This window comes from Gastrolobium bilobum, unplaced genomic scaffold, assembly GCF_033153095.1.
Source record: "Gastrolobium bilobum isolate Gb01-03AN ecotype WA unplaced genomic scaffold, APGP_CSIRO_Gbil_v1 utg8615, whole genome shotgun sequence".
Classification (NCBI taxonomy): Eukaryota; Viridiplantae; Streptophyta; class Magnoliopsida; order Fabales; family Fabaceae; genus Gastrolobium; species Gastrolobium bilobum.
This window is the reverse complement of record NW_026896078.1, coordinates 73,981-146,069: the sequence shown is the minus strand read 5'-3', so window position 1 is coordinate 146,069 and position 72,089 is coordinate 73,981. Positions and strand designations below refer to the sequence as shown.

The 72,089-nt window shown below is 37.9% G+C and overlaps 1 protein-coding gene across 1 annotated transcript; it reads left to right on the top strand.

The window, feature by feature from the left end:
* The first annotated feature begins 12,604 nt into the window (after window positions 1-12,604).
* On the top strand, window positions 12,605-67,436 carry LOC133297672 (protein RRC1). The gene is made up of 19 exons (XM_061496840.1): window positions 12,605-12,627; window positions 12,826-12,943; window positions 13,417-13,512; window positions 13,603-13,738; window positions 13,930-13,975; window positions 37,166-37,226; window positions 37,316-37,468; window positions 37,927-38,043; window positions 38,130-38,295; window positions 44,942-45,054; window positions 45,538-45,609; window positions 46,420-46,641; window positions 57,323-57,381; window positions 57,535-57,619; window positions 57,726-57,863; window positions 64,612-64,836; window positions 64,924-65,726; window positions 66,247-66,413; window positions 66,851-67,436. Exons 3-19 carry the CDS (start codon window positions 13,438-13,440, stop codon window positions 67,126-67,128), a joined length of 2,916 nt encoding a protein of 971 aa, XP_061352824.1. The 5' UTR covers window positions 12,605-12,627; window positions 12,826-12,943; window positions 13,417-13,437; the 3' UTR covers window positions 67,129-67,436.
* The last annotated feature ends 4,653 nt before the right edge of the window (window positions 67,437-72,089 follow it).

Here is a 72,089-nt window from a genome sequence, read left to right as displayed (position 1 = left end):
AATGCCCACCTGGGACTTCCAAGAGTCATACCTCTTAGGATCCAATCCTCAAAGGGAAGCCTATAACACCTCACATTTCTAAAATTTAATATTTAAAATATTAAATGAGAATTAAAGAGAAGGATTAGTGAAAATCCTGAGTATAAGGCCAAAATACAAAGAGAGGGCAAAACGGTAATTAGCCAACGCGCAACCCTAGGAAGATAAAAATTGAGTAGAAGGTCTCAGATGATAGAAATAACCCTGGAAATGGATTCAGAACGAAAAATTGAGTGGACAGGCAAGTTTCAGAAAAATCAGTGAATAGTATTTTTCGTGGGTAAAAATATCGCGGTACGATGGCACCGTAAAACGTGCCAGTTGAGTTTTGAGCTCTAGGTTTCAAATATGAGTTATAAATGGTCTATAGAACTAGGAAATATGATTTCTGATAATATTTGATAGAATTAAGTCAGTTTGGGGAAGCGTGCCAACGGCGCGCGCAACAGCTTAAAACAATATTTTCTCCGAACGACCGGAAAACTCCGGATTCATCTGATCAAGTATAATTAAAGGACTTTGGTGAATGTTTAATTTTTAATTTTATAAATAGGTTGTGAAATAATCGAAGACTAGTGGTGAGATTAAGTGAGTTTTGAGTGAGGTGGCACTTGTGGGACTCACCCCCACTTAAATGACCATTTAAGCACATGTGGAAATCAGAATTTGGAACTCATCCCCTTCATTTTTCAGCTGCAAATTTGTGGGTCTCCATGGTTAGGGTTTTGAAAACTTCAAACAATTGTAACTTGAGTTCTAGGCCACCAAATTGAGTGGTTCCAAAGCCTAACTCACTTAAAATTTCGCAAGGAATCCATTTTTGTCCTTATTTTCGAGTTTGGTGCGGTGTAGAGGGAGATACTGCCCATTTTCAGTTGCGAAGTATTGAAGTATTTTGGGGATTTTGGTGGATTGGAAGCTCACTTTGGTTCATTGGTTGCTTGAAGATCATTCCCTTGGACCCTAGGAGTTGTTTTGTGGTGAGTTTCTCCAATTTTCATTGAGTTTTTATTTGGATTGAATTTGTGACATAGAGTGGGTTGTTTGGATTGATGTAGTTAGAGAGCTCAAATTGAAATTTTGTATTAGACAAATGTGGCTTAGAATGATGTTTTAGAGTGATTGATGTCATAAAAATTATTGAGGAAAAAATGATTTAACTTAGGCAAATTTTGTGTTCATTGTACATTTATCTTATGTCATCCATGGCGATTCTCTCAACTTCTTCCTTATCCACATAATACATAATCAATTCATCTCCCTATATTTAATCAATACTATATCTTTATGGATTTAAATTCTCTATTTCAATATATCTCAAATTAACACATCACTAGCATAATCATTCCAAGTGGTCACATCTCTCATGTTCAATTTTCAAATCTTCAATTCATTCCTCTACATTAATCATCTCATTTAATTCAAGTGTACGCTCTCAAATCGGGGACTTATAACTTTCTAGTACAACATAAAAATATTCGAGCTCATACCTAAGCATACATGTTCACATTTTTCAGTAATTCATCAGGTTCCGAGTCACTCCCTGTAATGAAGTCAATTCACCAAGTCCACCTGTACATAATTGTTTTACTAACACTACACATATATATAGGAGGTTTACTAATATTATCTTCATGATATTAAGCCATCTCAATTATCCTTACTATCCATAATATCACAAATTTCACCTATGGTAAAACTGTACATAAAAGGGTCAGACGAAACATCTACGTTTGTGTTCCTTAAGTCCTCTAATATTCATATTTGCTTACTGCTGTCTCTGTCCATGGAGCAGTCAACACTGCAGCCACAATATCAGGCTAAGGACTTACATTAGGTGGTCCAGGGTTGCTACACAGGCTTCTTATGATGACCACACATGTAACACAAAGGAATGAGTTGATCGACCAACACTAAGGAATCACATATGCAATAATCAATAAGAGTTTACATACAACTATACAACACTTAACACAATCATATAAAATCAGAGTTCCCTAGTAAACTGCTCTGATACCGTAAAATGTAACAGCCCGTTACGTACCGGTATTGTTAACATTGATTATGATATTAAGCGCAGTTACAATCACAGCAATTCATTTATAAAAATGCGAGAAAACTTTTTCCATTTTATTACGCGGGCATTTAAAACAATAATAAAGCGTAATAAATAAAAGTTGTGACCGTAAATGTAAAATCTTTGCGGGATGATTATTTAAACTACTTATATATCATATATTATCTCTCTTAAGTCACTAAGGGGTTTCCATAAACCCACTTAGCCTAAATCTCACTTTCATGTTTTCTACCTATCCGAACATGGTTCGGTCTTTTAATTAGTGCGGAGAATCCGCATGCCACGAACTTCTCATCTTTTAGTATATTATTCTTGAGTTAATTACCTTTCTAACGAGCTATGACATGAGTCATAAAGTTCTCGTTTGCTCCGGATATCGCCGTTTGAAGTTGGACAAGCAAACTTGCCAGCCAATCCCAAACAGGGCTCTGAATAATCTTTACTCTCTCAGTGATTCTGGAAAATCAACTTAACCAATTTCTCTCATATTTTTATACAGTAAACTAGATACATCAAGCTTCAAATTGACGTATCATGTACCTAATTTAACCAAGAAACGAAGCGGGAATAAAATTTCCAAAAACAACCAGAAATAGCCCCCTGTACAGGGATGTTCTGTACAGTCTGGTTTCTTTGACCTCTACAGGGCTGTGTGCAACCCAGAAAATTCTCAAATTTTAACACAAGGTAGAGAACATCTCAAGATTTAAAACGGAGTATGGAACGTCCCCATTGGACTTCTATGGAGGGAGATATTCTCTCCCAAATTTTACCCAAATTCTGCCATTTTCTAGATTTTTTGCCAGAGTTTCCTTTGTTTTTCCAATAAATCCCACCTTTGAAGGTGTGTTATCTAACCTTAATTTTGTACCTAATATTCATGGGTGACACACAAGGACCAGCAATGCCTTGGTACTCTTACAACCCTTCACAATTTATATCAACTTTGATCCATAATCATAATCCACGCTTACTTTCTCCAAGTTAAACTAATTTTAATCACCATATTCATTTGCATGCATCTTGAACTTAAAACATAAATCAATCCTAGAATAGGCCTATTTGTTACGACTTTAGCAAGTGTACTAGTCATACAAGTAATAAAATGATGAGTAACGATCGTTCCCACGAGGATTTGTGTTCAAACACCGACTAACCATATATACTTAAGTTGAATCAACCAAAAATTTATTGATTGCATTGATTATTGTCACCAGTAATTGAATTGAATTGAACTAAGACTTGATAAAACAAATAAAATGTGAATTATAATTTTAAAAACAAGTAGTCAAACATCAATATCCCTCAAGCATAAACTTATAAAAGAATCAATCATATTATGAATTATCTCCCATGTGATGTTAATCAACCTTTTTCTTATCATCAAGATGTAATCCCTTACTATCCTGATTGATACATTAATCAGAAACCCCAATCCCTTGGTGATTCCCTTCTTAATACATGCATTAAACACTAAGATTTTAAGATACATCAGAGTCCTAGCATCAATCCCTTGAATACTAGAACACTGATGATGAAATTGTTAGTTACAGAAGCAATGTAAACATTCTTGTTCTACACTACTCCCTTAATGGAAAGAATTGATGAAAAAATTTCATATCATCACATAAAAGATAATCATAATATTCAATCAACCATACATAAATTCATCCTTGAGTTCCATTGAATTAGACTACAAAGGACTCTACTCAGACATAATAAAAGAATAAACAAGAGAAGAGGAAAGATCAAACTCCGTTGTCATGATGGTTGAGTCTTCAATCTTCAAATACAATTACATAAAATGTACTAACTATTACAAGAACTAAATCCTAAAGAATTTGGAAAGTCATAGAAAGTGAAGAGTCAGATCAGAGGATCTGAGATAGGATAGGATAGCCTTTTTCCAAATGTGAAGGCCCTTGCCTTTTATAGAGTTACAAAATACAACTGAATAACAACCAGAAACTGACATGGGCGCTAAAACGTTCATTGTTGGACGTTTTAGCGTTCATGTTTGACGGATGCCCAACTGCTTTTAACTGTCTTCAGCGCTAAAACGTTTGACTTGGACGTTTTAGCGTTCAAGACCAGAAACTTTTCCAACAGCAAAGCGCTAAAACGTTTGATCAGGAAGTTTTAGCGCTCAAGACCAGAATCTTTTCCACAGTAGAGCGCTAAAACGTTTGATCAGGAAGTTTTAGCACTCGGCACCAGCAATTTAAGGCGTCAATATGCAGCAGCGCGCTAAAACATTTTGTTTGGACGTTTTAGCGCTCAACACTTAGCATTTCCCATTCTTCAGAAGCTTCTTCATTCTCTCATTTGCTCCTTGAGCTTCAATTCCCTACAAGAACAATGTAAATTTTCAATATACCTTCCAGAACTTGTATTTGAGGACTTTCAAGGATATTAACCTCTTTTCCATCATTTAATCACACAAATTGATACTAATTCATGTTGAAAAACCCTGATGAACTAAGGGTTTATCACTATTTCCCTTTCATCATATACATATACTTCCATGTTACATCAAGTCTCCATAATACAATTTACATCTTCTCCAATGGACATATTACAAATTATGATTTTAATTACAAATATTACAACATAAATCCTCTAAAATAAAACGCGGTAAACATAAGCTAAACTTAGACAAAACATGGCATGAACATCAATGATACAGTGCATAATTCTAATATGTCCTATGTACCACTAAACATACAATATGCATGATCATGTTATACTATATTATTCACATACACCTCCAACCATTACCCTCAACAGGCATGGTGGAGCACACACAGGGATCAAACCCCAATACCAAGGGAGCGCCCTTTTGGAAGGGATTTTTATTGATTAAAAATCTGATTTGTTTTTAACAAATAGGCTCCTCTTGTGCGCCTCTATATATATGTTCCTTCTAGGGTTTTTAGAAAACCAACCAAGCCATTCTCTTCTCCTCTCCTGCGCCACTTTTGTGAAGTTTTCACATTGAATGTTTCACTCTTTCAAACACTTTTACCTAGCTTTTCTCTTCACACAGTGTGCGCTTTGCAAGCCTCATTGTAGTGATCACTTGGCGATTTCACAAGAAGGAGTTCTTGCACCTAGACGCAGTGGGTGGTGTGGATCAACGTTAGAGGGTCTGAACCCTTCAGACCTACCTTGATCATTACGAGTTTTCACGAACAAGGTAACATCATGCTTTCCTAAAGTATGATCTTGAATGCATGTGTGTTCCGCAATGAAAAAGTTTTGTTTTTCCCTCCAGCATGCATCGGCCTTCAATGCCATTTCCAATTTTCACAAAGATCTCCTCTTGATACTAGGGATTTGTTCCAACAAGATCTTATCTTATCTTTTTGTTATGAAACAACTTTTCATAGCCAATTCAAATTCGAATTCAAATATTTAAATTCAAACGTTCAAACATTTAAATTCAAAATTCAAATTCAAAATTTAAATTCTAAATTCAAATGTCAAAATTCAAATTCAAAATTCAAATTTCAAATTTCAAATTTCAAATTCAAAATTTAAATATTTGATAATTAATTTAACTAATTAAATTAATTAGTAATGTCTTGGACCATCCAAGCCCATTACATGATCCATGCGCCCTTTTCCCTTTTAGGTGGGCTTCCAAACTTCTTTTTGCGCTAACAACCATTATTAGGCCCAATACCTTTAATGCTATATCATCATGACAATAAGGTGTTAGTGTGTGACCCATTAGGCCCAACATAGCCACTAACATAAATAGGCTTGGGCCCACAACCCATCTAATGACAACACAGAGCACTAACAATGCTTTGTTGCCCTAGAGCTAGTTAGGTTAATGACATAATCATCCTATTATACATATTTGGTTACCGTATGTATTTCCTTTCGTCTCGGTTACCTTCCCATTAAACCTAGGGCAATGAAACGTATCAACCCTTGCGGTTTAGGGTATGCTTTATTCGAAATAGGGAATCTTCAATTTACAGACTCTAAAGGCAGATCATCTCATGATCTCTTTTACTATGCATAGATTCCCGAGTCCTGTAAATGTCATCTCGATTTCTCCGATTTACAGATAACCTAATACCTTACAGAGATTTGATGAATTCCTTCAGCTTATCACCCTAGGCATGTGCTCTTTCAGGACATGCCCAAAAGTATACCTATGAGTCTCCATGTTTCAGGTAGACGAGGTATACAATCAAAACATGCCTTCTAGAACACAGTCTAGGTGACAACTTATGGTCTAAGGAAAAACATACCCAAATATTAAGAGACTGCTCTAATGATACTTTTGTAAGATTTCCTCATAGAGTCTCTTTGTGGGTCTATTCAGTGCGAGCTATACCCTTATAGTTCCACCCACGACTTTAGCTAAGACATCTCCATATCTGTAGCTCATGAGGTCTTTTACCTTACATCCGAATACAAGTGGATAAGTCGTGCTAGTCTTACCCGAGATCACTGATCCCCATTCTCAATGTCTCTAGACTAGGAACATAAAATTAGGAATAAACATCTAGTATCCTTGAATCCTCATTATCGTGATCTCATCACAGATACTCAAGAGATACCTATTTTATTCCAAGGGGTTCATCCAGTTACTCAGATAAAATATTAACTATAATATTGAGACAAAATATGAAACAAGATAAAGAGTGTTTTTTATTTATTTGCAACAATATAAAAGGGCAACATATTTCCTAATCTAATCAAAAGATTGTCTCTAGGACATCCATGTACTAACAAGCTCCCACTTGGCCTAGAGCCAATCTGACCTAAGTCGTATACCTAAAGCCTCATAATGACTATCATGTTTTCTCTGAGAAACAGCCTTTGTCAGAGAATCGGCTAGGTTATCATCTGTGGGAACATAATCCATCTTTACATCTATCCTATCAATGATTACTCTAATCAGGTGATATTTGCGGAGCACGTGTTTAGATCTTTGATGAGACCTAGGTTCTTTTGACTGCGCAATGGCTCCAGTATTGTCACAAAACAACTGTATGGGCTCATCCACGCTTGGAACCACCCTTAGTTCAGATATGAACTTCTTGATCCACACGGCCTCCTTAGCCGCTTCTTAAGCAGCTATGTATTCAGCTTCTGTCGTTGAATCTGTTGTTGTCTCCTGCTTGGAACTCTTCCCAGATACTGCCCCACCATTTAAGGTGAATACGAACCCTGATGTGACTTGCAGTCATCTTTGTCACTTTGAAAGCTGACATCGGTGAATCCTTTCACTGGAAGCTCATCAACCCCACCATAGACCAGAAACGCATCCTTAGTTCTTCTCAAGTACTTAAGGATAGTCTTGACTGCTGTCCAGTGACCTTCTCTCAGGGTCATACTGGTATCTGCTCGTAATGCTTAAAGCATATGAGACATCTGGTCTCGTACATATCATGGCATACATGATGGATCCAATAGCCGAAGCGTATGGTATTCCACTCATGCGATCCTTCTCAGGTTGTGACTTAGGACACATAGCCTTGGAAAGATGTACCCCATGACTAACAGGAAGAAAACCCTTTTTTGACCCTTCCATGCTAAACCTCTTTAGCATCCTGTCAACATACGTGGATTGAGATAAACCCAGCAGCCTCTTGGATCTATCTCTATAGATCTTTATACTAAGTATAAACGTCGTTTCTCCCAAATCCTTCGTGGTGAAGCTTTTTGAAAGCCAGTCTTTCGTTGTTTGTAATGTGGGGATGTCATTTCCTATAAGTAATATGTCATCTACATAAAGTACCAAGAAAATGACATTACTTCCACTAACCTTCTTATAAACACAAGGTTCATCCTCGTTCTTGATGAAACCGTTACTCTTAACGACTTCATCAAAACGAATATTCCAACTCCTTGATGCTTGCAATAGCAACATATCATGATCCTAATAGATTTGATCATGGAAAATGGTGAGAAAGTCTCATCATAGTCAACTCCTTGTCTTTGACGATATCCTTTCGTAGCCAACCTAGCTTTGTAGGTTTGAACGTTGCCATTTGCATCAGTCTTTCTTTTAAAGACCCATTTATTACCGAAAGGAACTATTCCTTGCGGTTTAGGAACCAAGGTCCATACCTTGTTTTGATGCATCGAATCTATTTCAGATTCCATGGTTTCAAGCCATTTAGAGGAGTCAACATCCTTGACCGCCTCCTCATAGTTACTAGGTTCATCATCCTCGACGGTTTGTTGATTCTCAATCACAAACCCATACCTCTCAGGTGGATGGATGACCCTAGTAGACCTACGAAGTTGTGTGTTTACTTCTTCACTGGAGAATGTCGCTTGCAGAGCAGACTCGGGTTCCTCAATCTGTTCTTGTGGTCCTTGAACTTCTTCAAGATCAATCTTACTCCCACTGGCTCCTTGAGAGATCAAATCCTTCTCAAGGAACTCAGCATTCTTGGACATAAACACCTTGTGTTCATCCATGGAGTGAAAGTAGTATCCCTTAGTACCTTTGGGATACCCCACAAATAGACATTTAGTACTCTCAGCACTAAGCTTGTCTGATGCCAACATTGTGACATATGCTGGCGATCCCCATACTCTGAGGTAACTCAAGTTGGGTCTTTTACCATTCCATATCTCATATGGTGTGGTCTGAACAGATCTAAACGGTACCCTTTTTAGAAGGTATGCTGTTGTGTCTAAGGCATATCCCCAAAATGATTTTGGAAGTTGAGTCACACTCATCATAGACCTGACCATGTCTAACAAAGTATTATTTCTCCTTTTGGAGACACCATTTTTGTGTGGTGTGTAAGGTGAAGTAAACTGCGAGAGAATTTCATTTTCTCTCAGATAATCCTGAAACTCATGGCTCAGATATTCACCACCATGATCTGATCGCAATGTCTTAATCATCTTGCCACGCTGTTTCTCTACTTCATTCCTAAACTCTTTGAATTTTTCAAAAGCTTCGGATTTATATCTCATTAGGTACACGTACCCAAATCTCGATTTATCATCAGTAAAGGTAATGAAATAGGAGTATCCTCCTCTAGCCTTTATAGACATTGGGCCACAAACATCAGAGTGAATGAGTTCTAATAACTCACTAGCCCTATGACTCTCGAGCCCTTTGGGCTTGTGACGAGTCATTTTCCCAGCTAGACAAGATTCACATTGTCCATAGGATTCCAAATCCATGGAATCTAGGTATCCATTTGCATGCATCCTAGACAATCTTGTTTCGTTTATGTGCCCTAGTCTATAGTGCCAAAGATAAGATTGATTATCTGTCTTAGGTTGTTTCACATATACATTGAGCACTTCAGTTCCCATTTCCAAAACATATAAGCCATTTATTAAAGAAGCAGTACCAAAAACAATATCATTCAAAATGATAGAAAATATACCATCCTTAATAGCGAAAGCAAAACCATCTTGTTCTAAACAAGAAATAGAAATAATGTTTCTAGTAATGTTGGGAACATAAAGACAATTATTCAAATGCAACAAGAGGCCCGCAGGCAAAATGAGGTCGGTATCTCCAACAGCATGATCATCAATTCTTGCTCCATCACCAACGCGGAGGTCCATCTCGTTCTTCTCCACTCTTCTAGGGCTCCTAAGCACCTGCAACACATTGCAGATTATGAGAACCACAACCGGTATCCAATACCCATGAAGTCGGATTAGCACAAGAATAATTTATCTCAATCATGTAAATACCTGAGGTAGAAACATCACCATGCTTCTTGTCCTTCACACTCTTCAGGTAGTCTGGACAATTCCTCTTCCAATGGCCTTTCTTGCCACATTGGAAGCACTCAGCATCGCTTTTGTCCTTGGATGCATTCTTACCCATCTTTTTGCCGTTCTTCTTATTGGGTTTTCCTTTGGGCTTAAGGGAGTCGCCTTTCGCAGGCTCTTTGCCCTTACCCTTGGCCTTGCTAGGCCAACCAATCAGAAGAGCTTGTGTCATATCCTTCTTGATAGACACTTCAGCAGTTGTTAACATACTTAACAATTCAGGCAAGCTCACAAGCATCCCATGCATGTTGTAATTCATAATGAATTGACTAAAGGAAGGTGGAAGTGAGGTGAGGACTAAGTCATTACTTAGCTCGGCATCCATGATGAAGCCTAGATTTCCTAGCTTCTCAATGAGTCCGATCATCTTAAGAACATGACTGCTCACAGACATGCTCTCAGACATCCTACAAGAGAACAATTTTCTAGAGGCCTCATACCTTTCATGTCTGCCTTTAATATCATACAACTCCTTGAGATGCAGGATAATAGAGGGAGCACCCATATGCTCATGCTGCTTTTGCAGTTCAGGCGATATGGATGCCAACATAATGCAGACTGCCATCATATTGTCATCCACGTGCTGTTTGTGGGCCTCGAAATCAAATTCCGCGAACCCATCTTCCCCTTCCCTAGGAGCCATGGGTAATATAGCATCTAGAACGTAAGCTATCTTTTCGGCCCTAAGAACAATTCTCAAGTTCCGATACCAGTCCATAAAGTTTGAACCAGTTAGTTTGTTCGTATCGAGTATTGAGCGCAGTGACAGTGGATTAGTCATACTAAAAACTGAAAAGATGTAAAGATAATTTAATTAATATATAGACATTTAGTAAAAACAAATTATTAAAGACTTTAAATAATTTGCCCCTCCCACTATTTTATCTAAGTCAATGACCCTTACCATTTGACTTAGGGTTAATCTACTTTTAGATTTTACCTTAGTGAGATTAGTGCGATTATTTATTTTAACCCCCGTCTGTGACCGCAAGATTAATTTAAATAATGGGTTGATCCTTATCAAGAGTATCTCATACCCTTTCTTAACATTAGGTTGATAACTCCTTGTCACTTAGTGGTGCATCTCATGCAACCAACCTAGCACTATTACCCTAAGCACATAAGCCCGGCTGAGCCTGCAACTTATGCCTCAGTTAAGCAATAACCAGCACCCTAAGTGTCTCACACTTCTAAGACTACTCTTGCTCAATGAAACAGTGGGTCCCAACTGAGTTGTGGAGCACCACTATTTAGAGGAGGTTTGAGTAATATTGGTGGTGGGAGGTAATCATGCGCTTAATAATTTATTCCTTTTAAGGGTTCTTTTTATTTAGGGTTTACTAAGTCTCATCAAACGCATATGTATGTTATCATGCTAGTCGTAACCTATGCCAAACATTTATCGGTTTACACTAGTCGCAATTGGACGTGCATAATAAGGCATACAAACGCGATTTGTCCAATTCATGCATACTATTTCTCCTTCAGATTCTGAAAGCACTCTTCACATTCATGCGTCCAAACAAACGAAATATCCTTTCTTGTCGGAATATCCTCAAATGTTGTATGTTTTTGGTCCTATTTATTTTGAGAGTTAACAGACAATTGTACTTGATATAAGATAGTGTCCTATTTATTTTGAGAGTTAACAGACAGTACTTGATATAAGATAGTGTGACTATAGGTAAACATACAACATTTGAGGATGATGGGTCATACAATAAATATTATATATTGCTGCATGGATTAATTTTTTTTTTTTTTTTGGCATTTCATATTTAATTTTGGAATAAAATAAATCACATACACAAATACAGGAAAAAATCATAATTTATCAACATACAAACTAAAATAGATAAAAAGATAAACAATCTAAATATGAAAAAAATAACTAATAACTAAAAAAAATGAAAGTAAAGGAACTTACCTCAGGAAGGACAAAACTTGATGTATGAAGCTTTATGAATTCTCAAACGTCAACTAAAAAATATTCAAAAACTGAGCTGCATATACTCAAAAGCTAACTTGCTAAGCCCTACAATCCTCCTAAAAATTTTACTCAATAATTACACATGCTTTATACTTGAATGATAAAATGTATTAACACAATTGTTTTTAATCAATGAATGGATGAGGGCTGATTATTTATATAAGAAAAAGGGCAAATTTTGGTGCATAAGTCTCTCTCCCAGACTTGTAAATATAGGAATAAGGGTAAATTGTATACAATCTTACCTCTATAATTTTGCAATGAATCTTTATATAATAGAAAAGGAAACAGGGCCAAATTATCATAGAAAAGTTGCAAGTTCTTAAGTGTAAAGAAGAATAACTCCCCCCCCACCCCCCATGAATTTTGTGAGAAAGGGCCCACACTTCTCTTTTTTCTATTTTTTTTTTATCATTTTTCTGTTATGAAATTTTTTTGTTTCTCAATCAAAAGTTGAGACAAAGTTGGTGTTCACAAAATCTTTTTAAATATTTAGACAATATACAAAGTGATTGGGAGCATTAAAACCTTTACATTGACAGGATAAATACATTTAAATTTGATATTTTACATTTTGAAAAATTTAAAAGTAATTCCTTAATTTATCTTATGTGGGGAGTAGGTATACCAAGGTTATTGCGACAGACATAAAATATAAGAATACCCTTTCCTCTGCCCTTTATATTAGTGTTAGCGCATCTTTACGTTTCTACTATCGACTCGAGTGGAAGAAGAAAACCCGCAGGTGAGTTGAGTTGAGTTGAGTTGAGATTCTCCTCTTTCATCGCTCTTCTTCCCCTTTCTCTATTTCTATTCTATGCATCTCTTCGTTCTTTCGCATATAATCAACCTCAAGAAATGGGTTTCGAATTTGATTACCCTATAAGCTTCTATTCTCTATTTACATTCATGAGATGAGATGAGATGTTGTTTTTTCATTCAGTCAAGTGCTCATTTTTCACTCTGCTCAATTATGGAGGACACGCATTCTTCCTTCGCTCCTTTTGATTGAACTTGTAGCTGATTTTACTGTTCATCACTTACTCACTTTTTTCTGGGAGGTTCGGATTTCCCCTGTATATCAAATACCTATCTCTTTTTAATTGTATATATTGCATGTTATTTCAATATTTTTATTATGTTGGTGGAGAATTTTTTTTTTTCCCCGTTTGAGGCGGGGTTTTATAGATTACTATTAGATTAGATTAGACTAAATGAGAATCTATTGGGTTACTGTTAGTTTCGTTGGTTGAGTTGAGAAAGAGGACACTGCATTTTTCTGTTTGTGTCTTTCGTTTGTTCCGAGGATGGGAATTTGTATCGGATGTGTTTTCTCCACATTCTTGTTGTGCTAGAAATTTTCCTTTTTAGAGGACCAAATAGAGTTTGTACATGATGTAAAATTTAAAAGAGGAATTCTTTTAGAGAATGGAAGGTGTGAAAAGTTTAGGAACATTTCGAAAGTGTAATTTGTTGAAATTTTTTGTGAGTCTAGGTCTTGAAATCTAGAAACATTTCAATTGTTTTTTGGCAGGCTTCCTTTGCTAATGCTGAGATGAGTTCATTCTCCATCACACGGAAAAAGACACCATTCCAGAAGCACAGAGAAGAGGAGGAGGCAAAGAAGAAGGTAGGGTTGATATGTCCAGTTTGGTTAGTTCTTGTTAGAATATAGAAAAGGCATTTCATAGTTATCGTAATGGATTTTTGTCTCCTGCAGAGAGCAGAAGATGAGACTGCTCGCTTGTATGCCGAATTTGTAGAGTCATTTCAAGGAGATACTACTCCTGGGTCAAAGACTTTTGTTCGAGGAGGAACAATTAATCCCAATGATAGATTGAAAGATGATTCTGAGGGTTAGTATGACTAATGAATTGTGTATTTCTTGCCCCTTCTATTTATATTCTTTCTGTCTTAACTTGTGGAAGTCTTGATTATATATGTTTTTCAGTTTTTCGTGTTGTGGATAAATACATAGTTTTTGCTATTATTTTGTATAATAACTTAATAAAAGTATGGACCTTTTTTATTCATTCGCGGATGGCAGGTGAAAAGTCCAAAGATGGGGTATCTGGTCCAAAGAAGGGAAGTAGGTAAATAAATGCTTTTGATTAACCACGTTTCTGTGCTCTTTTAATCAGGCACCATAAGTAGAAAAATCACGTCTTTCAGGTATAGCTCTATTTTCGTTAGGTTTGTACTTGTCGCAATAATTAAATGAATACTATAGTTTTTGTGAATAATCATGCAATTTTTTAGAAGAACATTGGAAAATGTCATGTGATTACCTAGTTACTTTTGTTTTTTTTGGTATAATTATGCACTAGGAAATTTTCAGGCATAAATTATAGTTTTTTAAACTCCTTCATATGTGGCGTGTTCTGTTTATGTAGAGGAAGAACTTGGTTTAGAGAAATCAACTGAAATTCCTTAATCCTTATGCTGTTGGAGGTCATCTCATTTTATAAATAAAAAACAAAAGCTCATTGTGGATGGTTATCTGATGATGTTATAATGTTAATATTAAAAATTAGAATTGTTTGAGAACTGAGAAGTATAGATATTCTTTTGCTATAGAGACATTTTAAATTGCCTGAGTAAATTCTTCATATATTTTTGGTGAATGTATTTGTAATTTTCAGAGGTGAACTGCTTAAATATATCCTTATGAAGGTATATAAAATAAATGATCTTGCATTGTATCCCTTCAGGGGCATCTAATAAAATTGGAAAAGATAGATAAATCATTATGCCCGAAAACTATATGATGGTACAAGGAAGGAAAATAGTGAGAACAAATGGAGACCAGCTCTTTTCTGTAACTCCACAATTACACAGATTGATGAGGTCCTATTACAGAGACTAACAATTCTGCAGAAACAAATGTGCAGAATAAGAAGCTAAATTAAAGATACCCAGCTCCCTCTAAGATGACACCCTCACCCTAGAGTTCCCAATTTCTTTCTCCCAGAAGATACTCATCATGCGTTTCCCCTCACTCTTCTCTCTCCACACTAGAACCAACTCCTTACACAATTACACTACCACCCAACTCCCCCTCTCCATTCACAACCTGCCACCTGTACTCTCCTATAACTAACTCACATTTTCTCCCCTCTACTCCCTCATTTTTGTTATCATTGTTGAAGGTTACTTCCTCTACTATTATCATTTGGTCTTGGGCCTTTTTCTTTGGCTTCATTCGCTGATATACAAACTGCAATAGCCCATCATTATACAAGTGATTTTGTTGTAGCTTTTTAAGGAACTTTAGAGTTATGATTATGAAGTTATTTGGTCTTTCATTTCATTTTCTTGCTATTATGAATTGTTTTGGAGCTTTTTTTATTACTCGCTATATCAGTAAAAGCATCAAAAGGCACTGAGCGAGACCCTAGAAGGGTTCAGCTCCTCTTGCTGGTTGAGGCACTGCCCTCTAGTTAGGTGCACTCCTTTGGTGCCTTTATAAATTTAAAAATAGTGAAGCCTAGTCATCTAACTTACTAATAGCGATGTTAAAGGGGGTAAAACAGTCAGAATATTAAGAACATACTAATTGTCTGCTATGTTTGGTACTAGAGACACTGTCACCATTGACATTCTGCTGCAAAAATCTTATTTTTTGTCTGACTCAACCATAACATGGAACAAATCAAAGGCAGATAATTATTATTATTATTCTATTTTGGGTTTATTTTATAAGTCAAATGGATTTTCACTTACAACACTGAATGTATGTCCAACTGATGAGTGATTATTGGGTCATCAAGGAAATGCCTTTGAACTAGACAATTCATTTTTCTCCACCCTTTTAGAGAAACAAATATTTATCATATGTAAAGATGGCCTTGATTGAAATTTGCAAAACTTTTTGGAATATAGAATTGGTATGGGAAACCCAGCAAAGTAATTTGAGTCTCTATTATTTTTGTTGATTGTTATAGGCAGTTCTTGAGAAGCTTATTGCATATCTCTTTTTAATTTATTGAAAATTTATACTTTGTCGAGAGAAGTGCAAAACTCAGGTACTTGAATTTAAAATTCTACTGTGGAACTTCATGATGATTGATGCACTTAGCATCTGCGACTCCCTGTCTACATTGCCCCCATAAAAAGCGAGAGCTATGAGACAACCCTCTTAGTTGTTTGTAGGGTTATCAATAAATAGAACACGATTACACCATTATAATGGTGGTGCGGTGGGTTGCAATCTCTAGTCACCACAAGTTTTGTTTAGTGTTGCATTTTGCTGTAGTGAATTTGAATTGTGGCTGCTATACCAAAATATCACAGCCATGTCAGCCTCTATGCTTCACAGGGCAAAATTCCCTCTTTAAACACTTCATATCCATGATTTAAAATTGGGAAAGAAAATAAAGTCTGTAAAAACTGACTGCGGTTGGGAATTTAGGAACGTTTTCCAAGGTTCTAGCTGACTTCGGCATTGTTCACTGCTTTATTTTCCCCCACACCTACCACCAAAATGGCAATGGGGGCTGTAAGCATAGGAAAAATGTTGGCTTCCTTACCTTTCACCTTTTTGGATCATGCCTTTCTTACTGCAAGTTTACCTCATCGGCTCATCCACTGTTTGCCCACTGTTTCTCTCAACAATGATTCCTTTCATTTGTTTCTTTAACAAATCCTCTAATTACAGCTTCTTAAAGGTGTTTGGTTGTGTGTGTTATCCTTTCCTACGTTCCTATAAACAACATATATCAGATTTCCACATCACTGAATGCACCTTTCTGGCTCCTACATTGCTGCCCATAAGGGTTAAGTGCCTTTGACCTGACGGCAGATTAAACATCTCAAAGGATTTTATTCTGAATGAGTTTAATTCCCTTATTTAGTAGCAGAAAAATCTAGCTGTTCTAATCTCTCTCCTCCCATTATTCCTGTCTGTACCTTCTTTGCCTTATTCAGTTTCCCCAACTTCCTCCCCCCCCCCCTTTTCTTCTCAGTTCTGTGACCCCTTCTTCTCATTCTCTTTATTCTGCCTCTAATTCTTCCGCTGCCTCTTCCCAACCTTCATCATCCCCTATATCCCCTTCCTCTAGTCCTGCCACCCTATTCTTCTACATGCAGGTTTGTTCATCCTATGCAAACCTGTCCTAAGTCTGGTATTGTCAAAACCAGATTGTCCTCACCTTGCTACTTACGCATTTAGAGCAAACAGGCCTTGGTGAACCCCATTGGATGGCTGCCATGATGAAGCTGAATTCGATTCATTGATGACTAGTCATATCTTGTCCTTGTTCCCCCTTCCACCTAGTCTGACAACTATTGGTTGTAAATGGGTATTCCGATTAAAGGAGAATCCGGATGACTATAAACAAATATAAGACCTGCTTTGATCTCCAACCTGGGTTTAATTACATATAAACCTTCTTCGTAGTAGTTAAATTAAACTAGTGACCATTCTCATCCTCACTTTGGCACTCACCAATGGGTGGTCTATCTAACAACTCGATGTAAATAATGCCTTGCTTAATGGGTTTCTTGAGGAAGTTTATATGCAACAATCTCCGGGGTATGAAGCCTCTGATAAATCCCTGGTTTGTTAGTTCCGAAAAGCTCTCTGGTCTCAATCACGCACATAGGGCCTGGTTTGAGACTGTTACCAAAACACTTCTCAATTTCGGTTTTATTCCCATTAAATGTGACCCTTATCTTTTTATGCACAAGAGCTCCACTCATTTTCTGTGTGTTGGTTTACATGGATGGCATTATTGTCAGTGGAACTTCTCTGTCTCTTGTTGAACAGCTTATGAGTGTTTTCTCTTAAACAGTTGGGATCTCTTGACTATTTTTTTGGTATTGGGTCGAGCACCTTCTGATGGTCCTCTACTTCTGTCTCAAGTAAGTGAGGGACTTATTATCCGAAGCTCATATGAGGGACGCCAAGGGTATATCTACTCCTATGAATGGATGCTGTAAACAAACATGGCAGTGATTATATGTATATCCCCACTTATATAGATCCCTTGTTGGGTCATGATAGGATTGATACTCAAATAATAAAGAAAACAGATAGACAATAAAAATGAAACAAAATTGTATTGATGAATTGAAGTTCTTACCGAACAAGAATTGTACATGCTTTTACTAAAGAAAAGTGAGAATGTATTACAATGGAAAATTAAATGAACAAGAACAATGACAGATATCTGAGAATTTGGGAGACTCAATACCCTCCCAGCCCAAGTCCAAGTAAATTCCCAAGATGCTAAACCATTCCTCCCCATCTTTCTTATAGTCCCCTTCCCGAGGTAACTGAAACCCACTCTCCCTTTCATGCCCCCTGGAATGTGTGAGTTAGTTATGAAGGTGTTGATCCCCTGTGGTTGCACCTTTGATACACCCTAGTAATGGGTGGTATCATAACAGGTCATTACAATATGCAACTATTCCTAGCCTTAAGCTCTCTTTCAGTGTTAAAAATACCTGTAGGTATATGTCACAGCCGCTAGAAACTCACTGGAAGGTAGTTAATCACATGTTGCGGTATTTGAAAGGTACCCTAACACTTGATCTTCTCCTTCTTCCAGCACAGTGCCATCATCCTCTCTCCCTTTATGTCTTTTTGTTATGCAGATTGGGCATCTGATCAAGATGATTGCAGGTCCAATTCTAGATAATGTGTTTTTTTGGGACCTAAAACATGGTCTCTTGGTCTATAAAGCACCCTCTAGTTGCTCATTCCAGCACTGATGCTGGGTACAAAAGTCTGGCTTCAACCTGGCAGAACTTGTCTGGATTCAGACATGATTCATAACTTCAAGTTCCAGTTACCACTCGTGATATACTGTGATAATTTGAGTACAATCTCCCTTTCACATAATCCGGTTCTCCACACCCATACCTAGCATATGGAGCTTGACATCTTTTTTGGTTCGTGAGAGGGTCCTCAACAAGAGCTTAATTGTTGCTCATGTTCTACTGAAGATTAGATTGCAGATGTTCTGGCCATGTCTCTCTTTATCCAAGCTCAGATTCTGCTGTCTTACAAACAAACTCTGGGTGTTTGGTCAGTTGCAATTCTTGCATCCACCCTGAGTTTGAGGGTGGGCTGTTAGAGAATGTCCTACACATGTATTGGCCCTGAGCTTCTGTTTCTAACAAACAAAATTCTAGATAGTTTAGTCTGTTACACTTGTATTAGATTCTGTTGTAACAGACTTACAACTACCCTAGGATCAGTTAAGACGGTTGTCTCCAACTGTTCTTAACTGACTGTATAAAAATGAGAACTCTATCTTCAGTTCATTTGATGAGTATAAATTACACAAATTACAGAGAACATTCTCTGCCCCTCAATTCACTTCATTCTCTTTACTCTCTCACCCTTATACGAGAGCTTATCAGAAAGGAAATTTCTTTGGAGGGCTGCTTCTTTGTGATAAGATTAGGCATTTGGCTTCCGCTCAGTTCTTGTTTGGATTAGCTTATTTTAGGGCCAAAAAATCTTTTCTTTAGCGGTTTCCTCATAGAGCTTTTGAGAAAAAAGTGATTATTTTACTTTAAAAATCTTGTAAACACTTGAGATTAAAGAATAATTGTATATTGAATAATCATAGTGTGTTACAATGTACAAGAGCTCTCTATTTAAAGAGACTAAAAGACCTAATGGGCTGAGCTCATAAGATGTGGGACTACTGAACTATTTTTACAACTATTCTAACATTCCCCCTCAAGCTGGAGCATATATATTGTAAGCACCCAGCTTGCTACAAATATATTCAACCCAAGGACCCCTAAGAGCTTTAGTGAAGACATCTGCGAGTTGATCATTGGAGTTGACAAATTCCGTTTTGATTTCTCCTGACTGAATCTTTTCTTGAATGAAATGACAATCGATCTCTATATGTTTGGTTCTATCATGAAATACAGGATTAGAGGATATATGTAGTGCAGCTTGATTGTCACAAATGAGAGTCATGGGTTGCTTCTGTTCACAAAGATGGAGCTCCCGAATCAACTGCTTTAACCAAGTTGTTTCTTACTTTTCCAAGAAATCAGGTTTCCTCCAAAGAAAACACAATAGCCTGAAGTAGAGCGCCTATCCGAGGGTGATCTTGCCCAATCGGCATCTGAATAACCACAAATTTCTGTATTTCCCTGATCTGAATATAATAAACCTTTCCTTGGTGCTCCTTTGATGTAACGAAGGATCCTAACAGCAGCATCCCAATGAGAATCACACGGAGAATCAAGAAACTGACTAGCGACACTAACAGCAAAAGAAATGTCCGACCTAGTCACAGTGAGATAATTGAGCTTCCCAATCAACCTCCGATAACGTCCAGGATCAGATAATGGTTCTCCTTGTCCGGGTAGTAATTTGATAGTAGGATCCATGGGTGTATCAACCGGCTTACACGCCAACATACCAGTCTCCTCTAGGATATCCAAGGCATATTTCCTTTGACAGATAGAAATGCCCTGTCTAGACTGTGCTACTTCAATTCCTAAGAAGTAACGAAGCTTACCAAGATCCTTTGTTTGAAATTGACTGAACAAATACTGTTTTAACTGATGAATCCCAACTTGATCACTTCCAGTGAGAATAATATCATCGACATAGACTAACAAAAAGATGCATTTGTCAGGAGATGTGAAACTATAAAACACAGAATGATCAACCTTACTGCGGATTAAGCCAAAAGCCTGAACAGCAGAACTAAAACGGCTGAACCAAGCTCGAGGGGACTGCTTGAGGCCATATAAAGACTTACGAAGTCTGCACACCATCCCAGACTCCCCCTGAGCAACAAACCCAGGTGGTTGCTCCATGTAAACCTCTTCTTGTAAATCACCATGAAGAAAAGCATTTTTAATGTCTAGTTGAAGGAGTGGCCAGTGACGAACAACAGCGAGGGCAAGAAACATTCGGACAGACGCCATCTCAGCGACAGGAGAGAACGTGTCACCATAGTCAAGTCCGAATATCTGAGTAAAACCTTTGGCGACTAAGCTTGCCTTGAGACGGTCAATATGGACATCAGGTCCAACCTTGACATTAAAGACCCACCGACAACCAACAATAGACTTCTCTGGAGGTGCAGGAACAAGATCCCAAGTGCCATTGGAATGAAGAGCAGTCATTTCATCAAGCATCGCTTGGCGCCACCCTGGATGGGAAAGTGCTTCACCTGTGGTCTTAGGAATAGAAACAGAAGAAATACTAGAAACAAATGAGTAATGTGAAGTAGAAAGACGGTCATAGCTTAAAAAGGTATAAAGAGGATAAGGGTTTCGAGTAGTACGTATACCTTTTCTTTGGGCAATAGGAAGAGCCTCTGGTGAAGGAGCCGGAGGGGAAGAGATGACTGGAGAGGACGATGAGTCTCCCAGGGCCAAGTCTGCAGGAGGCACTTTCTGACGACGCTGATAGGTGAGAAAAGGGCGGTCAGCAGGGATGGAGACAAGAGTTCTGTCCTCTGGGAGAGAGTCACCTGCAACTGGTAAAGACAATTCAAGAAAAGGAACAGGAAGAACTTGATCAACCCGTGACAACTGAGATTAGATAGAATGAAAGGGTTGTTGATCAAGGAAAGTGACATCAGCAGAAACAATATAACGCTTAAGATCAGGAGAATAACAATGATAACCTTTTTGAATACGAGAATAACCAAGAAAGATACACTGAAAGGCTTTGGATGTTAACTTATCCTTACCAGGAGTGAGATCATGAACAAAACAAGTACAACCAAAGACATGTGGAGTTAGAGGATAAAGAGGAGCATTTGGAAACAATAGATTATGAGCAATGTCATTGTTGAGCACAGATGAAGGCATGCGATTGATGAGAAAACAAGAGATGAGTACAGCATCTGCCCAGAAGTGAAGGGGAACCTGCATATGAATAAGAAGGGTACGGGCAGTTTCAATGAGATGTCTGTTTTTACGGTCAGCCACCCCATTTTGTTGTGGAGTGTGAGGACAAGTAGTTTGATGTAAAGTACATTGTGTGGCCAAGAAATTAGAAAAATCAATAGAAACATATTCTTTAGCATTATCACTACGTAGAATACGAATAGAGACACCAAATTGAGTATGAATCTCAGTAGAAAACTTTTTATAAATGGAAAATAACTCAGAACGATTTTTCATTAAATAGATCCAAGTGCAACGGGAAAAATCATCAATAAAGGTAACGAAATACTGAAAACCTAAAACAGACAAGGTACGACTTGGATCCCAGATATCTGAATGAACAAGAGAGAAAGGGGCATCAGCTCGTTTATTGACTCAACTGGCAAAAGAGGAGCGTGTATGCTTCCCTTGTTGACATGACACACAATCTAAAGACTGAAGACTGGACAAAAGAGGAACAATTTTCTGCAACTTTGAAAGACATGGATGACCGAGGCAACTGTGGATAAGTTGTGGAGATTCTGTGAGAGAGCATGCCACTGAAGGACGAGGCACATCCAGATAGTAAAGCCCTCGTGACTCACGACCCACTCCAATCATCTTCCCCGTACCCGGATCCTGCACAGAAACAGAATGGTTAGAGAAAGTAATGGTGCAAGTGAGGGAGTGGATCAATTTACTAATAGAAATTTAGTTATAAGGGATGCCAGGAATGTAATAAACAGATGTCAAGGCCAAGGTAGAGGTCGGACGAGCTTGTCCAATCCCACGAACTGGGGCTTTGGTTCCATCAGCAAGGGTAAAAGAAGGTAAATGATCAGAATAAGTAAGAGATGTAAAGAGTTCCTTATTACCACAGAGATGATCAGTAGCATCTGAGTCAAATATCCAAGTGCCAAGTGATGTAGGATGAGAAACACAAGCAACGGGATTACCAATATATGGCTGAGACTGAGGAGAAGCCTTCTTGAGAAGAGTTTGGAGTGCAGCATAGTCCGCAGGTGAGAGAGAACCTGAACCAAATGATGCATTGTCTGACTGAGCTATATTTGCAACAAGAGAGGTGGCCCAATCTTTGTAGTTGTCAGAATCCTTCAGTTTGGAAGATGTAATGGGCCCAATATTAGTAGAGATGATTCCTGAGGAAGTTCTGGCATGAGGAGAAGGAGAGTTAACCTCTGAGAGATCAGGGGATGCTGCTGCCATTTAAAGACAAAATATAAAAGCCGTAAACGAAGGCAAACACTATCCAATCAAGGAGAACCACTCGTCTAAAGTGAGACCCACAAAGAACCAAGCACAAATCTGGAAAGAGGAGGAAAAACCGAGCTAGTCTGTCCAGGAACGACCGGAAAAAGATGCTGGAACAGTGCACACGCGCCGGTGAAGGGTGGCGCGTGAGCACCACCCGTAGGGAGAAGGAGCTGTGCGTGAGAGCGCGTGGGGACTCCTCTGATGACGGGTCTTCCACAGACTTGGTCGCCGGAGAGAGAGGGCTCTGATCGCAGGCTTTCCGGTTGAAATCGACGCTGGAACAGTGCTCCGGTGGCCTGAACAGTCACGAACGGCGGTTATTGGCGGCGGGAAGTGGTTCTGACAGTTGAAGAAACAAGCCAGAGAGACACACGGCTTAGAGAATCTGCCGGAGGGACACACGGCTGATGAAAAACTTGCCGGAAGAATGCACGGCAAGGTAGAAGAGAACACCTAAGCAGTGGGCTTAGGGTTTTAGCGGAAGCGGATTCCAGAGCGAAAAAGCTCTGATACCAACTTGAGATTAAAGAATAATTGTATATTGAATAATCATAGTGTGTTACAATGTACAAGAGCTCTCTATTTAATGAGACTAAAAGACCTAATGGGCTGAGCTCATAAGATGTGGGACTATATATACTTAACTATTCTTACAACTATTCTAACATAAACAAACATGCACTTGGTGGTGTGAAGCACTTGGTTTTTTTTACATGGTTTTTCATACAGATATGTTGGGTTTAGGTAGCTTTGCTTTTTTGATGTTTTATTTGTCCTCTATTGTTTGTTTTCTTTTTCCTTTTTTGATCACTTATCCTCCTATCTTAGTAATCATCATCTCTTTGTTTTAATGGATTTTTTTTTATAAAAAAATGTGTCAGATTCGATGAGGTTTTTTAATTTATTTTTTGGGAAAGGCAATTTTAATGTGAACTTTTTTAAAAGATCTTCTGTAAAAGGTAAAATCTATTGTATCTTTGGATGCAATGTTCAGGAAGTATGTTTTTGTGTTTGAACTTTGAATAAGTTCTCCACATTCTCAACAAAGGACAAAAGTTTAGCTGGGAAAAATGCCCAACTTTAGATCTTTTTAGTGCTTCACCTTTTTTTCTTTTTAAAAGGAACTTTTAACCTCAGTGAAATATGTATAAAAAAACTGATCTTTGTAATGTAAGAAAGCACATCCAAATGGGTCATAGATACATTTATATGTTTTGTTTTTGTAGTTGCTTTTACGTTCTTACAAACATTCAGATTTACTTGCATTTATCAGTTATTCCATACTTGAAAACAAGGATTTTCTCTTGTTGAGGATCATAAAGATTGAAAGCTCCTTTGGTGTCATTGATCTCTTGATTCTGTATAACTTGCTGTCCTCTAGGAAGCGATGTCTTTGTAGCTTAGTCTTTGTCCAATTGCTAGTATGTGAAATTCCAATTATCAACTCAAGGTTTTGCTTATCATGTTTGTTAAGATGAATTACTAGCTAGATTTTGTTAAGGTACTCAAAAATATGGTGTGCTTATTCTCTAAAATATGCTGTGCTTATGTTAAAGTTACTCAAAAATGAAAGGTTCCCTTTACTTGCTAGATTTTGTTAGTTATGTTAGGTTTTGGTCGCTAAATAGGTGCACAGCCTGCAAGAACTGAAATGCAGATGGGAAGGTGAACAATTGTGTTGTTTATGGTGGCATAATATTACCAATATGGTTTTAACTATTGTAGTTTTAAATTCGGATTATACATTTTGTGAATAAAGAATAAAACCAAAGTTAAATGTTCAAAAGGATAGTGGCAAATTAAAAGTAATATAAGTTTCAAATGGAGAGACGAACATAAAGCTTTGACAGAAGACAAAAATAGTGAGGCCGCTCTAGAATTTTTAACTACAACAACTAGATGACCCTATCTTTGACTAAATTTTAATAATCGCTATCATGGTTCTCTTGCATTCCTCTGGTTCATTAAATTGATATTTTTCAATTTTTTCTAGTGTGTCGTACAAAATCTAGCAAAATCTCTAAAAATCTAGGTTTAAGCTGTTATGCTTAGCTTTTTGAGCTTCGTTTCACTTGCTTTGGCACATCTTCTAGTGTTTATAACATGATCAACATCCATTTAACTAATTAGCCATTATTTGCCTTCATCAATATCTTCAATGGGAATGGCTTCAATTCAATGCAAATTTTTAGTTCTCATCAATCTTTAGGGGGTTAATTATGCTTAATGAAAACCAAACTGTTCTCTCTATTTTTTACAGGCCTATTCCTTCATTTTCGTAGTAAAAGCATTAATTGCCAATCAGTTGTGTTAGAATATTAGACATGATATGATTAGATATGATTGGATTCCGTCTTATCCGTAAATATTCTGATTGTATTCTGACTGTATTAGGATTAGGTTTGGGCCTTTCACTTAAGCCTATTAGGGTCTCTATATATTGTAACTCTCTGACACAGATCAATACACAACATATTATTCTTCTATTATTTTATATTCAAGTTGGTATCAGAGCTCTTTCGTTCTGGGAACTCTCGCTTCCGCCTAGAAACCTTGTTTTTTGCTTTAAAACCTAAGCCCACTGCTTAGGAGTCCTCTTTCTTGTCGTGCGTCCTTCCGGCAAGCCTTCTAGGGCTGTAAACAGCCTCTGAGTGATTTTTCCAAACGTGTCAGCACCTCCGACAGCCACCGGAACCACCGCCCGCCGTCAGAATCACTGTTCAGGCAACCAGAGACTTTTTCCGGCTACTTTTCCGACCAAACTTCACGCGATCAGGACCCTCTCTTCCCGGCGACCAGATCCGTGGTGGTCCGGTCAGCAACGCATCTCCCACGCGCCGTCACGCGCCACCTGTCTTCTCTGCGCGTGGGCTTCACGCGCCACCTTCTGCCGGCGCGTGAGCACTATTCCGGCGGCTTTTTCCGGCCGGTCTTGGACAGAGAAGCTCGCCTTCTCCTCCCCTTTCTGGATCTGTGATTGTTTCTCTGTGGGTCTGACCTTAGACGCGTGGTTCTTCTTGATTGGATATCGTTTGCCTTCGTTTACGGCTTTTATATTTTATCTTTAAATGGCAGCAGCATCTTCTGGCTATTGTGTCTTCTTTGGAGGAAACTTAATTTCGTGGAAGAGCAAGAAACAACCTGTTGTTGCTCGATCTAGTGCAGAAGCTGAGTATCGTGCAATGGCAAATGCTACCTGTGACTTAGTCTGGTTAAAGCAGTTGATTCAGGAGCTTCATCTTTGTGAACAGAAACAACCCATGACACTCATCTGTGATAATCAAGCTGCGCTACATATATCCTCTAATCCTGTCTTTCATGAGAGGACCAAACATATAGAGATTGATTGTCACTTCATTCTAGAAAAGATTCAGTCAGGAGAAATCAAGACTGCTTTCGTCAACTCCTCTGATCAACTAGCGGATGTTTTCACTAAAGCTCTTAGAGGTCCTCGGGTTGAATACATTTGTAACAAGCTTGGTGCTCATAATATATACGCACCAGCTTGAGGGGGAGTGTTAGAATATTAGACATGATATGATTAGATATGATTGGATTCCGTCTTATCCGTAAATATTCTGACTGTATTCTGACTGTATTAGGATTAGGTTTGGGCCTTTCACTTAAGCCTATTAGGGTCTCTATATATTGTAACTCTCTGACACAGTTCAATACACAACATATTATTCTTCTATTATTTTATATTCAAGTAGTTGAAAAGTTGTTTAAGATATTTTAATATGAAACTCTTTAAGCAGTTTAAAATTTAAACCGTGCTGCTCAATTGCATTTCTTTTCATTTTCGGAAGCTAAAGATTTGCTATTTTCTGTGGAAGCCAAGTACCTTGTAGATCTTACAATAAGGTGCGTTGTTTCTGGTAACTGATGGCTAATATGTACAAATTCATGAAATATGATCAATATACTACTAATTATTAATTAAGTTGCAAGTATTCTACATAGAGCTCTTGCTGTGGGTACCAAAATCCTTATTGGAAATGTACTTAATTGAAAAGTGCTGTATACATTTCAAGAGCTATTTACTAGGACAAGCTAGGCTATGCATTTGGGGCCATGTGAACTGGCATATCTTGAGTTGCTTCAAGCTGACCAATTTTTACGTTCATTATAATTCAAGGCATCCCGTGGTCAAAACTCAAGCCATACAGCACCCTCATTCACTTGACTTTCACTACATTACTTTTGGGTGTAATAAGATTTAATCCTTTTTAGGCATTTGAGTGGAACAGATTGTGATGCCAATGGTCTCACATTGGATGTATTTCCTGACGGAGCAATATGAATACTCCCGAACAGTCCATGTGGAAAGGCTTGTGACCACCTTCATTTGCGACTATCATACTTGTCAATTGCAGTTAGCGGCCGGTAGCGACCGATCCTGAAAATGGTATAGCGGTGTAGCGATTGCCGCTACGGTGAAGTATTAATTCCACATATATTATACTAACAATGTAATACTACACAAATATAAATGCTCAAACATAAGAAGTCACACAAAATCAATCACATAATTCCACAATCAATGTCAAATACAAGGAATATAAAGGAAGGATTCAAAATTAAACACAAATGAACAATGAATTCCACAAAATCAAACACATAATTCCACAATCAATGTCAAATAACGGGTAGCGTCGCGTTGCACACTTGTACACGCCACTACGCTACGCCGCCACCTTCCGCTACCGGCCAACATCCCGTCGTGTAGCGGTTGTAGCGCTTGACTATTGCTATCTGCTACTGTAACAGTTTAGCGGAGCTTCTGCTACTGGCAACCTAGGAGACTATCACCTATTAACCAATTCAACACCCTTCCTTTCTACCAAACCATTGTTACTACTTTATTTGACCCAGGAATTCGATTAACATCAAAATAGTGCTCCACTCTATACAGCCTCCCATAGGGATCCTCACCCATGAAATAAGGCATTTCAACCCTTCTCACCTAATCATCTCTTTAATTCTCCACCATCCAATCCACCATTGTTGTTTATCCCACCTTTATTGCATTCACCTTCACGGTCACCCCTTCCATTTCTAGTTGTTGTACTCATCCTCTCCAGCTGCATGATAGGGATTCAAACCAAAATCAACTGATCTCAAGCTCATTGGGTAATTGAAATGGAAACAGAGATGTGTATTATTGATATTAATCTTCAACAATACACGGGAATGAACAAAACGACACTACAGGGATTGAATCAACTAATATGGGGAATATTAAAGTGACAAAAAATGAAAGAAGATTACAAATGAGAGTGGAAAAAATTAAAGGATAAGGAAGAACAATTAGAGAGGCTCTACTCTCTCCTATGTCCATAGTCCAAGCCATGATTCCAGATACCCCGATCTAGCCCCACACCTTCCTTCCTTAACCACCTCAACCTCACCTCACATGCCATCCATTCGGTTAGACTTAGTTCCATTGGGTTGCAATTGATTAGCTGAGTCAGCAGTTGGGACCAACCTTCTCTTTTTATCCCTCTTGTAAATTCTTAAGGGCTAAATCGCATCACTGCACTTGCACCATCTCCTTGATAGAAGATTGAATGCTGTCCAATCTTTTGGTTACTGTCTCTATTTCGATCTCCATGCATGTCAGTACCATCTAGAGCTCCCAAGGTCAGGAAGCTCTAATAGATATTAATAGGAACCCAGGTATTTGATCACAGGAAAAAAAAGTAATAACCTCCAATTACAGAGGTCAATAATCAGAACAACTGGGACATTATTATAATACTGTGATAGTGAACCAACTGATAGAGAATAATATAAATCATTAAAAAGGCCACCATCCAACACCTTAAGGTTTTGGGTTCTGTAAAATAACAAAAGACTAGAGGAACATTGAAATAAATTTGTATATTGAATTGATTCAGGAGAGTACAATATATAAAGAAATACTAATGGGCTTAGACCATACCTAACCTAAATTCTAATGAAATAAGGAAATAGATCTCTACAAATAATAAAGATATCCTAAAGATATTATTTCCAACACTCGCCCTCAAGCTGGAGCGTATAGATCATAAGCAACAAGCTTGAATAAGAAAGACTAAGAAACATAAAATAAACGAGTGGGGGTTGTAACAATTCTAGAACTCACCCTAAAGAAAAATAACAAACTAAAATAAAATATTATCTATATCTCGAATACTCCTCCTCAAGATGGAGGGACACTTCATCTTGGGAAGAAAGAAAACTAAAATGAAGCTTCACAGAATATAAGTCGGAGAAATCGACAGCAAATCAACTGGAATGAACATCAGTCTGAAGAGCTGGAAAAGACATCAGCCTAAAGGGTTGGGAAAAACATTCCTGCAACTGGGATACAAGCCGACAGAGCCATTTTAATTGGAAAAATCCGCAGACCAGGCAACAATTGAGAAAGACATTAGCCAAAAAGGCTGGGAAAGACATTGTTGCAACTGAGATACAAGCCGACGGAGCCGCTTTAACTGGAAAAATCCGCGGATCAGGAAATAACTGAGATAAATGCTCCCCCTGAATGGGAGCCAAAAAAAAGAGCTAAAAATAAGCCAAAAATAAAGACAACAGCACACGACAGAACTCGAATAGAGGTGGCTGATGACGGTGTTGATGGACGCTGGCGGATGCTTGGCAGAAGATGAACAGATCTGGAAACGCAAACCGGTGAATATGTGATCATACATGCGCGACCCAAACGATTTTGATTGAACGAATTGAAGACAGATCTAGAAAGAGGACGGATGGGCGACTTGTCTGCCTTTGGTCGATGGCGAACGACCACCGAAAAATGCCGCACGCACCGGAGGAAGGTGGCACATGGCAGCCATGCGCAAAGAGTGGGAAAGTGTGTTAGAGTGTGTAAAGAACCTTGGGATACACCACCCCAAATGCTAGCTCTAAGGCCTTATAAACTCCACATTAGTTTCTCATTCAACCAATGTGGGACTATATATCTCAACACGCCCCCTCACACGAGAGCCCATCGGGCTTGAAGCGTGGATGATGCAACAGGCCCAGCCTACTTGTGCTAAGAAATTCCACAAGAGAGAAAGTGGGGGGCGGTGAGGATCGAACCCGGAACACGAGGCTCTGATACCATGTAAAGAACCTTGGGATATACCAACCTAAAAGCTAGCTCAAAGGGTGGGAGTGTTCAAGGCCTTATAAACTCCACATTAGTTGCACATACAACCAATGTGAGACTATATTTCTCAACACGCCCCCTCACACTAGAGCCCACCGGGCTTGAAGAGTGGACAATGCAACAGACTCAGCCTACCTGTGCTAAGAAACTCCACAAGAGAAAATGGGGGACGATGAGGCTTTGATACCATGTAAAGAACCTTGGGATACACAACTCCAAAAGCTAGCTCAAAGGGTGAGAGTGCCTATTTAATGGTTTGTATTATACTCTTAACACGCCCCCTCACACGAGAGCCCACTAGGTTTGAAGGGTGGATAATGCACAGGCCCACCTACCTGTGCTAAGAAAATTCCACAAGAGAAAGTGGGGGGCGGTGAGGATCGAACCCTAGACACGAGGCTCTGATACCATGTAAAGAACCAATTCAATCCAACAAGCTTAAGCTGTTAGGTGATGGCCTCTTTATTTGTTTATATTATACTCTAACAAGTACATAGTCTAACGAGCAAGTGCCTATTTGAAAGTCTCTCACCTCAGTGCGTTCGAAATGGTAACTTCCAACTAGAGAATGTCTAGCTGAATATGATAGTAACTCGGATTGAACATTTTAATTATTAGAGAACTTCCTAGATATAAAGATTTTGTAGTGGTATGATTTGTTTTCACTTGAAGAAGTATAAAAGCATGTTTCTGTTGGAAATAATATCTTTAGGATATTTTTATTATTTGTAGAGATCTATTTCCTTATTTCATTAGGATTTAGGTTAGGTCTGGGCTAAGCCCATTAGTATTTCTTTGTATATTATACTCCTGAATCAATTCATTATACATATTTATTTCAATGTTCCTCTCGTTCTTGTTATTTTACATAGTATCAGCGCCTAACGAGAGGAATCCTTGTCCGCCTTTCCTTACTCTTTTTCATAATTTTAATATGGTAGTAGAGAGACATCCTCCTCCGTGAGGGATTCACTTTCCCGTCTGTTCCCTTTCTCTCTCTTCTTCTCTTAGTTTCTTCCGGATGTGTTTTCTTCTTCTTCGGTGATTTATTGTTTTTATTTTGATTTTCTTTTTTGGCTTGTATTTGGCCAATTTTATTTTATTCTCACATATGTTTGTGGTGTTATTCAAGTCTGTTTTGGCTTGTATTTGATTTATTTTTTCCTTTGTTTGGCTTTATTTTGGCCTCCCATTCAGGGAAAACATGTATCTCCGTTGTTGCCTGGTCCGAGGATTATTCGAGTTACACTGGCTCCGTCGGCTTGTATTCCAATTGTAGCATTTATCTTCGTTGTTGCCTGGTTCGCGGATTATTCCTGTTACACTAGCTCCGTCGACTTGTATTCCAGTTGCAACATTGTCTTTTTCCTGGCCTGTCCTTGGCTGATGTCTTTTCTTCCTTTGCTGATGTCCATTCCATAACTGTCTCTTTACCAGCTCTGCAAACTGATGGTCATTCCAGTTGATTTGTTGTCGATTTCTCCGACATATATTCCGTGAAGCTTCGTTTTAGTTTTTTTTCTTCCCAGGATGAAGTGTCCCTCCATCTTGAGGGGGAGCATTCGAGATATAGATAATATTTTATTTTAGTTTTTTATTTTTCTTTAGGGTGAGTTGTAGAGTTGTTACAACCCCCACTCGTTTATTTTATGTTTCTTAGTCTTTCTTATTCAAGCTTGTTGTTCATGATCTATTTGCTCCAGCTTGAGGGTGAGTGTTGGAAATAATATCTTTAGGATACCTTTATTATTTGTAGAGATCTATTTCCTTATTTCATTAGGATTTAGGTTAGGTCTGGGCTAAGCCCATTAGTATTTCTTTATATATTGTACTCCTGAATCAATTCAATATACAGATTTATTTCAATGTTCCTCTCTCTCGTTATTTTACAGTTTCCAATACTCATTTTTTGGAGGGAGGACTAGTACTTGATTATTTTTCTTTGTTTTTGATGGATATTTTAAAAAATAAATAAAATAAAAACAGAACAAAAGATTTCCATGGATGATCTATATTCTGCTTTGGCTGGGTGTATGATCTGTGACTGCTTCATCATTTATTGAGTTGGGGGGTATGTTGTCCCATGAAAGGGGGGTATTTGGGTCTTGGTGGTGTCTTTGAACATTGTTCTCGTGGATAAGTGGTTATGGCATTTCCCTTTTTGAACCTCCTTCCCCTTGGCATTAGCTTATCCAAAATTATGTATGGTTTAGTCAAAATTGGTGGTAATATGGAATGCCAACAAGCAACCTGAACTTCTTATTTTATAGACCAAGAAATTCTTCTTTTATGCTCATACTACCTTTCAGTCTTTTCTTCCCTGAGGTGTGTATTGGTTCTCAAGTCAACTTTTGAAGGACCATTGGCAGTAGATTTCCCGCTTATAGTGTGAAGATTCTACTTAAAATAAGTGTTTTTGATTATTTGAATAGAAGATTTGTGCGTAGAATCGAAGTGCATGAAGTCAAGGAGGCATTAAAGAAGTTGAAAACTACTAAAGCTTTGGGAAGTGTGGAGAAGCTTGGAGGATGTGGCAATAAGTTGGTTGAGGAATCTTTTCAATAAGATTCTCCAAACTAATAAGATGTCCTATATATTGAGGAAAAATATGTTTGTGCCTATTTACAAAAACAAGGGAGACATTCAGAATTGTTCTAATTATAGAGGCATTAAGCTCATGTGCCATACTATGAAGTTGTCGAAGAGAGTGATTTAACATCGCTTGAGAAGAGAGACCAAATTCTCTGTAAATCAATTCAAATTTATGCTAGGACGATGTACCATGGAGGCTATTTTCTCTATATGACAATTGATGGAAAGAATCGAGAAAAAGACTTACATTTGTTGTTTATAAATCTTGAGAAGGCATGTGATAGGGTTCTAAGAAAGGTATGGTGGGTTTTTGAGAAGAAAAAAGTACCATCAAAGTTTGTAAAGACAATCATGGATATGTATGATGGTGCTACTCTATGTAGCACGGACACGCAACACAACACTATATGACACTCCAACAAGTTAATTTTAAAAAAATATGATTACTCGACACGTTTTAATATTAAATAATATTTTTAATTTATACAGTGTATATTACATTTAATATTCAATAATTTTAAAAAAATAAAACTAAAATCATAATATCCATCAATTTAACCCAAAAAGATTCAAAGAAAATAAATCATTTTCACCCAAATTTCAAGGAGATACTAAGCTGACCTTAATTTAGAAAGGATTTGCAAAAGTAAATAAAACCAAATAACAATAATTATTTAAAAAATAAAGAATAAAAGGGGTTTCAGATATGATCTAATAGGGGAAATCGAACACCACAAGTATAGAAGAAAAAAACATGGATTTATGGGTCATCACCGAAAAAGGGATATAGAGGATACACAATAGTAAGAGTGAGAGAGCACTTACCATTTACCAGCAAGAAAGATATCGTGACGGCAGCGAAGTGGAGCAGGAACCGTCGGTAGAGCAGAGCAAACACCAGACAGTGAAGAACGCGACGAAGAGTCCAGACAATAGAGCAGCGACGACAACAGAATGAGTAGAGACTAGATAGCGAATAAGAGATCCAAATTCGCGTGTCAAAATAGTCAATGAGTCGGGAATGTTAACTGCGTGTTAAACACCGTGTGGAGCGTGTTGTAACATGTCGGAGTACCGGACACCAACACTTCATGTTTTTTAGCATATCTGTGCTACATAGGTGCTACTACATGTGTGAAGGCTTGTAATAGAACGTCAATTTATTTTCCTATGATAGTAGGTGTACACCAAGTCTTTGCTTTGAGTCCTTACCTTTTTACTCTAATTATGGATGAACTAACAAAAGATTTCCAAGATGAAGTGCCATGATGTATGTTTTTTGTAGATGATATTGTGCTTATTGATGAGACCAAGGCTGGTGTAAACAAAAAACTAAAATTGTGGAAAAGCACGTTGGAGTCTAAGGGATTTACACTAAGTCGTAGTAAGAATGGTATATGAAGTGAGTTTTTTTCCGGCAAGAGTTGGAGATCAAGATTCCGTGCATTTGTTTAGACAAGAGATACTCGAGAAAGATGCTTTAAGATATCTGAGATTAATTTTGCAAAAGAGTGGAGAGATTGATGAGAATATAAACCATAGAATCAGAGCAGGGTGGATGAAATGACATAGTGCATCAGGGTTTTTGTGTGATTGTAAGATTTCTCTTATGCTAAAAGGAAAGTTATATAGAACAACTATAAGGCATGCAATCTTATATGGAGCTGAATGTTGGCATGAACATAAAATAGGAGTAGCGAAAATGTTAATGTTAAGATGGATGTGTGGTCCTACAAGGATGGATAAGAAAATAAATGAAGATATACAATGAAATGTAGGAGTAGTACCAGTGATTGAAAAGACAAGACAACATCAATTGAGGTTGTTTTGGCACATAATGCGAAGACCCTAGATGTTCATGTAAGAATAAAAGATTGTTACCAAGAGCTTGACACAAAAAGAGAAAAATGTTGCCTAAACTTTCTTGGAGGAAAGTAGTAAAACAAGACTTATTGGAATGAGATAAAGATTGGCGAACGTTCTGTTTTAGAATGGATTTAAGGAAAGCTATCAATATTGTGGAGGGTTAAACCCATTTTTCTTCCTATGTTCCAAATGATCTTTTCTAGTTATTTTACCCTATATCTTCCTTTATTTCTTACTTTACCTCTCATTTTTTAATCGTGTTCCCCCTTATTTCATTTACTTCTTTCTTTATCTTTATTAAGAACCAATTCAACCCAAAACCTTAAGGTGTTGGGTGAGGGATTTTTTAATGGTTTATATTATTCTCTAATACACCCCTTCACGCAAAAGCCGTTTGGGCTTGAAGCGTGGATATTACGCAGGTCTAATTTTTGGTTTACCTTGTGCTTATTTAATTTCATTAGAAAGTGGGGGGCGGTGAAGATCGAACTTGTGACCTTGGTCATTGAAGCTCTTATACCATATTAAAACCCAATTCAACCCAAATCTTTAAGGTGTTGGGTGACGGCCTTTTTAATGATTTATATTATTCTCTAACAATCTCTACTTTTTCCTCTCTCATTTTTTTTCTTTCTCTTATTTTTTTTATTGTTTTTTTTTTTTTTGTCTTTATCTATATTTTCCCTTTTTTATTCCATTTTTTTATATTTTTCCTTTTTTAATTTTTAATATATATTTATTTTATTTGTGGTGTCATTTTTAATTTCTACTTTATTTTTTTATTCCTTTTTTCTTTTTTCCTCTCAATCTTTTATTGTTTGTCATTTGAGTTCATCTGCCGCCAACTCCAACTAATTTGAGATATAAGTGTTGTTGATGTTGAGTGTCAAGATCAGCTTCTTCTTGGAACTGTAACTCAAGTGAGGGAGTTTTCTGAACCGAAGCCCTGCTTGGGTCTCCTTGACTCTGTTCTTTTGTCTTCTAACCCAGACAAAAGAATTTGGTTCTTTGACCCTTTGGGGTGTTTTCAGTCAAATTCTTTTTTCAATTCCGTATTCATTCTTTGAATAGGGCCAACTTCCTTCTTTATAAACCCTTTGGAAATCCCAAGGCACATGTAAGGTCAAGTCTTGTATTTGGACTTCAGTGCTTAATAGAATTAATACCAATGAAATGTTGCAGGTTCATATAAGACTCTTTTTCAATGCATGTTGCCTGCTGATAATCAGTTCTACATTTGTTCCTACTCTTCCCTTGTGCTGTTTCTCTATGGAATTCCTTAATTGGCCTTTTTGGTGAATGTTGGGTGTGTCCCCTAGGTCTTCGAACCACTCATGGCTTTGGTAGAAATAATGAGGTTAATTTTTTGTGGTAGTGTGCAACGTATGCTACCCTTCAGTGCAGTTGGTTGGAGTGCAGATCTTGTGTTTTTAAGGTCTCTAAGGCACAACATTTGATTTCGGATGAGATTAGGCACTTGGCTTCTTTTTACTCTATACTCTATGTAGCACATGGCCTTTTTAATGCGGTTTCCGTGACATATATGTGGAGAGATTGGACAACTTTTATCCATTAATTCTCTCTTTATTGTTGTTGCTGTGTTTTTTTTTTTTTGTTCTTATGTTAATGAGGGTTCCTTATCCTTGCATTTCTTTGTAGTTTTTTATCTTCATCTTTATGAATTTATATTTTTTTGAAAAAATGTTGCTTAAGTTGTTACAATAATTATTGTACATGCTGTATAGAGATGTTTTATTTTGGTTGTCAACTTTTTTAGTTGTCTACCATGCTTGATGAGACTTTTCCAATCAGGATTTGAGTGGGGGAGAGTGTTATGTATGTTGCTGCTCAGTACTTTCCATTACTGAATGACTTACTAGATGAGTGAGATGACTTGTTCTTACGATACAGACTTTATTTGACCGAAAGACATAATGCTTTCATGGAAATAAAATGTATTTTGTTTTGAAATTTGTATAATTATAAAATTCCATCAATTCGTACTAATCATTTGAGTTCATCAGCCACTAACCCCAATTAGTTTGGGATAAAAGTGGTGTTGATGTTGATAATACCAAATTCCATCAATTATGCAATAAAAGCAATAAGTTCAGTTAAACAAAAATAACTCTTATATTCTTGCCTCATTGCTTCATACTGGGAAATGTTTGCATTCTTGAGTTAGAGGAGGATTGCCTTTGGTTCCTTGTCTGTAGGTTCTGGGAAGGTCCTATGGCGTTATGCTTCCTCAAGAGCTTATTCTCTTGGGAATCAAATATATGTTCAGTGTCAGTATTTTGAATATATTACTTAAGCTTTGGGACTGTGAGTATTACTTGAGATGGGAACTTAGTGTCTTGTGGAGGAGTTTGCTGGATTATCTAGTGGCAATTCCTGAAGTTACAAATTAGCTATTAAAAACGAAGTTCGAGGCAAAGTTTTGAAAATGCTAAATCTAATAAACCTTGCACTTTTATTTAGTCAAACGTTGTTTTAGTAAATTAGTATCGAAGTTCATCATTTATATTCTTTGCAGGTACGTACCATCTTTTATACCACCTCCGTTGGCAACCAAGGGGAAAGAATCTGAAAGGAAAGTCTGTATTGCAATTGAATCTTTGACCTCTAATTTTGTTTTCAAATTATCATGTATCCAGATCTAATGCTTGTGTGTTGTACTTTGCAGAAGGAGGAGGAAAAGCCAAAGGAGAAGGAGAAAGGAAAGTCAAGGAATATTGATCATTTTATGGAGGAGCTAAAGCATGAGCAAGAGATGAGGGAGAGGCGAAATCAAGACCGTGATCAGTGGCGTGATGGGCGTCCTGGAGAACATTCTACTGTAAGGGATGCTTTTTTTCTTACCTGTCAACATGCTACATGTAGGTTCTTGTGGTTGGATTTTTGTCCCTCTATTTTTAAATGACTGAAAGGTCATGAGTTCGAATCCAGAAAACAGCCTCTTTGCAATTATACAAGAGTAAGGCTGCGTACAAGGATTTCCTCCACCCACATTCGCTAGTCGGGTTTAATGAGGAGTGGTTTTTTTTTTTTTTTTTTATCTTTAAATGCATAGGAGCTGCTTATTGCTTTTAGATTTCTCTTCATTTGTATAATCTCATTTTTATCTGCTTTTTATGCTTTGATTTTTTTGTATTACGGATATGACCTGATGTATTTCATGATCTACATTGTCCAAATAATTATCACTATATGCATGTTGTTAGGATTTCATTTTATTTCTTGCATTCAATAATTTTATGAATCAGTTCTACTGATAGTTGTTTTCCTTACCAACAGTCCAGTCGCTTTGACGAGCTACCTGATGATTTTGATCCTAGTGGAAAACTTCCTGGATCATTTGATGATGGTGATCCACAAACTACAAATCTTTATGTTGGAAATCTCTCACCCAAGGTTTGACTGTCTCCTCAATAAATTGGCTTTGTTGTTCTTTGGGAGTTAAGGACATGCTAGTCTCATCTTGACAATTTATAATATAGGTTGATGAAAATTTTCTTCTCCGTACTTTTGGAAGATTTGGACCTATTGCTAGCGTAAAAATAATGTGGCCTAGGACAGAGGAGGAGCGAAGGCGGCAAAGAAACTGTGGCTTTGTAGCTTTCATGAACAGAACTGATGGACAGGCTGCAAAAGATGAAATGCAAGGTATGGTCCTTTTGTCTGGATTCAAAAGATAACTACGGAAGATATAGCTTCTTTTTATTTTTATTTTTCTCTTTTCAGTATATTGTTGCTGGTATGCTTCCATGTAGCCGTGTAATCTATATCTAAGTTGCTTCTCTTCAAATGATAACTTCTATATAAGTTGTCAAGTATCAACATTTTATGTTTTTTCATCTGGCCACTATTCTGCATAGTCTTATGCAGAACATGTAACTTACAATCAGCTACGAGGTTTGAAGAAATATTAGAACAAGAAGTTAGGAAAAAGAGAGAGATAGCACACACAAAAGGCTGTATTTTTTATTGAACATATTCAGCTCTACACTAGAATATTTATACAAGATAAGCATTAAATACAATAACAACTAATCTGTCAACTAACAACTAACAGAGTTAATGCTATTAACAACTAACCTGCCAACTAACAACTAACACAATAATAAATGCAAAAAACTGACAGCTAGGCTGAACATAGCTTCCTAGAGAAGTGCATAAGAAAGTGGCATACAACTAGGCTGATTATGTTGACTTTAAGAGAGCTGAATATCAACACTCCCCCTCAAGCTGGGCTGTAATGTTGATCTTGCCTAGCTTGCTACTTAGCTCCTCAAACTTGACTCTTGGTAGTTGCTTTGGTTAGGACATCGGCCACTTGAGAATTGGAGGACACATGATGTAAGGCAATGATTTCTGCTTCTATTTTTTCCTTGATAAAATGTCTATCAATCTTCACATGCTTAGTCCTATTATGATGAATTGGATTTTTTACTATGCCAATAGTTGCCATGTTGTCACAGAAGATTTGCATAGGTTAGTTGTGACAGAGTTTTAATTCCTTCAGTAATCTTAGTATCCACATTCCTTCACAAATTCCAAGTGCAAGAGCTCTAGATTCAGCTTCGGATACTCCTTGCAACAACAGGTTGCTTCTTGCTCCTCCATGTTACCAAGTTTCCCCATACAAAGGTGCAATAGCCGGTGGTGGATCTTCTATAAATCACTGATCCAACCCAATCTGCATCGGAATAAACCTCAATATCCCTATTGCAATTTTTGGAGAAGTATAGACCCTTTCCCGGCATTTTTTCAAGTACCTCAGAATTCTGTGCATAGCTTCCAAGTGCTCTTCTGTTGGTTTGTTCATGAACTGACTAACCACACTAATAGGGAAGCAAATGTCAGGCCGAGTATTGGTTAGATAGATGAGCTTTCCGACCAATCTTTGGTGCCCGTTGATATTTACTGGAGGACTTTCTTGAGCCAGTCCCATCTTGTAATTGGCTTCCATAGGTGTTTCAGCAGACTTACACCCCAACATACCTGTCTTTTTTAGAAGGTCAAGAGTATACTTTCTTTGAGTTACCGAGATGCCATTTTGTTTCCTTACAACTTCCATACCCAACAAGAAATATGAGTTGGCCAAGATCAACCTCAAATTCCTTTGCAAGGGATAATTTCAGCCTTTCTATTTTCTCATGATAATTACATGTGATAACTATATCATCAACATACACAATCAAGATGGTTACCAGGTCATTTGGGGTGATTAGTTTGGCATTTATAGTACCCTTGGCCCTTTACAATTATGGTAAACTTTTCAAACCATGCCCTTGGGGACTGTTTTAGGCCATATAATGACTTGCGGAGTTTACACACTTTGTTAGGATTTCCTTTTGTATCAACTCCTTGAGTTTGAATTTACCGCGATTTAAAAAGCCTTTTTTACTTCCATCCGGTATAGAGGCCAATTTGAATTTATCGCGATTGACAGGAGAACTTTAATGGTGTTGAATTTTGCTACAGGAGCAAAGGTTTCTTGATAGTCAATGCCATGAGTTTGTGTGAAGCTTTTAGCAACCAACCTGACTTTATACCTATTAACACTACCATCAGAGTTATATTTTACAGTAAATATCCATCCATATACAACCAACAATTGACTTTAAAACTGGTAGGTCAACCAAGTCCCAAGTATTGTTCTTGTTCAGGGCTATCAACTCTTCCTTAATTGCATTCCTCCATTCAGAACATTTGATGGCTTCTTGGAAGTTGTTTGGAATTATCTCAAGAGCAACATTGATCACAAAGGCTTGCATCTGAGAAGACAATTTTTATATGAAACATAATTTACTAATGGGATGTCTAGTTCAAGTTCTTACCCCTTTTTGGAGAGCAATAGGCCAGTGCAAGTCATCTTCAAGATTTGGTGTAGGAGACTCAGATTGGCTTTGTCTAGGAGGAGGGTTGTTTGGTTGACTGATTGTTTGCTCTTCATAGGTTTCCTCTCTGGTTGCATCAATGGTTCTTGGTTCTTCTTGGTCATGAGTGATAAGAATGTCAGTCTCGGGATGCGTAATGGGGTTAGCTTCAGGTAGAGTAGCTGGGAAGATTGGCTCAGGTATGAAGGAGTTTAGGGTGCTTTGGTCTTATGTGGAAGAAACAATTGGACATTCATTTGGCTATCTTGGATCACTCTCCCCCTGAATTGGCAATTGGTGATAATAGAACTGGTCTTCAAGAATCGTAACATCCATGTTGACATAGGTTTTCTTGGTAAGAGGGGCATAACACTTGTATCCCTTTTGTGTAGGGGAATAGCCTATGAAAATGCACTTAATGGTCCAAGGTTCAAGTTTCCCACCATGAGTGTTATGGACAAAGACAGTGCAACCAAAGACCTTAGGAGGAAGAGAATTTATTGGAAAATGAGGGTAAGTGAGAAGGATTTGTTGGATTGGAGACTTGAAATTTAATATCCGGGAAGACATGCGGTTAATGAGGTAGGCAGTGGTAAGAATGACTTCACCCCAAAAATGTTTGAGAGTATTGGAGGTGAAGAGAAGAGTACGCCCAATTTCTAAAAGGTGACGGTTTTTTCTTTGGTGGGTTTCTCATGGAACTTTCAGCATACTTCTTTGGTGTGACCAAGTTTGTTACAATGATCACACCACAGTCTCCCGTTGTGCCTGGGTTTTCCATTAGTGAAGAACATTTTCCCTGCCATAAGAGCATTAGCTTCCATACCTGAATTATTATGTTGATGGGGCTGAACCAGTTGTTGACGGCTTTCTTCCCACCTAATTTCGGAGAACACCTCCGTTAATGAGGGTAAGGGGCGAGTAGCCATGATACGGCCACGAGCACCATCAAACGAAGGGTTGAAACCAAGAAGGAAGTGGTAGATACGCTCCCTCTCCACATACTTGCGGAACGTTTCTGAACATCCAGTGCACCCCCACTGCCAATTACGCATTAGAGTATTATAATATTGGGTAATATTTATAACTCACCTTTTTCAGGTCTATTAGAACCCTTTTAACTTGAAATAGAGCTGTTGTGTTATCCTTCTTGGAGTAACCAGCCTTGACTCCATCCCAAATTTGTTTGGCAGACTTGCACATAATGTAGTTTTCTCCCATTTCAGCAGTCATGGAATTAATGAGCCATGACATAATGAGGGTTTTTTCTAAGTCCCATTGCTAATGTTTTGGATCGTCCTCATTGGGTTCTTTTATGACAACGGTGAGATACCCAACCTTTCCTCTTCCTTTGAGGTGCATGAGAACACTTTGAGACCACAATAAGTAGTTTTCTCCATTGAATCAATGTCCAGTGATGATAAGAGATGGACTTTCATTTGAGATAGGAGATGGGGTTGTTGGGTTTAGTGTTTCATTGTTGGGGTATGAAGTTTCACCATCAACATTGGTTTGAAGGGCTCTCATGGAGCCAAAATATAGTGTGGACATGGGATAGGGATGGTGATCAGGCCCTAAAGAGGAGAGCTCTAATACCTTGAAGAAATATTAGAACAAGAACTTAGGAAAAAGAGAGAGATAACACATGCAAAAGGCTGTATTTTTCATTGAACATAATCAGCTCTACACCAGAATATTTATACAAGATGAACATTAAATACAATAACAACTAATCTGCAACTAACAACTAACAGAGTTAATGCTACTAACAACTAACCTACCAACTAACAACTAACACAATAATAAATGCAAAAAACTGACAGCTAGGCTGAACATAGCTTCATAGAGAAGTGCATAAGAAAGTGGCAGACAACTAGGTTGATTATGTTGACTTTAATAGAGCTGAATATCAACAAGGTTATTGTTTCTGAATCGTGTTATATTCACTCACTGGATAGGGACAGGGGGAGCTGTATAGGCTCAACAATATAGAACTTTGGATATATTTTGATATTTTATTATTGATTAAATTGATGAGGATGAAGATGTGGTTGATACCTTTCTAAGAGAGATAATGACTTGCAGAGCTTTTTGGTTCATTTTTTATGCAGTTCTGGGATTAGAGATGCTATCATCCTATTGTACTACAATATGTGCTGTGGAAAGAGATGTTGGTATCATTGACTTGTAATCATTGTTGTTAAAACGTCGAGTTGACTCGGTAGAAACAAACGCTTTTACGTTTTTGCCTCCAAAATCGTGTTAAAACGGTGATAGAAACGGAAACTGAGTTGACTCGGTTGAAACGACGAGTCAACTCGGTAAACTCGGTTGACTCAGCGAGTTTACCGAGTATTAAAAAAATTTCAGAAATGAGGGGGATGAGGGGATTCTTGGTATCGTCGTCGTCGTCGTCTCACGTTGCGCTTGTCTCCGCCGCTTACATCTCTCCTCCACCATGACTGCGCAGCCTCCTCGTCCTCGTCCTCCTCCGGCAGCCGCAAAGGCGTCAAGAAGAAGGTTCTGCACTCTCTTATGAAACTCACGAGATCTCCTCCTCCTCCTTCTCTTCTGCTTGCAAATCCTTCCCTTCGAATATTTTGCAAAAATACCCAGAAAAAGAAGAGAGAGGGAGAGAGAGAAAGAGAAGAGGAAAAGACACTGTAGTGTCCAATTCTAAATGCAAAAGGCGGCAACTACTATTGGACCGTCAACCGTGGAAAAAAGAGAGTAAGAGAGAGAATATATTATTAATTAATGAGCCATAAAGATAGAAACTGACAGAGATGACCTTTCATATATCAATTTACACAAAGTTGAAATCGTATCCCTTGATATTTTATTATTATTATTTAAATTTAAATTGTTTTCAATTAAATTTAAAATTTTATTTTCTCCCTTTTCTATTTTTTTATTTGAATTAAGAGGTTAATTTTTTTATATCAACATCAACATCAACATCACCTTTATCCCAAATTAATTGGGGTCGGTGGTAGATGAACCCACATGAAAGATACAAAACAGTTGAAAAAATAAAATAAAAATAAAATAAAATAAAAATAAAATAAAATATATATGTATATAGATATGTATATATAAATAAAATAAAAGTAAAAAAGAAAGGGACAAGAAGAAGTGGGGGAGATGAAGGGGAAAAAGACTAAAAAAGGACCATCTGGAACATAGGAATAACAACGGGTCTAACCCTCCACCATATTTATAGCTTTTCTCCATTCCGTTCTAAGACAAACCGTCCGTCAATCTATATCCCACTCCATTAAATCTTATTTTACCACCTTCCCCCAAGTAAGTTTCGGCCTACCTCTGCCTCTTTTTGTGTTGAGCTCTTGGTAACAAACTTCTGTTCTTACAGGAGCATCCAGGGGCCTTCTCATCACGTGCCCAAACCACCTCAATCTATGTTCTCTCATCTTCTCGTCTACTGGTACTACTCCGACCTTTCGTCGAATATCTTCATTTCTTATCTTATCCATCCTTGTGTAACCACACATCCACCTTAACATCCTCATCTCTGCGACTCCCATCTTATGCTCATGTTGCCTATGTGCTGGCCAGCATTCCGCGCCATATAGCATTGCCGGTCTTACTGCCGTTTTATAGAATTTTCCTTTTAACTTAAGAGGGATTTTGCGGTCACACAAAAACCCAGATGCACTGCGCCATTTGAAGTTTCCTTTTTTTTTATATAATTAATAAAAATTAATTGTTAAATACATTATTCTTAATAATTTGAAGTTTTTAATTAAATTTAATATTGATTTAGATATATATATATATATATATATATATATATATATATATATATAAATTATTATTTTTTTATATGTAGTAAACTCTTATGTTTCGTTTACGTTTCACGATTTAACGTTTCTGCTCACTCCTATCGTTTCTACGTAGACTCTACGTTTTAACAACATTACTTGTAACGGGGGATGTGGAGAAAGTAGGCTGTAGTTAGTTTTGATCAGCAAATATTGGTTTGCTTTGGTGTTGCCTAAAGAATCTCAGCCATCTAGGTAAGATACCCGAACGCTGTGCCTCCCTGGGGTTCATGCAAGGTGTCATCAGTTAGGAAAACCTGTCCTAGGTTGGCATTTAGTCTGAAGTACTAGTTGTCTGGAGTTCTCATGCCAAATTCACACTATATTTTGGATTATGACACTCTGTAACCTGTTATGTGATATCTGATTAATGTATCAATCATTTGATTTCTATTTTGTTTTTATGGAAGCATGGTTAGCGAACACATGTAAGATAAGGATGATTGCTCTGATTTTGATTGGAGTTGAGTCAATGATTGATTTTTATATGTTTGCAGTTTTCAACTGTGTTCTGTTTGCCTGTATAATCATTGAGTTTAAGCTTGAAAAAATATGTAAATACATGACTGAGGACTAATATTTGTGCAGGAGTTGTGGTTTATGAGTATGAATTGAAAATTGGATGGGGAAAGTCTGTTGCCCTCCCATCGCAAGCACTACCTGCACCTCCTCCAGGGCATATGGCCATTAGGAATAAGGAGGTATTACTGTTATCTTGTTTTAAAAAAAAGTTACATTTAAAGAACTATTGGGCGGTTATTAAATTCAAAATGAGTAACCACTCCAAGTGGTAATGTGTTCCCTTGTTCTAATTATTCATCCAAAATAATTCCTGAAATAAAAGGTCCCCCCCCCCCCCCCCCTTCTTCCTCTCTCTCTATCTACACCTAAAGAAACAAAAACAGTAGACAAAGAACTTACCCATGCCATGTACTAAGTGTTTCTACTTTTCCCCCCTTGTGTGATGATAAAATATTGGAAAGGATGACTATCTTTATGTTATATCTTTTTAACATATTAAATGTAAAGATGAGTATCTTGCAAATACAAGGCAAGCCTACCTATTATAGACCCTAATATTGGGTCCAACCTTTCCCTTGACCCTGGGTATGCAGGAGCTTTATTGCACCAGGCTACACTTTTTCATTTAATGTAAATAATGTTTTACTCTTTTTTATTTGCAGGGTAATACTGTGATTTTGTCTGGCCCATCAGGTCCGCCAGTAACATCTGTGCCTAATCAGAACTCTGAACTGGTAAATTCTCAGTTTTCGATTGTCATAATTTCCTTATACCATTACTTTCTTCTGGTGTCATCTGATGTCATGCGGTGATGAGACCAGAAGTCATTATTAAAAATGTAATTTTATGTGAAACAAGAATTTTATGTGTCTTTGATACAACTGGACCAGAAAAAGAAAAAAGATAACAAAGACCATTGGATTTTTGACCCAGAAGGAACACTTTCTGGAATTTTCTGTATATTAGGAAACTGAAAATTACAATGCAAACAGTAATGAAACTACAATAGAGAAATCAACTCCATTACAATGGAAAATTCCCCTATCAGCTACCAATACAGTAAGGAAAAAACGATACAGCTCAACACATTGAAGAGGTGTTGCTTCTTTCCCAATTCCAGGTTCCACTTCCAATCTGGATGCCCTTTGCTCTGGTACCTGGCTCAAATAACCACCTCAACCTCTTGCCGTGTCATAAATCCCTTCCCTCTCTCTTCCAACAACTCTAACAGAATTGCCGTCCATCACATCTTCTAGAATATTCACTGCTGTGTCAGCATTACCAATTGTTCCTCTAGAACGCTTTTTAGAGTAAACCTTTACTATTTCCATATCAGTCTTCAATGCAATTACTTTTCTGGAAACATGTACATTTTTATCTATTTTTCATATAAACCATCATTATTGCATTTTTTGTTTATTTATTGATAATATCCTTTCTATACTAGGTGGTAGAAATTTTATCAAAACACAAAAAATACCAGATGATAGAAATACTTGAAGTTTACACTTACTCCTAATGTTCCTGCTGTAATTTTTTGCTAGGTTCTTACTCCTAATGTTCCTGATATAATGGTTACACCTCCTGAGGATGACCATCTAAGGCATGTAATTGATACAATGGCTTTATATGTCCTGGATGGAGGATGTGCTTTTGAACAAGCTATTATGGAGAGGGGTCGTGGCAATCCTCTTTTCAATTTCTTGTTTGTTCTTGGCTCGAAGGAACATACCTACTATGTCTGGAGACTCTACTCATTTGCTCAGGTACATCAATTTTAATTTTGTGAGGATGCAATTTGCTTTATGTGAATATATTGATTATAAAAGAATGCTTAAGTTCTATGGGAATTTATTAGCTTTAAAGAAACTGTTACGCACTCCTTTGCTAGGCTACGTGGGAGATACTAGTATGGGACAGGAGGAATTTGGGTTGTGACAACCTTGCCTATGTTGCAAGGAGGGTAGTTTGGAAGGGGAAACTGTAAGAAACAAGGATAAAAGGACAGAAAGGTGGGGGAAAGGAAGGTTTTACGGACCTTCTACTCAGATTATTAAAATAAGAACAGAAACAAGAGATTTGGTCTGAATAACCTTAGTTTCTTATATATTGATCAAGGACAATTACAGAGACACTGAACAAAACAACCTACAGAGACCATTTGCAGAAAATTAAGGGAATTACAGTGAACTGAGAATTAACAAGCAAGAAAAGAAAAAGATAGTGTGAAGCACATATGAGAAGCTTCACTCTCTCCCAATTCCCAAAGGGTCCAAGCAATTCCACTAAGATTCCAGATGCCTCTCCATGCTCCCATCCCTCTGCTTATAACTACCTCCAAGTCACCTCCCTGTGCACACTATTCTGTTGGGGGGCATTTTGGGAACCCCCTATCTCACATGGCAGAACTTGTGTGCTATTCACCTGGAGTGTATTCACTTGAACTGTTTGGGCTTGAGTCCACACCTTCCTATTTTCATCCCTCTTATATTTCTTGATTGGGATTGTATCAATACTCCCCCCCCCCAATTTAAAATGTGGAAATTGCAAATTGATGATGTCAAACTCCTCGTATTTTCAAAATTGGGTAACTGACTCCATTTGATTAACACCTGAAGGGCACCCTGTATGGAATGCCTAACGTCCACCACTAACTCCCAATCTTCCGTCAACATGGGCAGAGGCTGAACAGCAGTCCCAGTCTTGATAGCTTTTTTAAGGAGGCTCACATGGAACGCGGGATGAACCTTACAATCCCTTGCAAATGAAGGTCCAGTACCTGATATGGCCCATAAAAACAGGGACTCAACTTTTCGTTGATCTTCTTGGCAAGTGTTTTAAGACGATAAGGCTGTATTTTGAGATACACCCATTCACTCCCAGTATTGAAGGTCTCTACGTTGCTGATCTGCATAATGCTTCATTCTTGTATGTGCTTTGAGCAAGTGTTGCTGCAAGTCCTGTAAAATCATGTCCCGTTCCATCAAAGCTTGCGACACAGCGTCCACATCTGGAATAAAAGTGCCACATTTAAATAAAGTAGGAAGGTCCTTCCCATGCAACCTCTTAAAAGGAGTCATGCCTGTAGTATCTTTAAACATCATGTTGTACCAGAATTCAGCCAAGGATACCCATTTAGGTCATTGTTTGGGCTTGGTACAGTAGAAACTACGTAAATAAGCTTCTAAACATCTGTTCACGACTTCTGTCTGATCGTTGGTTTGCGGGTAGTATGCAGTGCTGTAATGCAATTTTGTGTCTGCACTCTTGAATATCTCTGACCTGAAATTACTCAAAAAAACGTTATTGTTAGAATAGTTGTAAAAATAGTTCAGTATATATATAGTCCCACATCGTATGAGCTCAACCTATTAGGTCTTTTAGTCTCTTTAAATAGAGAGCTCTTGTACATTGTAATACACCATGTGATTATTCAATATACAATTATTCTTTAATCTTGAGTTGGTATCAGATCAGGGAAATACAGAAATTTGTGGTTATTCAGATGCCGATTGGGCAGGATCACCCTCGGATAGGCGCTCTACTTCAGGCTATTGTGTTTTCTTTGGAGGAAACCTGATTTCTTGGAAAAGTAAGAAACAAACTGTTGTTGCCCGATCTAGTGCAGAGGCCGAGTATCGTGCAATGGGAGTTGCTACCTGCGAGCTAATCTGGTTAAAGCAGTTGATTCGGGAGCTCCATCTTTGTGAACAGAAGAAACCCATGACTCTCATTTGTGACAATCAAGCTGCACTACATATATCCTCTAATCCTGTATTTCATGAGAGAACCAAACATATAGAGATCGATTGTCATTTCATTCGAGAAAAGATTCAGTCAGGAGAAATCAAAACGGAATTTGTCAACTCCAATGATCAACTCGCGGATATCTTCACTAAAGCTCTTAGGGTTCCTCGGGTTGAATATATTTGTGGCAAGCTGGGTGCTTACAATATATGCTCCAGCTTGAGGGGGAGTGTTAGAATAGTTGTAAAAATAGTTCAGTATATATATAGTCCCACATCGTATGAGCTCAACCTATTAGGTCTTTTAGTCTCTTTAAATAGAGAGCTCTTGTACATTGTAATACACCATGTGATTATTCAATATACAATTATTCTTTAATCTTGAGTGTTATCTCTGTCAGACACAATAGTTGCAGGGAAAGCATGGAGGCGGGGCTACCTCTTTAACAAATAAATCAGCAACGTCTTTTGATGTTTCAAGGGAAGGAAATGGGCGTATTCCGTAAAATGGTCTACAACGACCAAGACAGTATCAACTCCCAATGCTTTGGGCAATCCACCAATAAAATCTAACGAAATATCCTCCTAGACTTTAGAATGAATGGGCAAAGGCTGGAGAAGCCCATCTGGACTTAAATTTTGGGCCTTACACTATTGACAAACATCATAGCCAGCCACATAATCTTTGATGTCTTTCTTCATGCCTTCCCAATACACTACCCTAGCCAGCCTTTTATAAGTACAGAAGTACCCAGAATGTCCTCCAATACCAGTATTGTGATATTCTTCTAACAAAGGGGAAATAAATTTTGAAGTCTTGGGTAAAACCAACCAGTCATTGTAGAACAGCTTCCCTTCGCACACCTTAAAACCCAGATGAGTATCAGGGGCTATCAACAAGTCGTGTAGGATCCCTTTAAGCCTATCATCTTGCTGAATTTCAGACTCCAGTTCATCAAAAGCAGACCAATGGATCCGAGACAATGCTGTAAAAATCAATTTCCTTGACAGAGCATCCACAACCTCATTGTCCTTTCGTGGCTGGTATTGCATCTCAAAGTCAAACCCAAGTAATTTGGAGATCCATTTTTGCTGGTTTTCACTTAAAACCTGTTGTTCCGTAAGGAATCTGAGGCTACGATGGTCTGTCTTGATGATAAAATGTCTTCCCATCAAGTAATGTCTCCATTTTTGCACTACAAAGACTATAGCCATTAATTCTTTCTCGTAAACAGACTTAGCTTTAGCTTTGCTGGAGAATCCTTGACTAATATAAGCACTTGAATATAAAATAATATGTTGTGTATTGATCTAATTCAGAGAGTTACAATATATAGAGACTGTAATGGGCTTATAGGAAAGGCCCAGACCTAATACAATCAAAATATAATCAGAATAATTACAGACTAATCATATCTAATCAGACTAATCATATCTAATCAGACTAATCATATCTAACACTCCCCCTCAAGCTGGTGCGTATATATTGTGAGCACCAAGCTTGTTACAAATGGATTGAACTCGAGGACCTCTAAGAGCTTTAGTGAAGACATCCGCGAGTTGATCAGAGGAGTTGACGAAAGCAGTCTTGATTTCTCCTGATTGAATCTTTTCTCGAATGAAGTGACAATCAATCTCTATATGTTTGGTCCTCTCATGAAAGACAGGATTAGAGGATATATGTAGCGCAACTTGATTATCACAGATGAGTGTCATGGGTTGTTTCTGTTCACAAAGATGAAGTTCCTGAATCAACTGCTTTAACCAGATTAACTCACAGGTAATATTTGCCATTGCACGATACTCAGCTTCTGCACTAGACCGAGCAACTACAGGTTGTTTCTTGCTCTTCCACGAAATTAAGTTTCCTCCAAAGAAGACACAATAGCCGGAAGTAGAGCGCCTGTCCGAGGGTGATCCTGCCCAATCAGCATCTGAATAACCACAAATTTCTGTATTTCCCTGATCTGAATACAACAAACCTTTTCCTGGTGCTCCTTTGATGTATCGGAGGATTCTCACAGCAGCATCCCAATGTGAATCACAAGGGGAATCAAGGAACTGACTAGCCGTACTAACAGCGAAAGAAATATCTGGCCTAGTCACAGTAAGATAATTGAGCTTTCCAATTAGCCTCCGATAACGTCTAGGATCAGATAACGGCTCCCCCTGTCCGGGCAATAACTTGACATTAGGATCCATGGGTGTATCAACTGGTTTACTCCCCAACATACCAGTTTCTTCGAGGATATCCAAGGCATACTTCCTTTGACAAATAGAAATGCCCTGTCTAGATTGCGCCACCTCAATTCCCAAGAAGTAACGCAGCTTCCCAAGGTTCTTTGTTTAAAATGCACTGAATAAATGTTGTTTTAACTGACGAATTCCGTCTTGATCACTTCCGGTGAGAATGATGTCATCAACATAGACTAACAAATAGATGCACTTGTCAGGAGATGTAATCCTAGAATGATCAACTTTACTGCGGATTAAGCCAAACGCCTGAACGGCAGAACTGAAGCGACTGAACCATGCTCGAGGAGACTGCTTGAAACCATATAAGGATTTTTGAAGACGACACACTTCTCCAGACTCCCCCTGAGCAACAAAACCAGGTGGTTGCTCCATGTAAACTTCTTCTTGCAAATCACCATGAAGAAAGGCATTTTTGATGTCAAGTTGAAGGAGTGGCCAGTGACGAATAGCAGCAAGGGCAAGAAATAGGCGGACGGATGCCATCTTGGCAACAGGAGAAAAAGTATCCCCATAGTCAAGACCAAATATATGAGTGTAACCTTTGGCCACCAAACGAGCTTTGAGGCGATCAACAGTGCCATCAGGACCAACTTTGACAGTGAATACCCATCGACAGCCGACTACTGACTTTCCGGGAAGAGCAGGAACAAGATCCCAGGTGCCATTGGAGTGAAGTGCTTGCATTTCATCAATCATCGCCTGACGCCAACCCGGATGAGATAGTGCTTCACCTGTGGTTTTAGGAATAGAAACAGACGAAATACTAGAAACAAAAGTAAAATGTGGTGAAGAAAGTCTATCATAACTCAAGAAACTATAAAGTGGATGAGGGTTGCGAGTGGATCGAATACCTTTGCGAAGGGCAATGGGAGTAATTTCTGATGGAGGATCTGGAGGGGAAGAGTCGACAGTAGCAGGCAGTGAGTCAATAAGGTTCAGATCCGCTGGAGGCGCAGTCTGACGACGCTGATAGGTGAGAAAAGGACGGTCTTCAGGGATGGAGGCAATGGGCTGCTCCTCCGGGATAGAGTCTCCTGCAACTGGTAAAGACAAATCAAGAAAAGGAACAGGAAGAACTTGATCAACTTGTGTTATCTGAGATGGGATAGAATGAAAAAGTTGTTGATCAAGGAAAGTGACATCAGCCGAGACAATATAACGCTTGAGATCAGGAGAGTAGCAACGATACCCCTTGTGAAAACGAGTATATCCAAGGAAAATACACTTGAAGGCTTTGGATGTTAATTTATCTTTTCCTGGAGTAAGATCATGAACAAAGCAGGTACATCCAAATACATGTGGAGGTAGAGGATAGGAAGGTGCTCCCGGAAATAAAACACTATGTGGAACTTCATTATGTAGTACGGAAGAGGGCATGCGATTGATGAGAAAGCAAGAGGTGATTATAGCATCTGCCCAAAAACGAAGTGGAACATTCATATGAATTAGTAGGGTACGAGCAGTTTCAACCAGATGCCGATTCCTACGTTCGGCCACTCCATTTTGTTGTGGAGTGTGTGGACAAGTGGTCTGGTGTAACGTCCCACGTTTCTCCAAAAAATTAGAAAATTCAAGAGACACATATTCTTTTGCATTATCACTTCGCAAAATTTGAATAGAAGCACCAAATTGAGTATTTATCTCGGCACAAAATTTTTGATAAATTGAAAATAATTCAGAACGATTTTTCATTAAATAAACCCAAGTGCAACGAGAGAAATCATCAATAAAGGTGACAAAATACTGAAAACCCAAAACAGACATTGTTTGGCTCAGACCCCAAATATAAGAAAGAACAATAGAAAAAGGAGCATTAGCTCTTTTATTGACTCTATTAGCAAAGGAGGAGCGAGTGTGCTTTCCTTGCTGACAAGAATGACAGTTTAAAGACTTAAGATTGGATAAAAAAGGAACCATATGCTGAAGCTTGGAGAGGCTTGGATGACCCAGAAGGCTGTGAATTAGCTCAGGACACTCTGTGAGAGAACAAGCTACTGGAGAAGGTGGTGCAATCAGATAGTAGAGACCTCGTGACTCAATGCCCGCTCCAATCGTCTTCCACGTACCCGAATCCTGCATAGAAAAGGATTGTTTAGAGAAGGTAACAGTACATGAAAGAGAATGAATCAACTGGCTAACAGAGATTAAATTAAAAGGAATGCCCAGGTATATAATAAACAGAACTCAAAGTTAAAAGGGGAGTTGGGTTGGCTTCTCCAATTCCACGAGCAAGAGCCTTAGTGCCATCAGCAAGAGTGACAGAGGGTAGGTTATTAGAATAAGAAAGTGAAGTGAAGAGATCTTTATTACCACAAAGATGATGAGTAGCACCTAAGTCTATTATCCAGGGTCCAAGAGATGATTGATAAAACAAGCAACATGATTACCAGTGTCTTGAGTAGGATGCTGAGAAGAAACCTTCTTGAGAAGTGCCTCATAGTCGGCACTTGAAAGAGTTACTAATCCAGTAGAAGGTGGTGTAGCATCAGTTTGAGCAAAGTTGGCAGTCGGTAGCTTCAAATGAGGGTACCTCCTATAGCAGCGTTCTTCAAAATGCCCAAGATTCTGGCAATAATTGCAACGAGGCCTCTGTTTGCGGCCACGTTCGCGACCGCGTCCACTGTTCCAATTGGAATCACTGGCCCGAGAAAAGAATGGAGATGGGGTAGTACTGGAGATGATGCCAGTTATGTTTTTGGATGCATTACTTGAGCCCTCTATCACAAAATAAAATAAAGGAGATGACCAGATCTGAAAATAGGAGAGGAAGGCGAGCTGTTCTGGTTTTTTTTTTTTTTTTGCGTGAACAGTACCACCGTACGGACGTGTGAACAGTACAACTGTACGGACTCGTGAACAGTACCGACGTACAGACGATGTGAACAGTAGATCGTACGCCCCGATGAACAGTGAATCTGTACGGACGCAGTGAAGAGTAACTTTTTTTTTTTTTTTTTTTGTAGAACCAAGCCGGAGGGACGCACGACGTTAGAAGAAGGAGAGAACGCCTAAGCAGTGGGCTTAGGGTTTTAGCGGAAGCGAAAAATTCCCAGAACAAAGAGCTCTGATACCAACTTGAATATAAAATAATATGTTGTGTATTGATCTAATTCAGAGACTTACAATATATAGAGACTCTAATGAGCTTATAGGAAAGGCCCAGACCTAATACAATCAAAATATAATCAGAATAATTACAGACTAATCATATCTAATCATATCTAATCAGACTAATCATATCTAACATAAGCGATGGGCCTATTGTTTTGCATAAGTACAACACCAATTGGTATCAGAGCTCTGATCTAGAAGCTCTGTGGGATGGTCTTGACGTGACAAATGGAACATCGTTTGGAGTTGTTGGAAGAAGGGCTGCACAGAGGAAGTGCTAGACACGAAGAAGTTCTTCTGAGACTTGACGTTAACGAAGCTCGACACGAAGAAGTTCTTCAGAGATTGGGAGCTAATGAAAGGGGGATGGCAGAGATAATCAGGAGGCTAGATGAGATGGCTGGGAGGAGACAGAGCCGTTCTCGCGATGGAGAGAATGATCGAGAGGATAACACTCTAATACCAATTGTTACGGACTTCTACTCAGATTACTAAAATAAGAACAGAAACAAGAGATTTGGTCTGAATAACCTCAATTTTCTTATATATTGATCAAGGACAATTACAGAGACACTGAACAAAACAACCTACAAAGACCATTTGCAGAAAATTAAGGGATTTACACTGAACTGAGAATTAAGAAGCAAGAAAAGAAAAAGATAGTGTGAAGCACATATGAGAGGCTTCACTCTCTCCCAATCCCCAAAGGGCCCAAGCAATTCCATTAAGATTCCAGATTCATCTCCATGCTCCCATCCCTCTGCTTATAACTACCTCCAAGTCACCTCCCAGTGTGCACCATTCTGTTAGGGGGCATTTTGGGAACCCCCTATCTGACGTGGCAGAACTTGTGTGCTATTCACCTGGGTTGTATTCACTTGGGCTATTTGGGCTTGAGTCCTCACCTTCCTATTTTTATCCCTCTTATATTTCTTGATTGGGATTGTATTAGAAGGCTACGTGGGAGACACTAGTATGGGACAAAAGAGGAATTTGGGTTGTGACAACCTCGCCTATGTTGCAAGGAGGGTAGTTTGGAAGGGGAAACTGTAAGAAGCAAGGATAAAATGGACAAAAAGGTGGGGGAAAGGACATTCAGGCATTAAGTGGGTTTTAGAGCCTTTGTCAGGTAGATTGGCAGACTCTCAAAGTTTTGTGGTGTTATATCTTTGGTTTTGTAGTTTTGTGAGTGATTGTGATGTCTATAATTGGGATTTATCCCTTCTATAATACAATACCCTTTTTTTGTCAATTGGTGTTAGAGTTCCCAAGATACTGGGAGTTGTTCACATTTCAATGCAGAATTTTGTGGGGTGGGGTGGGGTATTGGTGGGCACTCTTTTGCTAGACCACCTGGGAAATACGAGTAAGCGGCAGAAGAGGGATTTGGGTTGTAACAACCTTGCCAAGGGGGATAGTAAGGGAAATAATTAGAAGCAAAAATAAAATGGAGAGAAAGGTAGGGGAGAGCATCCTGTCATTGAGCAAGTTTTTGGGTGATAGGACACTCGCGATTGTGGTGTGCTTTAGGAAAGGGCACAGGTGAGCAACAACTCCTTTATTACCTTAGTCAGCAAATCTGTTAAAAGGAAATATTCTAGAAGCTGTTAGGAGAAACCATAGTAGTCAATAGCGGCGCTATTGTGCCGCAAGCCGCGCCAGTTGCGCTTTACGGAGCTTCGCCGCAACCATCCAGGCCGCGCCGCACTAGATCGCAATAGCGGTTGTTGTAGCCGCATTTGCGGCCAAATCTCGCCGCATCATTGTCTTTTTATGGTTTTAACCCTTACCCACTCTCTCTTTTTCTACCTCTCTGTTGTGCGTCTCTCTTCTACCTCTCTTGCTTTTTTTATCGCGCTGGTCTCTTCCCTCTCTACTTCTTTCTTATAGTATTGAAGCTCAATGTGGAAGCCATGAACGAAGAAGCAAAGCTTTGAGTGAGAGAAAGAGTGAGAGAGAGCAGATGACAGAGAAAAGGAGAAAAAGTGAGAGAAATAGTAAGAGAGAGAGAGAGCAGATGAAGGAGAAAAGGAGAAACTGTGAGAGAAGAACGGATAAAGAGAAAAAGAGAGAAGGTGAGAGAGAAAGAGATTCTGATCTATCTTTATTCAAAGAAAAGAAAAGTACATTTGTTAGAAAAAGTGATTCACTAGTCGTGGTAACCAAGTAACCTGGTTATAGTAACATTGGGTAAAACTATTTTTATATACCAAAAAAAAGAAGAAAAAAAAGAATGCATCATTAAAAGGTAACTAAGGTAAAACACTAAAGTAACTAAGATAAATCTAGTAAATCAGTAAAGTATAGTTACAACTAAAGGTAGTACAACTATAGCTAAAGTTTGTACACTTATTACTAAGAGATAACATGTCAACTCTGCCTTTATTTTAATTTTTTATTATTATTTATCTTTATATTTTTTTTATTATTTGTATTTTTTTTAGGTGTTATTTTTTTAATAATTTAATTATGTCACACGCACACACGGCACACACACTGCAACCCGCAATATAGCGGTTTTGAGGGTTGGCCGCATCAGGCCGCAACACACACACAATTTGTTTTTTTAATAAATATATTTTTTCTGCTATTTCCGCAACCGCGACCCGCAATAACAATATAGCGGTTTTGAGGGTTTTTTTCTGCTATTTCCGCAACCGCAACCCGCAATAACAATATAGCGGTTTTGAGGGTTGGCCGCAACCTGCATTTGATAACTATGGGAGAAACATTGTGTAACAATGCACATGGGCATATGAGGTTAAACAGAGAATTGCAAGAAGGATAATCAGGCTTTTGGTAGGATTGAGATTGGGAATTTGGGAGAGAATAGCCTCTTGAATGCTACTGAGTTTTATCCATTTCTTTTCTGCAATTTAATCTGTAGCACATTTCCCTAATTTTCCTCTACTTTGTAATTTCCTTCATTATGTATTGTTACTTGTTCCGACCCCAATTAATTTGGGATAAAGGTGATGTTTATGCTGATGTTAATGTATTGTTACTTGTTACTTACTAGAATCAGTTCAGAGAAATAGAAATTCAATGTTCTAGTTCCAATATTTCTCTCATTGTTTCTGGTACCTAACATAGGGTCTTTGGGCAAGGAGGTTTGCATAACTTCGAAATTCTTGTTTGTTTGTTTGTTATTTTTTTTTTTTTTTTTGTGACTGATTCTGATCTCTGAAATAAGGTTTAGCTCCATTTCTCTGCAATAAAATATCTATCCTATCAGAAACCAAGAAAGGAAAAAGTGTATATCTTGACATAATGGTATGATCTAGATGTTTATTAATTTTTGGTTGAAAATGTGTTTATTTTGCCTGAAATGCAGGGTGATACTCTTCAAAGATGGCGGACTGAACCTTTTATCATGATAACAGGCAGTGGAAGGTACTCTACTCATTGTTTTCTTTTTGGGTGAGGATTTGGATTGTTGGTTATTGCCAAAAAACTTAGAAAAAAATGAAAAGAGAGTATTGGTGTTTTTTTAATTTTAATATTGTCTCTGGATATGAGCTAGACAAATATTTTTTGTTTTTCTAGATGGATTCCTCCCCCATTACCAACAACAAAAAGTCCAGAACATGAAAAGGAGTCTGGTTCCACACATGCTGGAGGGCGAAGCAGGGTACTTTATTGTTGTATTTTCAATTATGATGAATACAATTTTTCAATACTGTCTCTCATCATCTACTCACTTTTATGATTTTCCTTGTTTTGATTGAATATTGCAGCGTGTAGAGCCTGAAAGAACACTGACTGATGCACAGAGGGATGAGTTTGAGGATATGCTGCGTGCTTTAACATTAGAGAGGAGCCAGATAAAAGAGGCTATGGGTTTTTCGTTAGACAATGCTGATGCAGCTGGCGAGGTAGTAGTGCTACCGGAATTCCCTCAGTATAATTGACATTGCTGGTTTACAGTCAACATAAATTATCTTCAGCATACTTATCCATTAGAAGGCCTGTTCACAGTTTAGCCCATTTGAATACATTTGTCCATCATTACTTCATTCCAACAAGCCTAGGTCTAGGCCTAACTTTTGGGTAGGCGGCTCATACACAAACCCAAGAATTGGGCCTAGGCAACCTTATGGCCACCATAACTGGGCTTTGTTAGAGAATAATATACACCATTAAAAATGCCCTCACTCAACACCTTAAGGTTTTGAGTTAAAGTGGTTCTTCACATAGTATCAGAGCTTCAGTGATCACAAGGTCACGAATTCGATCCTCATTGCCCCCCACTTTCAAGTGGAATTGAATAAGCACAAGGTAAACCAAAAATTGGGCCTATGTATAGCCATGCTTCTAGTCCAAAGGGTTATTGCGTAAGGGGATGTGTTAGAAAATAATATAAACCATTAAAAATGCTCTTACTCAACACCTTAAGGTTTTGGGTTGAAGTAGTTCTTTACAGGCTTGACCTGGTGTATCTAAACCTCAGTAATCCATCCATTTACACAATGTTGTACGATAATAAAAGAAACTAATTTTATTTTGAATTGATCTTTGCTTAAGTTTGTAAATAATATGCTACATTCTCTCAAGGTTTCTCCTCAGCTTTGAAAAAATTATTAGATTTGAAGCCTGGGTACTTGAATTTAATAATATTGAATTGTAATATTGAATTGTATAAAATCTGTACAAGAGCTCTCTATATAAGGAGTACTGAAAGACCTAATGGGCTAAGCCCAAAATATACTTCTAGAGTATTCTAGCTATTACAAATAAATAAATAAATACTAATTCTAATATTTACAACACTCCTCCTCAAGCTGGGGAATAGATATTTATCATTCCCAGCTTGCTAGTAAGCTCTTGAAACCTATCATTAGGGAGACCTTTAGTCAAGACATCAGCCAATTGACGACCAGAAGGGATATATGGAGTAGTAATCAGGCCACTATTGAGTTTCTCTTCGATGAAGTGGCGATCAATTTCAATATGTTTGGTTCGATCGTGTTGGACTGGATTGTGGGCTATGCAGATGGCTGACTTGTTATCACAGAGTAACTTCTTAGATCCTTCATATCTCACCTTGAGATCATCCAGAATAATTTTCAACCATAACAACTCACATATCCCTTGAGCCATGGCCCGAAATTCTGCTTCTGCACTTGATCTAGCAACCACATTTTGCTTTTTACTTCTCCATGTTATTAAATTTCCACAGAGAAACATACAATAGCCCGAAGTAGATCGTTTGTCAATCACAGACCCAACATAATCGGCATCTGTATAGACCTCTAAGGAGAGGTTTCCTCCTCTCTGGAACAATAGTCCTCTGCCTGGTGTGCCTTTTAGGTATTGGAGAATCTTGTCCACATTGGATCATGCATGAATTGACTAACAACACTCACTGCATAAGCTAGATCAGGTCTAGTATGAGCTAGATATATCAATCTTCCCACTATTCGTTGATACTGTCCTTTGTCCACTGGAGGGTTCTCATTTTCACTCCCTAGTTTGTGATTCTGCTCAATCGGAGTACTGGAAGGTTTGCACCCGAGTTTTCCTGTTTCTTTAAGAAGGTCAAGAATGTACTTTCTTTGACAAATAAAAATGCCTTGTTTTGAATGAGCAACTTCTATCCCAAGAAAATATCTCAGATTGCCAAGATCTTTAATTTCAAATTCAGCCGTCAGTCTTTTCCTCAAAGCACATTTCTCATCTATATCATCTCCTTTTATGATCATATCATCAACATAAACTAGAAGGATAGTGGTCTTACTTTCTTGAGAATGTTTAAAGAAAAGGGTATGATCTCCTTGACTTTGCTTGTATCCCATTGAAAGCATAACTTTGGTAAATCTTCCAAACCAAGCACGCGGGGATTGTTTCAAGCCGTACAACGCCTTCTTCAGTCTGCAAACTTTATTATCTCCATTTGTAGAGTTAAATCCTGGTGGGATCTCCATGTAAACTTCTTCTTCTACCAATCTCCTTTCTACTCATAAGCTTACTACAGATTTGAATTGCACTGTAACCTTTTTTCCCTACTCATTGTGTTTTTCAGGATCTCACCACGGGGAAGACGATTGGAGTTGCTAAAGAGCAGGATGGGTTGTACTATCTGGTTCCAGACTTTGCTGCAAAAGATACCAAGGATCAGACTTTGATGACTCGTCAGTCTACTTCAGATTCATGAAATTTGGCTTTATCACAAACGCTTGGGTCATCCTCCTTTTAGTTTACTTAAGTCTATGTTTCCGTCTTTGTTTTTGTCTCAGTCTGTTGAGTCTTTTCATTGTGATGTCTGTCAGTTTGCAAAACATCATCGTGTATCTTTTCCTTCTAGTGAAATTAAAAGTATTGAACCATTTACTATTATTCACTCTGATGTTTGGGCCCTTCCAAAGTCCCTAATGTTTCTGGTGCTAAATGGTTTGTCTCTTTTATTGATGATTATACTCGGATAACATGGATATTTTTGATGAAAGATAAGGCAGAAATGACACAGTTGTTTATTCAGTTTTATCATATGATTGAAACCCAATTTGGTAAAAGTATCAAACGCTTGAGGTCAGATAATGGTACCGAATATGTTAATCAGCGTCTTTCCCAGTTTATTCGAGACAAAGGAATGACTCATGAACTCACATGTGTAGATACCCCTCAACAAAATGGGGTTGCTGAAAGGAAAAATCGGCATTTACTTGAAATTACTAGAGCATTGTTGTTTCAGACATCTGTACCCAACTCCTACTGGGGAGAAGCTGTATTAACTGCAGCCTATTTGATCAACCGTTTACCCTCCCGGGTCCTTGGCCATGTAAGTCCTGTTGATCTCATGACTTCTTTCTTTCCTTCTGTTCCTATTATGCAGAGTCTCCAGTCTCGTGTCTTTGGGTATGTTGCCTTTGTCCATGTCCATAAACAGCATCAGAGTAAATTAGAACCTAGAGCACTTAAGTTTGTCTTCCTTGGCTATACTCCTAACAAAAAAGGATACAAATGTTACCATCCTCCAAGTCGTAAATTCTTTGTCTCTATGGATGTTAGCTTTCATGAATCTGAGTCCTACTTTCATGAATCTGAAGTAGACTGACGAGTCATCAAAGTCTGATCCTTGGTATCTTCTGCAGGAAAGTCTGGAACCAGATAGTACAACCCATCCTGCTCTTTAGCAACTCCAATCGTCTTCCCCGTGGTAAGATCCTGAAAAACACAATGAGTAGGGAAAAAGGTTACAGTGCAATTCAAATCTGTAGTAAGCTTATGAGTAGAAAGGAGATTGGTAGAAAGTTGAGGAACATGGAGAGCATTCTTGAGACACAAGGAGGGTTGGATTTTAATGTTACCAGAACCTGCAACTGATGTATGTGATCTATCAGCTACAGCTATAGTACGGATACCAATAGTAGGATTATAAGACAGAAAAGGGTCAGTGCAGCAAGTCATATGATCAATAGCACCAGAATCCACAATCCATGAAGTTTTGAAATCAGTACAAGAAGCAACAAAAGAATGAGTGCATGAGTTCTTACCAGTCATGGCCAAAGAACCAGTACCAGAAGGCTTATTGACAGTTTCAAATACGGACCTAAGCCGTTCCAATTCCTCACGACGAACAGTAGTAAACTCACCGTGCATCTGTGAAGTCTGTGAGGTCTCATTAACATGAGAGATGTCTGAGGGGGCAAAGAAAGACTGACCACGTGGGGTTGACTTACTGAACTTCTCCTGAACCTGTTGCTTTCCATGAAGACGGTAACAAACCTCCTTTGTGTGACCTGGTCTTTTACAATAGTTACACCAACGTCCCTCTTTACTAGGCTTAGGAGGAAAAAACCTTGGTGATGGCTTAGCTGAGACCATAGTAGACCCGTCAGTGGGTTCAGAATCAGAAGGAGTTGGAGCAGTAACTTTAGATGAGAGCATAATGGATCCTTCAGACACTTTGGTATCCATCATGACAGTCCTGCGATTTTCTTCACCCCTGACAATGTGAAAAACTTCAGAAAGAGACGGTAATTTTTCTTTACCAAGAATTTGAACTCGAATAGGGTCATATTCTGAGTTGAGACCACAAAGGAAATCATAGATCCTATGGCGTTCAATGGAGGTGGTCAGAGTGGCTGCATCCTTGCTACATTCCATCTTCAAATTCTCCTACTGATCAAGCTCAGTCCATAACTTATTCATAATACCATAGTATTCTGTTATAGAGAGAGAGCCTTACTTGGTAGAAAAAATCCGATTCCTCGGATCATAACAAGTGGTAGCATTTTGCTTCATTGAGTACGTCTTTCTGAGAATATCCCAGATCTCAAGAGCGGTAGGTAAGAACATGCAATGTTGACTAACCTCAGGAGTCATAGAGTTCCATAACCATGTCATAATAAGAGAGTCTTCATCATCCCAGTCAGCAAATTTTGGATCTGTTTTGGCAGAAACAGGTCCTTCAAGATGAGTAATTTTACGACGCCCTTTAAGGATAGTACGAACAAGTTGAGACCATTGCAAATAATTCTTCCCATTAAGAAAATAATTCTGATGAAGAGGAGGAAGGTCGGTTGGAGAAAGCATAACCATCGAGCTAGCCATCGACCGTGTACCACCATCGAGCTTCGGGGGTGGTGTATTTTCAACGTTTGACATAATAAGGACTGAGAATAAGAGAACCACAAAAAAAAAAGCGAACAAAACCACCAAAAACAGCGAACCAAACCAGTGAACAGTGAACCAAACCAGTGAACAGTAATAAAACTAGTGAACAGTAATAAAAACCACTGTAAAATGATCCTAACCAAGTCGAAATTCCACGAAAGCCACAGATCCAGATGCGCAAGAAGGAGACGAGCTGAGCACAGGTGGTCCAAGGTGAACCCCCACCGTCACGCGCTCTCACGCGCCGGAGAACTCCTCGGCGCGTGGGTGTCACGCGCAGAAGAAGGAAACGCGCGTGGCTGGTCTGCCGGAGCTGGGCTTTTCCGGTGGTGATCGCCCGGAGGTTGCGCTCCTTTCTGTTGATGGTTGGAGTCCAAAAGGTCACTGTAGCTATGTGTAACAGTGAAAACAGGTCCGGTTTGCCTGTTTGTATGGCTGTGTGGTGACGTCGTTGACTAAAAAAGGTAGATAAAGGATAGATCAGAGGAATAGAAGTCCAATAAAGGTCCTCTCGGTCCAAAAATGTCACTGGAAAATTTTTCCGATGACTGGCGGCGGCGAGAGGCAAACAGAAAAAAAGGTTTCTACCCTAATAGCGGCAATTGCGGAAGCAGAGCCCTCAGAATCGAGAGCTCTGATACCAACTTGAATTTAATAATATTGAATTGTATAAAATCTGTACAAGAGCTCTCTATATAAAGAGTACTGAAAGACCTAATGGGCTAAGCCCAAAATATACTTCTAGAGTATTCTAGCTATTACAAATAAATAAATAAATACTAATTCTAATATTTACAACATGGGTTTTGCCAAAGGCTTGGGTCATGGCCTGACCTTGATTGATGAGCCTAACTGATGCAAAATCTTCACACCTCAGCAATTGTAATCATGCAAGGTGATGTTCGTCACTGCACAGTACCTACAAACGTTAACTTTGGATGCACAGTACCGTGAACAGTAACTGTGGCATTCAGTAGGATAATTGTGCCTGGTTTAGAGAAATGAGATAAAAAAATGATTCGAAGTTGAATTTGCAGATGATAGAATAAAATACAAGAAGTAAAAGAAGCCTAGGCTATCACATGTAGGCTTATTGGGCATTATACCCAAGAGGCACACGGCACGTATAGATGTTAGTATTTCTTTGGAAATAAACTCCATTGTTTTGGTTCAGTGCTGGATACATGTTATGTACAGGACTAGTCATGATTTGTAGCCCAAGTAGCTCAAGGCCCAAGTTTAAAACCAGCTGCAAATGATAAAATAACAGTCCACTAGTCTAATCCTGTAGAGTAAACCATCATAAAATGACTTAGCAAGATCAGCTATACCATCTTGCCAAAATATGATATTAGTATTTGAGTTTGGTTCCCCCAGCTCCTACAGTATTTGTTTCGCTCAAACACCTATAGCTGACATGCGTTTTGCCTGAGAATCCATTGACTATATTTCCATGTAAAGTATTGTTTCCTGATTGTTCGTGTTGTTTTGCGTATACTGGACTGTAAAGTGCATCTGGACATGGTATTTTGTATAGAAATCATGGACAACGAAGATTTTTATGCTGTAGCTTGGGCTATCCCTAAGATAAGAGATTAACTTGGGGCTAATGTGTTTTTGATTGGGGTAACTTGGTTTCCTAGTAGATGAAGAAGCCAAGAAATAAGGGTTACCTTCTAAGGTCCTTTTCTCTCCATTTTTTATTAATAGAACAAGATCAAGTACTTTGTGTAAGTGTAATACATACAAGCCATGCGTATATTAATAAACCTAATACAGTTTTGGAATGCCATGTATGCATTATTAACCATATAAATTAAGCAAAGCTTTTATGAATAAAATGGATTATCTGAATTCAGAAACAGCAGAATTGGTCACAGAATTGTCCGAAGTTGATATTGTTCTCATGCTATCATTTAATATTTTCATCTTCCTGAATTATCTTTCATTTTGTGTTTTTTGGAGGAGACTTCATTTATTATATGCCTAATCTTTTCTTAACTGCAGATAGTTGAAGTTTTGACTGAATCCTTGACACTTAGAGAAACCCCTATTCCAACTAAAATTGCAAGGCTTATGCTTGTCTCCGATATTCTTCATAATAGTAGTGCTCCTGTAAGAAATGCATCAGCATATCGAACCAAGTTCGAAGCAACATTACCGGACATAATGGAGAGTTTTAATGACTTGTATCGTAGCATAATGGGGCGTATTACTGCTGAAGCCCTAAAGGTTGGCTGAGCAATCATAGACTGCCTTGATTTAATTTCATATTATTCTTTCTTGCTCTGTTTGTGATCTTTGTCTGAAATGTTACAGGAACGAGTACTGAAAGTCTTGCAAGTGTGGGCCGACTGGTTTCTCTTTTCAGATGCTTATGTGAATGGCTTAAGAGCCACATTCCTTCGATCTGGGAACTCTGGGGTAACACCATTCCATTCCTTATGTGGTGATGTACCTGAGATTGAGCAGAAGATCACTTCCGAAGATACAGTTGTTGGTGGCAAGACCAACCAAGATGCTGCATTGGCAATGGGTCGAGGAGCTGCAACGAAGGAGTTAATGAATCTTCCTCTTGCTGAGCTCGAAAGACGGTGCCGACACAATGGATTATCACTTGTTGGTGGTAGAGAAACGATGGTTGCAAGGTTGCTAAGTCTTGAAGAGGCAGAAAAGCAAAGAGGTTATGAACTAGATGATGAATTGAAATATTCCCACAACCATGCAAGTTCAGGGAAATATTTAGGTAGTCAGCAAGAAACAAGTGCCGAGCCTGAACCAGTGGGACTGTCTGGGTGGAACCACTATGGGGATGAAGATTTGCAGTCACAAGGCAAAGGGTCTGCACCTTTAGTGCCAGCCCTTCCCATTCCACAGGCTGAACTTAAAGCCTTCACCAAAAAGGAGAAGAATGAACCAGTTTTGCCAGCCTCTAAATGGGCTCGAGATGATGATGAGAGTGACGATGAGCAAAGAAGAAGTGGAAAAAATCTCGGGTTAAGCTACTCATCTTCTGGTAGTGAGAATGTGGGTGATGGTCTTATTAAAGCTGATGAATCAGAGTGTGCTGCTGATACAAGTTTTTTAGCTCATGCTGACAGTGGAATGAATGAAGAGCAGAGGTTGCCATTATATTTTGTCTTAATTACTGTCCCTTTCGTTTTTTCAATAGTTGATAGTATTACTAGTAAGTTGTCTACGGAACTGATCATGTCTTTTTTATTCTGCCAGCATATGCTCCCTTTTGATTTTTCTTTGTTTCCTTTTATATTTGATAGTGGTTTTAAATTTCTTTGACCAAAAGCTATTCAAATGTATGTCAAAGTTTTTTTTTTTTTTTTTTTTTCAGTATTAGGTTTTTGTTTAAATTATATTTATGGGAAAAGTGTATGTCAATTAAATGACACAACTTTGTGTCATTTTAGATGAAGCGACATCGTTTTGATATATAATTGGTGATTTTTTACATTCTTTATGCTCCACTTTCTCTCTCTTCCTAATTTTTTGGAAGAGAGAGAATATAAAAAATTATCAAAACTACGTCGTTTCATCTAAAATGACACAAAGTTATGTCATTTAAAATGACAAACATTTTTTCCCGATATTTGATGCTTATGGAGCTTAGGATGGACTGTTATACAGGCAAAAGTTGAGACGCTTGGAGGTTGCTTTAATTGAATATCGCGAGTCTCTTGAAGAAAGGGGAATTAAAAATTTGGAAGAAATTGAGAAGAAAGTTGCAACACACCGGAAAAGGCTGCAAGTGGAGTATGGATTATCAGACTATGGTGAAGATGGTCAAGGCAATAGTAAGTTCTTTCTATCCATCTTTCTATTATAAAAGTCAAACAGAAGCAATTGACTTAATTATCCAACAGACAATTGTCTAGCAAATTAAATAACAGTAACAGTCCTATCATCTGCGTATTCTGCAATCCTGTTAAAACAAAATTATCATTGCCTATTTGACCTCAGTAACTTGCTGCAATCGCCTATTTGACCTCAAGGGGCATGAACTGAAAATCTGCAATGTATCTTGGCATGAATCATGTAATATGATGATGCAAACTTTTTATACATTTCCAATTTTAATTCCTTCTGCCACCCCTTCCATTTTCACCTTTTCCTTCCATTTTCACCTTTTCCAACCATGCTTCTACCAACATCTTGCAAATTTTTTGTTAAAATGCGAAATTATATCTGTGTTGATTCAACTTATTATTCTGGTTACTTTATAATATTGCAGGAAGAACATCTTCAGAGAGGAGGGATAGGCTCGATGTGTCAAGGAAACGGCACCGTAGCCGTAGTCGAAGCAGTAGTCCACAACCGAAGTCATCAGGCAAAGACAGAGATAGAGAACATGATTTAGAAAGGGAACGAGAGAGGCAAAGAGATAGAAGTTATGATTTGGATAGTGATAGAGGAAAGGACAGGCTCCGGGAAAAGAGTGGAAGCAGAGAAAGGGATGATCACGATAGGGAGAGGGGCAGGGACAGGGACAGGAGAAGACGAACCAAATAAGAAAAAGATTGGACAGTGCTCTATCAGTTACTTTAATGATTTGCAGATTGGTTTGTAACAAGAGTCGGGACAGTTGGCTTTTTGTTACTTTAATGATCTTGGCAGTGTGATACCTGGTGGAAGGTAGGAATGAAACGTCTGCCAGAAAATTGTTGTTACTATAGACAATCTTAGAAAATGATCAATAGAATCTAGCTCTTGAAACCCCATAATTCTACTTATATGTAATTTCACGACTTTTAATCTCGTTAATTTTGTCAGTGAATTAGTGCATGTTGCCGCATATTGCAATTTTAATCAAGTGGGTTCTGTCCATGTATTTTTGGTTAGTTAACAGGAAGATTTGACTAACATTTTCCAAGTTACGAACTATAGTGATTGTACACTCTTAACGTCAATGGCTGCCCTCTTCACACATTCCATGATAGCCTCACTTGTCGGAGCACAATGCCAGTAAATCCCCTTGTAACAGTGATACCATCAGAGCTCTTGCTTGGTTACAATTCCACACATGATGTTGCATATCAATGTTGGCATTGACTCGCATTTTCTTGGTGGGAACATCAAAATCAGGAGTCACCATTCACCAACATGAAAAAAACAAGTCTTGGTTGATGGGGAACATCAACTGGATCAGTCTAATGGCTAGCCCAAAATGATGGCTGGTCCCACGTTGTTTGCCTGATAAAAAGGAAAGCTCTTCGAATTTTAAGGAATCGGTAACAGGGTGAACGTCAAGTAGAGGGTGAACGAATGAAGCATGGGAGAATAAAAGAATCAAGATTTTTAATAGTTTTTTTTTTTTTTTTTTTTTGTGGACAAAAAATTTGCCTCCTAATTTAATGAATAACATAAATTAAGGGAGTGTATTGAATTAAGATTTTAATAGACCATTTTGGAATAAAGGATAATATAGATTTTAAAAAATTATTTACAAATGCAATCACTTCATAGATATTTTTAGTTGTTTTTATAATTAAAAATTTATAAAAATTAGAATTTAAAGAATTTATTCTTAGAATTTATAAGATTTGAAAGCACTATCAATTCATAAGATTTTAAAAAATTATATAAATTTTTAGCAAATATTTAAAGTTATAAGAGTAAATAAAAAAATATAGTAAAAAATGCAATGATATTGAAAAAAGAGTAAAATTTAATAAATTTTTACAGTTATACGGTTTGAGCACACAAACAGCAAAAGTGCAAGATGGAAGCGAAGAGTATGCACACACTTAAGAATCCCAAGTTAGACCATGATTTCAAAACTCTCAATCAACCTTACATAATTGGCACATGGCCTACCAAGTATAAGCTTCACATGATTCATACTTGCATTGGATAGGGTACATACATGCTACATAGCCATTGACATTACAGAACAGACATAGACCTAAATGGTACAAATGAATCACAGTTACATTTCCAACATACGAGATGTCGCAGGTACTAACTTCCCATTCCCACAAAACAATCAGCCCCAAGTCACAAATTGTTCGAGTCAATGACTTTACGCCATTAATACAAGACCAAGTCATAAATTAAGTCGATATAAGATAAGGCAGTCAATTAACACAACAGCTCTTACTGAGAATCACTCTCAATTATGCTTAGGTCCATTTTCTTGCACACTAGTACCTGCAATATAAATCCCATAAAAGGCTGAGAAGAAATCTCAATAAGTCTATGATGTGAACAATTTAGTGAGACCCAAGACCAATTTAGTTAGGATCATCTCTATAATCAGGAATTTAAACAAGAAATAAAGAACATTGACCTGTTATCTATAGAATATAAGAACCAAAGGAATTAAGAAGGATAAAGACGCCACACTCAAGAAAGAAGGTGAATGATAAGTCTGGTTTGAACGCCACAAGAACAAGCTTCTTGATAAGTTCAGAGTATAGATAAGAACCAAAGAGAAGAAACCTCTCTATTAATATTATTACTTCCAAGGAGACAACACCCAATGATCCATTACAATTACCAAATAGGCCAATCACAAGGTCAAGGGCCAAGAAGTTGAAAGAAGCTCTTAGTTGGTTGACCCAGCAAATGTGGGCTAATCATGAAGACATCAAGTCCAAATTTATTTATAATCAGAATTTAGTTAATGTTATCAATGTAAGGGAGGTTGAGTGGAATAATTAGCAATTTTCAATGTCATTAATGCTTAGTGGGGCTGATAGCATTTTCAATGTTATTAATGCTTAGTGGGGTTGATTAACATTTTCAATGTCATTAATGTTTAGTGGGTTGATTAGAGTCTTTTCATTTTTTCAAGTTGTCAACTTTAAATTAGTGTTTTTTCATTTGTTAGTATTTTCCTAATCTTGGAGGGAGTTTAAATTAGCATTTTTTTTCATTTGTTAGTATCTTCCGATTATTGGAGGGATGTTCCAAGTATAAATAAGGAACGATACAACTCTTGTAATCAGACTTTGAAGTTATAATATAATAAAGAGGTTTCTTCTCTTTGGTTCTTATCTAGAACTCTGAACTTATCAAAAGTCTTATTCTTGTGGCGTTCAAAACAGACTTATCACTCACCTTCTTTCTTGAGCGTGACTTCTTTATCCTTCTTATACCTTTGGTTCTTATCTTTCATAGATAACGGGTCAAGGTTCTTTATTTCTTGTTTTAAATTCCTGATTGTAGAAACGATCCCAATTAAATTGGTCTTGGGTCTCACTATTCTTGGTGAGGTTCACATCATTTGGTATCAAAGCTAGTCTTCTAAATCAGGTTTGATCTATCCTTATTTTATTGTTAACCTTTTTTTATTTCATTCTCCTTCTTGTGTCAACTACTTCCATTACTATTGTTCAAAATAAAGAAAAAAAAGAATCTTAGTATCTCGAGAAAAAAGAAGAAGAAAAAAATATGATCCAAATTCTTTGAGGTAAAACTTGTCTCTTTGAATTCTTTTTCAGTTTTTTCTTTTCTTTTCCAGTGTGTACTTCTCTTCTTACTTAATTACAGTTATTAGTGCTTAAATTTATTGTCATTCCAACCTCTCTTTACCCCTAATTCTTGACATAATAAAATATTCTCTTGTTCTTCTTGTCTCTTTGTATTACATCTTGTGATCTGTTTAGATTTCTTCAAGAAAACTTAAATTTAGTTCAACTAAGTGTGAAACCAATGCACTTAAAATGAAGAGTTCATTTATACAAGAGTTTTGATGATAACAAACAAGCTTAGAAGCGACATCAAAGATAATATAACTCGCAACAATCAAAAGTCCAAGGAAGCAATTCAACAAGACAACAAGAGCAAATCATTCAACACACAAGATCAACATTGCAACATGTTCTTGAGAGCTTAGATCTAAATGTAAAGGTAATTGATTAATGATGCATAAATGAGCTCAGAGGATATATAATTTTATGCATGCATTATCCATGTCATCAATCATTTGAAAGCCTCAAGTTTTATGTAAAAGACCCTTGACATATTTCGTAACCTCAACATTTTCTACAAGTCAATGAAATACATTAAAAGTGATTAGAGACAAAAAGGAATGCATTGTAACTCATAAAACTGCATTATTGATGTTCTGTCAAGAAAGTATTCGAATACTTTCTTGACTGTATTCGAATACTTGTGCTGAGAACAAAGTATTCGAATACCTTAAGAAAAGTATTCGAATACTTCACGAAAAGTATTCGAATACTTACTGGACAGTAAGCAGTGTAACGGCTATAAACGACTAGTTTCGTCCCAACACCTATATAAACTCATCTATTACGAACCAGGAAGCCAAGTTTTACTGTTCCATTGATTTTGCAATCATCTTTGATCATTCTCATTGAATTAAAATCATTGATTGCTTATTCTTACTCATTTTGATCATAAAACTCCTTTGAGCTTTATTCTTGTGTCATTGATCAATACTCATAAGCTTCAACTTGTATAATCTGTTCTTCAAGAGTATAAATAAATTTCTAAACACTCTAATTTTGTTTATTTGAGTTGAGGGTAGTGAGACCCTAGTGTAAAGGTTGCTCTTAGCCTAAGAAAGTGAGTGGAAGTGTAAGGGTTTCAAGAACCAAAAGTCTTGAAGGTTGTAGTGGTTTGTCAAGCACCCTTGAAGCTTGATCATTAGTGGAAAGTTGAACGAGCGGCTTCAATCTAGACGTAGGTCACGGTGGCGGTGACTGAACCAGGATATATAGTGTTTGCAATCTCTCTAACCCTTTATCTCGTTACATTAGCATTATTTGATTACTTGAGCTTGTTTAGATTTACACTTTGCATATTATTTGCTTGTATTGATTTCTATTCTCTTAGCCTTGCTTGTGTATAAATCATATTAATTCAAGAAAATATTTTTCAAGAAAGAAAGTGAGGCATTTTCCAAAAATATTTTTAAAACTCAATTCACCCCCCTTTTTGAGTTTGAGGCCACTTGTCCAACAAGTGGTATCAGAGCTTGGACTCTTGTATAAAGAGCTTAACCGCTTCAAGAGTAAAGATGGCCTCTTTGAACAATGATATGCCTCTTGAGGGAACTTCAACCACAAGACCTCCTTTCTTTAATGGCACCGATTATGCTTATTGAAAAAGTAGAATGCAAATTTTTCTTTAGTCAATTGATTTAAGAATTTGGAACATTGTTGATGAGGGATATCAAGTTCCCACTAAAAAGGATGAAAGCAACAACGATGTTCCAAAGAAAGTAAAGGAATTTTTGGAAGAAGAAATTAAAGAAGCAAATTGGAATGCTAAGGCTAGAAATTTGATTACCAATACTTTAGGTAGAGATGAATATTTTCGTGTAGCTTCTTGCAAAACCGCAAAAGAAATGTGGGATGTGCTTGAAGTAACACATGAAGAAACTAGTGAAGTTAAAGTCTCTAAAATTTTTAGATTGACTAGAGAATTTGAATTATTTGAAACGAATGATGGTGAAACTATTCAAAACATGCAAAAGAGATTTACTCAAATCATTAGGAGCT

Bases quoted from the DNA above. Each gene is read 5' to 3' on its own strand.
- LOC133297672 (XM_061496840.1), top strand. From the start codon at position 13,438: ATGAGTTCATTCTCCATCACACGGAAAAAGACACCATTCCAGAAGCAC. The intron at 46,642-57,322 runs GTACATCAATTT...CCTGAAATGCAG, and splicing joins GACTCTACTCATTTGCTCAG to GGTGATACTCTTCAAAGATG. The intron at 57,382-57,534 runs GTACTCTACTCA...TTGTTTTTCTAG, and splicing joins ATGATAACAGGCAGTGGAAG to ATGGATTCCTCCCCCATTAC.